The sequence below is a fragment of the Leptosomus discolor genome, chromosome 1 (genome assembly GCF_034619465.1).
Source record: "Leptosomus discolor isolate bLepDis1 chromosome 1, bLepDis1.hap2, whole genome shotgun sequence".
Taxonomy (NCBI): Eukaryota; Metazoa; Chordata; class Aves; order Leptosomiformes; family Leptosomidae; genus Leptosomus; species Leptosomus discolor.
Window position 1 is genome coordinate 126,272,365 of NC_141391.1, and position 69,914 is coordinate 126,342,278.

A 69,914-nucleotide genomic window follows, 5' to 3' on the forward strand; every position below is an offset into this window, starting at 1 on the left:
TTCAGGCCACTAATGGTTTATTAACCACGTTGGTAACTTGGAACTGACTCACAACAGTCAGTTGCTGGAAAAGATCCAGCAGAACAGAGCTTCAGGCACAGAAAGTATTACCTCCCCTTGCTAATTAACTAAAGTAAATTTTGAGAGGGTCTAGTTCCAGCTGAGGTTCCAAAAGGCTCCAAAACAGCAGTCCAGTTCTGGTTCAAAAGAGAAATGATATTTCTAAGTGGCTTTTGCCTGGGTTAATTTCTCTGGTGGCATTGCCAGCGAGCATGCTCTTCTCTTAGGTATCTTAATCACCTGCTGTAAGGGGTGCTACAAATAAAAGAGCCTTACTGACTCATTTATTCAGTGTCCCTGATGAGATGGGTCTATTTGATTCCCTGCATTTGCAATCCCTTAGTCCAGTTTAATTGTATTTGAAACAGTCAATAAAGCTTCTGTTACTTAAGAGCCTACTGTTCCAATTAACAGATTTTCCTGTCAAGAAGGTCTCCTAATTTTTTTACAGTTTCTTCTAGCATCACTGTAGATAATTTTTCCTCCAAGGAGGCCAGACCAATTAAAATTTGTGGTAGCTTTTTCTCCCTCTGTGTGATTTACCCCCCTCCTCATTGATAACTTACTCACATGAGTAGTCCCACAGAAAGGAACACACTTGTATGACTAATCTGCTCAGCAGCATACAAAGTTTACCGTCTGGACTAGAATTAAATGACTTTTCTATTGAGTGCTACAGAGGTTGCAGAAGGGGTGGATTAAACCTCAGGAGTCCTGAGTGGCAAATGCCATCCTTTGAGAACTAGACCATTCTTCCTGTCTAGCTAAACTGAGTTTGGACACAAATTTTTTTTCTCAAATATTTTTTTTCCTCTTAAAAAATAAATAAAACGCAAAGTTTTTTGTGTTTCACTAAACAATGCATAAACTAGGAGTTCCGTAAGGGTTCCCTTACTTGTGCAACTCTGTCTTAGCTGGATAAAATGCCTGAAAATGTTGATGGTCTTGTTTCTCCAGACATTTGCTTACCGGATTTGTGGAACTCACAGACATATTGCTGTACGTTGGCACATACATTACCTCAGCTTAAACTAATTTATGGGATGTGGCACCTCTGACACAGTTCCCCTGTTCCAAACAACAGTCTTAATCAGTCTCACTCAGAAAAACGTATAATGCTGAGGAGCTGTAACTACTAGTAGCTTTTCTCTCGATTAGGACTTTGGCACTGGTCCATTATTCAGCCCTCTGTGAACAAGCGCATAAAGCAGCTCACTGAAGCAGAGATGGCATTGACAGACGGGTCAGTGATTTTTTTCTGTCAGGAAGAACAAAAATGTGGTGAGACAACTAGGGAACAAGGAAAGTCATACAAGAGAACCCAGCCTATTTCCTTCTTAAACAAAGATGTCTGGAGTGAGCCTACACTAGTCCATCATGGCATTTATTTGTTGTTTCTTGGGGTGCTAAGGAGGATAGAGTTTCCTGAGGTAGTGGAATGTCTCTACAGTCTCTCCGGAAGATAGGGATGCTGGGGCTGGCTCTCTGCTGTGTCTCCCAGAAAACAGCCTGATAGAGGGGAGTAAAAATCAGATTTGTGCCACTGTGATTCCTCTATTGTCAACTTAACTGCCTCAAAGTTTATGTGGCTCTCAATATAAGGATACCCAAGGGGCTGCTCCAGATTGTAGCAAGGTTACATATCTGTTCATGGACTATCCTGAAGTTTGGGAGGACTAGCATCTGTACTGTATCTCTCTCCTAGCCATACTCTGCTTCGTCTTGCCCTGTCTCTCTTACTTATGCTAAGAACTCTGTAAAAGAGCTGCTAGATATGCACTATACTTGTTCCTGTTTAGGCTGTTGTCACTTTCTCAGCAGAGTCCTAAATTTATCCTGACATCGCCTTCAGCACCATTTTAACTAAGGAAAAGGAAGGAGAAGCAGGAACAGAGAATTATGAATTTACAGAGAGATGCTAGATAGAGTCCAGTATAATCCTCAGTCCATCTGTTTCTACAGCTTGTCTCATAACTCGGGAAAAGAATTAGCGAAATTAGTGAAAGGAATTCACTTTAAAGAGTGGTCAACATTTGGAAGTGTTTTCCTTAAAATTTGCCAAAAATATTTTTTCCATTTAACTCAAAATTTCTCACTGCCTCTTCCTTTATTTTCCAACTGTGTGAGCTGTTGTTTTGAAAAATTGTTGCCTGTCCTATAAACGAAAAAGGAAGGAAAAGGGAGGAAGCTAAAATGTGGTCAACAAATCCAAAAAAACCTTGCAAGTTTTTGCTTTTTCACTAAATAACTTGGAACCATGAAAAACTGGTATAGAGAATAAAGTTTGATTTCGCCTTTTTTTCAGCCTAAAATGTGTTGATATGCAGTAAGATGGATGCCTCCCGAGGCAGGGAGTTGTATGCACTGGAGAAGGAGGCACTGAGCAAGAGCGTGAGGACAGCCCTGCGGCCCACCCTGAGAAATCGGCTCATGATGAAGGTGGGTGTGAAGCAAGCCTTTTGCTAAGCCAGCATAACTCACTCTCATGGTTAGCAATTTTACCTTACTTTGCCCTACAAAGGACGCCATGAAATACGAAATTTTTCACGCTGATTTTATTTGAAACAAACAAACAAACAAAAACAGTTAAAAAAAGAAAAAAACCCTGACTCTGTCTTCAGTTATTTTTGTCAGTCTGTGTAGGGCGGTGTTGCTAGCAGTATACCAGACACCAGAGCTGGCAATGCGCTGCTCTGAGCTGGGCAGTGAAAAAAATAAAGTTGTTTTCAAGTACTCTCGACTTTCAAAACCACCACTTCACATTCCACTAAACCCTGCCTTGAGCCTCCTGCCTGGCAGAAGAGGCTGTTCTGCCCTACCCCAGGGTGCTGCACGAGGTTACAGCCCACGGCTTAGGACGTGTGGGTTACTCCCCGGAGGGCTGCAGAAGGTGCCTGAGCGTTGCGCGTTTGCTGCTGGGAGGCTGCCGCTTGCCTGGCATGGGCTGGGGCCTGCCCTGGGAGGAGGTAGGGGAAGGCTGGGGAAAAAAAAAAGCCCCAATGGAGAGGTTCTGTGGTGGGGCAGTGAGGGCCTGGTGGTTGGCGGTTGGCAGGTAGCCGTTGGCTGTTGGCCGTTGGCCGTTGGCTGTTGGCGGTTGGACACTGAATGTCCCAGCAGCACAGCTGGGAGCAAGGGCGAGGCATGGGGAGCGTCTGGGTGAGGGGAGGCATGGGCAGGGGCTATGGGGGCTGCCCCTGAGGAGCAGGGAGGGGGGCTGGCCCCTGTGCAGCCCCTGCTGAGGTCAGAACTGGTGGCCGCAGCTCCCTTCAGCTCTCCTGGAAGTGGGAGAGAGCTTGTGCTCTCTGTTTGTCTGACCTTTTGTTTCAGCTGCTGCCATGCATCTCCCTTGCACTCATTTCGGTGTGGGCTCCTTCCCCCTCTCTGCTTCCACCCCACCACTCCCCCTTGCTTGTGCTCACAAATTCCTCTACTGAGTCCCCTCCTCTGCCCCCAAACAAACCAGGAGAGTGGGACCCAAGGACAGCTACACAGCCAGGATCCCGTTTACTTTTCCCATCTTACACAGTCATGGTCCATCTAAACTGGTGGCCAAGCTGCCATGCAGCCAGGCTATATGGGCACTTCATGTGGGTTTTAGGTGAGGCTTAGGATATTTGGGTGAGGAGGGAAGCCCTGGTTCATCCTGCTGCTTCTTTCAAGCCCCATGTGCCTTGGTAGTGATTTTAGGTATCTGACAAATATCCTACCCTCATGTCACCTCCACCAAAGACTAATGGGATGTGTAAGTATCCAGAGCACCTGCTGCCCCTGTATATGTCTATCTGCCTGAAATAAGGGGTTATTTTCACCTCTAGAATGAGGTAAGAGGAACAGCGTGGACAGCAAGTGATTTTCGAAAATAGATAATGAGTCCATTCTTCTCAGCAAATAGTGGCTTGTCACCTGAGAACTAAGAAAGAATAAGAAAAAAGTGCAAGAAAAATGATGCCTGGAGGAGAGTTTGGAAGTACCTCTGGTGTTTTAGCTGTATCCTTTTAGAATTACATCCCCTCAAAAATCTTCAGCCACCCTTCCCATCCCTCTGATTTGATGGGTTTAAGGCGAATGCATTTGTGGCGTACTAAGGCCTGAAGAAAACAAAAGACAAAAAGATTGACAAAACCCAAAAAGTTTGACAAAAGCCAAACCCCAGAAGTTTGTAAGTCAAACTTTCCCTCAGGTTTTCCTTCATATTCTTAACTTCTGTGTGTTAAACTACCTGGAAGTCTCTTCTCACTAGTAACTCTAAGGAGGACTAAGAGACTCAGGACTTTCACCTTTAGATTTGTTTCTTTCAGTACAACATGCTCTCTGACTGCCAGCATCCCATGAGAAGCAAATTGGCATGACTAATAAGTTCCATCTCACACTTCACATGAAGAGGTTTGGTGGCTTTTTCCAGCGCCTTAAATTGAATCAGGGATAAGCCAACAAAGAGATTACAGACATATCAAGAGTTTACTTTGTGTGATTGCCATATATTTGCTGCCAGATACAGTATCCTGTTTTCCCTCTACACTTCACTTGGAGATCACATCAAATAAATCTCAACTTCTCAGTTATGTAGAAATAAAGTAAGCTGCTCTCCAGTTTTGAAATTCTTTTTGTTTGGGAAGATATGAAAAAAACAGGCATTAAGCTGAGGGAATTCGCTGTGATTTGAGAAGAGGTCATGGTTAAACATTTTTTCAAGTCTTTTTTGGAAGATGACCTATGAGCCCAAATCAGGACAAACCAGATTGCAGAAGGCAGGGCAGTGAAAAACAACTCACTGTGCGCTTTTTCACTTGAAAATACTTTGTTTATTTACGGAGAGCTTTTCCTCTGAGCCCTGACTTATTTCCACCTGCTGCGTGGCATTTGGTGAAGCAAATTACTATAATGAATCCATTGTTACAGTTGAAAATAAATTTCCTCACTGGCAGAGGTCAGATTTTAGGATGCTTTTTACAGCCTTAGACCTTGCAGTCGGCACATATTTGGGTGGATGCTCAGGTTTCTGGAGTAGCTCCTGGTGCTGCCTTTAGGCCTCTCGATGTGACTGAGCACAAGTGACCTTTCCTCTTTGATCTACAGAGATCAGTGCTAGTCTCGATAGCAAAGTCACTGCTTGTTACCCAGCAACGGTGAGTCCATAAAAAGCGCTTCATCTTTATCTGTCACAGTGAAGCCCATTGTGTTAAATCGCCGGTATAAAACCAGATTCAGGCTAATTATGCTGCAAGTGTTGGTATATTTGGAGAGTTTATCTGTCTTTAGTTGCAATCAGTAAATAGGAGGACTAAAATGATCCTACTGCTGAACACTTTTGCAATAGACAGGTGCTGGTGAATGCAATCAGCTCTGGCAAATAAGCATGTCTGAGTCTATGGGAAAGAAAACAGAATATCTCCAGTTCACTCCTATTGAAATGTAGCACACAAGTGCCATTTCTAGAAGAACCAGCAGTGGGTTAAAGCTCACTCAGGCAGAGGGAATGAGACTGGGACAGCTGTCCTCGCTGCCTTTGGTAGCTGCACTGTAGAAATCTCTTCTCTGTCAGGGTAATGGGTGCTTTCCTGACGATTCCCAAGGCCTGGTTTTGTTATTACTGATTAGAAACATATGTGGCCCATGTCTTCACATCCTGGAGTTTATAGGAAAAGGTTGAAATTCAGTGGGAATCTGAGTTGTTTGGCTCTGACCCACCTGTAATAGGAATAAAAGCCTTAATGGATAGAAGTGAATATTGGACCTGTAGGAGAGGGCCTTGACAGGGTGAGGTGAAGATCACTGTGGCATACTGAGGAAGATTTCACTTGCTCTGACCTGTCATTTTTGAGACATTCTGCTTTTTCACTGATTGTACAATCAGAGATTTTGAACGTTCTCTTCAGTGATTTATTTTCATGTTACCAAAGTTAATTCTGTTCTACATGTCCTGATATCACTGGGAGAAGGAGTCTTGTTGCGTGACCCTAAACCCCATTCAGCTTTGTTTATCCGTACCAACATGGTCCATGGACTGTTACCAGGGATCTGTTGATGTCAGGTAGTGATCTCAATGATCTACCTAAAGACCAGTTGTTGTCATACTAAAGAAATCACTACAGCAATAAACTCCAGTTACTGTTTGCCAGCAGAGGTTTACGGACTTGGACAATTTCTGTCTCTTAATGTCTTACCCCTTACTAAGATTTCTCTACATCAGGCAGAGGCTGATGAAGAGGACATAATGAGAGAGAGAGACTGTATTTTTACTGATAGGAACTTCATTTTTAGAAGTCTCAAGCAACTAATAAGTTCATAAGAAAAGAATATTGCCATTATCTTACAAATGCTTTTATCTGTCTCCAGGCCAGAAAGCCGCTTTTCTGGAGCTTGAAGTGTAGCCCTTGAAGCATGTAGACTTTGTGAGCCTGTACTGTGCAGAGTAGAGAACAGGCTTGCCAGTGAAAGTTATAGGAATTTGCAGTTTATAAATATGTAGTGCTTGTAATAACATCATAAATACTTCATTTCACATCACACTTGCAGTTCCCAGCACTGTTAATATGGATATATTGTCAATCCCCAGTCACCGAGGAAGGCAAGCTGGTCTGGAAAGTGATTCATTCCTTTACTGGAAAGCCCATTCCCTCCAAAGTCTGTAGTGAGCTGGTTGTACAGTGTGGGCCCCTGGTTTTCCTTCTAAGCACAAGGAGATTATTTTTGTTATTTCTTCCCTAGTAAAGACTCTGGAGTCTCTCATCTGACTTCTGGACATGTTTGTTCACCCTGGGCATGAATAAGCCCTCCACCTTTTCAAGCCACAGACAGAAGAACCATGTCTCAGTGTAACATCTCCATTTCCTTAAATCTCTTGCTGGGTAGGTGGTGGAATCATTTTTGCTGCTAGTTTGCTCAGTAAAGAAATGTAAGCAGACTGTTTCAGCAGTAAAACATCACTGAAAATTAGGAATATTTTTCCCTTGCAAGGCAATGTCTATATATACACATTAGAATCCCAGCAAGCTTCCTTAATCCTTTTGTGCTTGTGTATCTTAACATTTTTAGAAGTGGTTAGCTATAAAATAATCTGAAAATAAACTGAAATGTTTATCTGAGAAATGAGCACAATTTTACATCTCAAGTGTGTTTTATCTAACTATGATAGTAAAATATAAAAAAAAATCCACGCTTTGCGTTGAATTTGAGCAAAGAGTGAACATGAAAAAGAAGCAGATTTTGCCTTTAAAGGTTTTGATGTGCCAGTGTGATGGTATGTCTGGAGGCGGATGGCAAGATCTGTGAGAATCCAGGTGCAGACATCAAGGCCCTTTCTGCAAATTTAGAGATGTGTGTCCCTGGAACTGCTCTGTCATCATCTCCAACACCTGACTTGACACTCAAAGCTGAAAGTCCAGCAATGAAGTTTTTTACTATGTTAGGTTGTACCCTATGTCAGATAGTGGCCCAGAAATTTTAACTGTCATAGTCCAGCCCAGCACAGCCATGACACCATGTCTGGTGGGGCTCAGATTGAGCTGCATTTGCTTTGGCAAAGCTCCATGGAAATGAAGAACAGAGATGGTGATGATGACATGGGTTTTGCCTAAGAGCTGAGGATATGGCCTTAGGTTAATATTATATAGGCCGAATAATTCCCAAATCTTTGAATAATCTTGAATGCAGACTTTGGAGCCTGATGGACCTTCTTTTTCAAGTGTGTCATTGAAGGAGCCCATTGGCTTTGCAGCTGTAGCCTTGCAGAATTTCCGTGTTTCATAGGGTGGAGCCCTGCAGAGCCAGAGCTCTCATTGACTACCCAAACTCTACCAAGGACTAAGAGCTTTAATGCACCAGCTTTTGAAACCTGCAAGAGCAAAATCTTCAGTGGAACCCTACAAGGGGGATATCACAACATCTGGCTTTCTGTGTGGAACTTAAATATGTATGATTTGACTGTCATAAAACATCACTCTCTGAAGAGAGCATCATCCTGCCTGATGACACAAAATGCATTAGATATCTTTGATGTCATCTTGTGTATTTACAAAGTATGCAAATACAGGGACATATTCCCCTAAACACAGTAGGAATCAAGGTGTCTCTTTGTTTTCAGTTCTTAACATTTCAATGACAGCATGCTGAAAGCTGCCTTTCTAGGCTTTTTCTCGGAGTTACCTGTGCTTCTACTGATAGCTTGACTTTTGTTTCTTCTTTTTCTTTGCTGTCACTTGCATATCTCCTTCCTCCCACTCTAATCCATATAAAAGCATGCATGTCCTTGTGATATAAACAGGTACCTAATGAAGCTGTGTTGCTGATGTGTTTGAGGTTTCCGATTGCTTTTCATTTGCCCATGCTTTGAGTGGTTAAGGTACCTGTGGTTTGAAGTTACTATCAGCTGCTATTTTTACAGTTATCAGACTTTGATAATTTGTTCTTTAATGACTTTGTGTTTAGTGACTTTGTCCAAAGGACTCAGTTGAGCTTTAAGCCAGATTTTAAGAGCTCTATTAATGTCACTCTTTTCCAAATCCAGATATGCAAATTAATGAGGTAAACGCTGATCTCTCTGAAAACCCAGCTGGACTTTTTCTATCCCTTCCTATACATTACCACTAAGAAATATTCTACTGAAAGTGAGATAATAGTTATTTTAGCAGTGGCTGTTGCAGACTATACGCCACCTCATAATGGCAGGGTGGTTAGATGTATAAACTTGCTTACTAGCAAACAGAGCAGTCAACAATCCAGTCACATGTGGAGTGAAAACTGTACCTGCAAGAACAGCAGGAGAGAGCTGATGTGGCACCTCGGACTCTTCACAGGGGTGAAACCATGTCAGTTTACTTTGTTGCTTTTCTACAAATAAACAGGTTTTGAGGGAGATTTTATTTCCTCTCCCGAAGTTTGTATATTCAGCATAGTGTTTCCTAACAGACTCTGTGCTCATCCTGTGTTCTTTGTCCTTTCATCTCCAGCATTCCAACATTAATATTCTGGTTTTGCGGTTTCCTGACTACACTGTAGTATCACACATGGATGCCTCCAGTTTAGCTAACAGCGTGTGCTTTAAACTATTATTATTATTATTGCTATTATTGTTTCTCTCAGAAATACAGAGCCCCTAGACAGAGTCAGAGCCCTACAGCAGCAGGTGTTTTATACACAAATGCACTGTCTCTAGAACACATCTAGTTTTCTAACTTTTTCAATAGATTTCTACTTTACTAGCAAACCAGAAACCTTCAGTATTTCTTTAAGAAGACATTTTGTTCTGTTTTATTATGAACCAGAAATTTTCACTGTTTTGTAGGGGCTTGTTATCACTGAGTTTTGCTTTTGTACATTATCATCCTCATCTGCTTCAATCTCATTGCATTTCTGTAGATATATATTGTCAGTATTGTCTTTAAACTTGTTTAGGGAGAAGAACAAATGGGAGGGAAAACTATTCTCTGCATAATACGAAGTACAACATTTGTCTCTGAGACTTTGCACTGTCTTTTGTGCACATGGCTGCTGGTCCTTGCAGCCAACAAAGTCCTTATATTTCATTGTGGAACACAAACAAGCCCCAGCTACATAAAATGTTGTAATGAAATACACTGTGGTTTTGCCTCGTGTGAATCATGTTAAGCTTAAATCTCTAGTTCCTGTGAAACTAAACACTGGTGAAGTTTTGGGTCTGGGTGAATTCTGTAGCTCGAGCTGTCCTGTAGCATTTTAATTACCAGGTATTGCTAGGACCCGATTGGTACCTGATGGTTCAAATGCTAACAGTGACTCATTTCCTGCTTACTGCCAAATGAAATGTGCTTCAACTAAGGAAACAGGGAGGAAGAAAGGATAGGAAAAAGTCAGCCCACTGCCATTTCATAAATGGCATTAGACTAAAATCTTTTGTCCCGGGAATTGTTTACAAGAATGCATGGTCTGTGAAAACTAAGCTGGAGAATCTCCATGTTGAAGCTCTCCAGACTAGAGCAGACTGTGAAAGCTGACAACAAATAAAGCACAAAGCCAATTTTAGCCAAAAAAAAAAAAAAATCCACTCTAAGGCTTGCAATTTAGCACAGAAAGTGCAAAATGTATTAGATTGACTTTAAAAACATAAACCAGGCATATTATAACTGGCTGTAGTGAACCATTAATTTTACCACTCCCCTTTTCTTCCACTGAAGAAGGATAGATTTCTGTGTAGTTTTAGAAGGGAGGAAAGGGCAGATTCTTTCTCAAATCAGTTGGTTCAGAGCACAGTCCGATGTAGCTATACTTCCTGTCATCACTAGGTGAAACAGCATTTCTGATGTAGCTATACTTGCTGTCAACAGTGGATGAAAGAGAATTTTTTCTTCACACACAAAAATGAGAACTGCTAAAGGGTGTTGCTTTCTCTTTTGCTGTTTTCCAGTTGCTTTTTATATTCTTCTGGAATTCACTGTTCTTCCTGGAAGAGCGTCCTGAAAGTGCTGGTGCAGATCATAGGCAGCTCTTTATATCTTATACCTGTAATAATAACAAAATAGCCTCAGTACATGATAGCTCACCTGCCTATTGAAGTCAGACAAAAAGACTTCAATTTACTTTAGTGACCTTTGGCTCAGACTCTGAACATTGTTTTACTAATTTCACACTAACAAATATTGCTTGAGTTTTGTGAAAAACAGCTGAAGGCTATTTATGCTCCTTAACTTACTTTTCTCTTAAAAGAAGGCACACACATCCTTAAGTCGTCCTTAAGCCTAGCTCGAATTTACTGCTGTCAAAGAAAAGCTGACAACAATAATGTTGTGTTAAAGCAGCTGCACTAAAGGGAGGGATTTTTTGGCTGTCACTGTGTTCTCAAACTCAGACCTGTTATTTTAATAGGATCTTCTACATACCATTTTGATTAAAGCATACTAAAAATCTCCATCAATTAGTACTATCCCCTTTGGACTGGCACTGCTCACTGCTTCCATGCTCTTCTTCATTAGAAGAATAAGTCTGACCTATAGTTGTACTTCTAAGTAAGTTTTCAGGTACTTCCTCTGCACATTACCGGCACTGTAAGATACAGCCACACGTAATTTTTTAGAGGACTTTTAATGAGGGCAACTAAGAGCAGACAGCAACTTTAAAGAATATTTAGTCTAAGGCATAATGGGTGAGTGACAATGTGCATATTGCTGTCCTGGGCATTGAACTGTCTCTTTGGCAGAAAGTAACTGGGGTATGTCAGAGTTTGTATTCAGGAGCTGCCTCTTGCAATTTTGATGATGCTGCCTCTCATGAAAATGGTTCTGTTTCACTGCCTCTACAGGAGCGAATTTAGTGACAGGTTTCAGCAGTGATGTAGGAATCAGTTCTTTTCCATCCTAACTTAAAAATGGGACTTTGTATGCTCTTCTACTTGTCCATGCACAGATCTAAGGAAAATGAAAATCAATTGAAAAATATTCAAAAGCCATTCCTTTTCACTTTTATAACATAACTCCTACAGTGGTCTCTTCTAAAACATGAGGAAATCTTTCCTAAGAGAGACCTAATTCCACTTCAGAAATGTCCTTGATGTTTGTGATCAAATGTAAGCACATTAAACTACTCCTAAATTAGGTTGTAAACATAAAGTTCTTTGGGTAAATCAGGCTCACAGTTTTGTGATAAGATTTCCTATTATGACTTCATTACTTTTATGAAGTAAATAATGTTTACTGTAAATTTAGGCTATTATAATAACTTGGCAATGCTTGCCAAAGTTCTTTTTGTAAGGAGCTAACGTGGTTTATATTCTTCTGTATATTTTATGTAGTGAATATTTTTTTTAAAATCACTCTTTTGACCTTTATCTTCCTGACAATGTGGATTAATGAAACACTGCTATATTATGGGGATTGTTATGTAGATTGTCATGGAGCTTCTGTTACAGGTATCAAATGAACAATTTACCTCTGTCTTTAAGTGACACCCAGCAAAGGGTTTTACTCATGTGACTTATATTATTTCCTCAAGGAGAACTTTTCTTGGTAGTTGGTGGCTTTAACAGAACATGTCAGGTACACATGAAATATAGGACTGTCACCCCCCATGAAACCGAGTTCTACAGCACTATCAGGCATTTGGGTTTTATTCACCTTGTTAAGTGGTTTCTATAGGGAGTCTACATCCTGAATCTTACAAAACAAAATACTAAAGGGAGAAGCGTAAAGGTTTGTGAAGTGTCGGAGTGATGTTTCAGCTGCCTTGAGCTGAACAAAGTTCCTAACAGACGAAAAACATTTTTGTTCACTTGAGATAACTGCAAGGCAGCCAAATGATTACATTCAAACTTTCCAAAGCTTGCAAAGATTTGCTTCTGAGTCAAAGCCAAACATCAGTACTGCTGCCCAGAAGGGATATTGTTGTTTGGAAAGAGAAAGAGCTATAACTGATCGCAATGCTGAGCCTGGAAATTCCATCGCAACCTTATCTTCAGCATCATGCTTTTGCAGCATACTCACGAGCTCCACCGCTGCTGAAGGAGCAATCCAGGAGCACCAGACCTGCCTTTATGATGCAACAAACTGCTCCAACAAAAAATGCATTGTATCCCTACATCAAGAAAGATGTAGTCTAGTAAGCGGGTAGCCTGGAGAACAGAAAGCAGTCATCAGTGTTCCTTCCAAAAAACATAGCTACACTGCATAAAACTGAGCAACTAATCTTTTTTTGATTTGAAACATCATGTGGCCAAACAAGATGTTCTGCCAGAATTAAATACAGGTTAGCCTTTATCAAATGACTGTGAATAGTTGGCTATTAACAGAGAATTTGGGCCTCCAAATCTTGGCCTACAGCAATTTACTTTTGTGTGTTATGTCGTTAATGAGATTTCATCTGCTCTTTTAAAAACAGTTGCTCTTGGAGTAAGAACTAAACGTTCCAATGAGCTGGCATAAATCAAAAAGCAACAGGTAGAATCTCTGCAGAAACAAGTGAGCACAGGAAATGCCTTCAAAACAGTTTATTATTTGACTAAGAGGAGATACTGATTCAAAGATACTTGTGGAGAATCAAGAATGGCAGACATGCAATCTTCAATTCTTAACCTTACTTAAAGGCACCAACATGTTTCTATGCAATCTTCCCCAGGAAGGCTTCCCTGAAGACCATAGTATAATCTTCCCTCTCAAGCATCCTGCCATTTTTAATGGGAGAAGGAATTAACATTAGAAAACAGACCAAAAAAACCCAATCCCACTCTGATTGCTGTGATGCTTCTGGTATGTATGTAGATTTCACTTACCACCAACCAAAATATTCCTTTTCTAAGAGGAGGAGGACTGACTTTTGTAAAGGACTAAGAAAATTCTGGGCATCTGGAGTCTCTCCTTGCCGCCAGTTCTTCAGTTAAATACAGTTGCAGGCTCTCCACTGTGAGTAGGGGGACAAAAAGCAGATGTCTTTCAAATCCCATGTGAAGTTTCTGTAAATGTCATTTAAAAGAAAACACCTTTGACTTGTGCACCAGACAAGTCTGAACTGAAACCACAGGGAGAGAGTAAATATGATCCTCCTGGTGTCCTTTTTAGAGCCTCTTTTCTGTCCATAACTGCTCTTTAAATGTAAATAAACACTGTTCTCTTCATATGTGAATTTCTGCCCTAAGAACACTATTAGGGATTGCACAAATATTACCTCAGTGTATATTCAGACATTATTAAAACAAATTACTCTATTGCAGTACAGCTAAGGCCCATTCATTCATTCATAATGGTGGAGGACTGTGCAATGTCCCTGAGGTATGCCAGAAACAACCACTCTGTTGTAAGCTTATACACTGAGTTATTTAAAATTGATTTATTTTGTTAATATCATATAATGGCTCCCAGGAGGAGATGAAAACAAACAGATCAGAGCTGATTATGCCTCCAGGTTATTCCCTGAGACAAGGCAGTAACTCTTGGGTCTAGAACTCGCGGCTACAGAAAGATACTGCTTTGTGCTTTGTGTGCTTTTTTCTCCCTGCATCCCTTTGAACCTCACAGTATTCATGTGCTTCAGGTCTTAAACCACCACAGGCCTGCATTGTACAGCTTGCCCACGGTCTCCGGATTGCCTGAACTGTACCTGGCAGAAGTCCAAAGGGGTCTTGTACACACAGCTATAGTTGGTTTTAAACTACTTGTACAACTACCCTGTTCTTGGGTTCCTCTACTCTTGGGCCACCCATTGGCATGGGATAAAACTGTCCAAAGAAAAAAATCTCCAATAGCTGGGGATTCCTGGTGGAGAGAGACAACCAGTTTGTTCCCCCTTGAATACATAAGTGTGACCTAGAACACAAGTGTCTCTGTTGGCATTGGCTCACCCTAGAGATTCATGCCAGCTAGGAAATTTGGAGCCATGTTCTGACTTGGCTTTCAAAGGGGGTTTTAAGCTCTAGATAGGTCTCTCTCCCTCTCGAAACCATTGTTCATGTGTCACATGTTCCTGACCTTCCATTTGTTTCCATTTTCCTGTCAGATGAAGGTTTCTGTAGACTTTAATCTGCAGGTCAAGGGTATGACTATACAGCACCTTTCTCTTGCCACAGGAAAGGTCATTCCTAACCTTGCTGCTGTGAGGCAGGGAGTAAATAGCCTATGAATTATTTTGGCAGGAACACAGCAAAATGTTGGAAACAGGATGGGAGTGATGTGGTGTGTCCTATGCCCACACACTCTCTCTAGTCCTGTGAATGCTCTCAAACCAGATACTATTAAGCCAGTTGAATATGACTCACTAGAGATAGCGGCTAAGAATGTCCTTTACGGAGTAAGGCTGTTACACTAGCTGCTATCACTATTGCCGTAGTGCCTTCTGGCTGCAGTCACAGAAGAAGAACCTACTATAGTGGGAGCTGATTTGCTCGTACATAAGTGCACCACAAAGTGGTATGTATCACACATACCATTCCTCATCCCGGCAAAGCTGTAGACGGACTGTTAGATCTTTGCTCTAAACCAAAAATTCACACCTTAGAGATACTTGACTGCTGATCATAATGCAGCCCTGAAAGAGTAAATCATTGGGATTTTGTTGCCTGGCTGTGCTTTCCTCTGCAAGCTGTTTTTTAAATAGTCCCTGAGGAACAGAAGCTGCTTGGCCTGAGGGATGATAGAATGTTGAAAGCCAAGTAGCCCCCTATCTAAAAGAGAATCACAAGATTTTGCTTGTATTCCTGGACCCCTGAGGCTTCAGTGGATAAGAAGACCTTATTTAAATCCCTTGGCAACGATCTAGGGATTTGTTCAATAAAACGATTATATTACTTCCAAATAAGATGATGCCAGGACAAGGATACATTTCTGATTTCTTAACTCCTAGTCTAACTCTTACTATTTTAATGATGCATTTGGACTTCATATTTAGGCCTGATTCAAATTTTTGAGGGCTGAGTTCTCAAGACATAGCTGTCTGTACCTCTCTTGGGTAGCTGTATCAAGCTCATGCACATTAGACTGGGTAAAGCTGACACAACTTTGACCCTAGAATGTACTTACACTGGTGGCTAGCATTGGGTATTTCTCTTGGGAAGCTGGTAAAAAGTGTTTTTTCAGCAGTTTTAGTGGCACTGGGGTTCATCATTTTATTGCAGAGAGTAAGAATGAAACATTCTGCAGTCTGTTTAGAAAAGGGGCAAGCTCTAGGAGCGACTACACTCTCTACTGTGAGTGTACTGCATACTGCATATCTATTTAACCTATTGCCTCCAGTGTAACATTAATACATGACATTATCACTGCAGTTGTTGTTACCAACAGTGATGGTAGTTCAGGGACCTGATCCTGTGCCATTAGTTTCCAGCTTCCAGTGAACCAAGGATGAATGTCACATTGTATCCCTCATTAAATTACAGAATGCCCCAAGCTTCCCATTTTTGTGAGTTTTCATCTGCTTTCTGTGATAGTCGCACTTCTCTGCTATGGCCAGACACTAATATCTCCGCTTGATTCAGGAGAATCCTCCAGTGAAAGAATCAGGTTCTTAGTGTGTGAACTCGTGACTTGTAATACTGCCTTGCAAAGGGTGGCAAAATATTTTTGATGAAACCAGAACTTATTTTATCCTGCATCCTAATGTATACCCCTGCATCCAAACTTAAGGTTAACTCCCTTTGAGCTGACAGAAATGTGTTTCAAAAAATTTATTTTAAGTCGGCTTCTGCTTTGGAAATGGCAAGCAGTAAACTGCAATAGGACCCTGACTGTATGAGAGCTGAAGACACTGAGTAGACACTTCTGAATGATGCTTGTTCAGAGAAGGCCCACACAGCATCTGCACACTTAAAAGCTGTTGGGAATCTGCATAGTCTGAGGTCTGCCCAGCCCTAGTTAAGCCTTACAGCTTGTTTTAATTATGATCTTCCTTGCATGGGTGCAGGGGTCCTGATGCACTAATGCAATTGCAAGCTCCTAGTGCAGATGTGACATGCTGTGCTGACAATAGCTTCATTCTTTGGGCTCTGCCTGTTACAAGATTGCTTTTTTTTTTTTTTTTTTTTTTTTTTAACTGATGGGTATAAACCACACTGTGTTATTTAATTTGCAGGTTCCTTTTGAGATGCATGAAAGGAATGAGGTAAAAAGGATTGAAACTGTACATCTGTCATGATTCTTCCATACTGTGCCTATTTTGACTATTCAGATTGTAAACTCTACAAGGAAGAGGCTTTTATCCCTGGTTTTCACTAGGATCTCTGAATCTGCCAGTAATGTAGTTAAATAGTAGTAAAGTTACATAGATACATTTATAAGTACACGCAGTGTATTTACAACACAAATCTGTTTTGTAAACATCAACTTAGGATTCTGCCTTTTTTTTCAGAGCTTTTTATCAAGGCAATCCTTTGGTAAAATTTAAAAGCACATGAAGTTTCCAAAAAAAGACAAACCCCAGAAAAATAACAGAGTAGGGATAGGGACAGAAAGCATGAACAAATAATGATGATTCTGTGTGGAGTATGGGTCAGATTTCAAAAGCAAATGGAATAAACTTAAGCAAAACAGCATGTATTCCAAATTGGAATCAGCTATAATATTATGACAGATCTGTGTACCTCCTATTGTAAATATTTATACTTTTGAATTTCCTTAGTAAACTGCCAGATATGATTCCCCAAAGAACATTATTTACTTATTTATGGTTTAGCTAATCTGCCCTTCAATTCTCCTGTAAGATCAAATTCTCACATTCCTGAGACATGGGGGTTTTGGTGTTGCAGATCGAGGGGGAATACAATTCATACATGCACTACAGCAGCATCTGTTAACACATAGCAGAGTACAGTGTCTAAAATTTGACTTCACATTATTAAATATGAATTTATATAATAATAAGTAAGAAAAAAATGATATTCATAGTATTAAAATCTGAGTATGATGCCAGAAAAAGTGCCATAAACCTCTCTGGAACTGAAATCCAGTACTTATCCTCATGTAAGTAACTTCTGTGCAGTCTTCCCTATCCTAAATCGCTGCTTGTATCTCAACACAACTTCAAAGAGAGAACATGCACCCAAAGATCGGGGGATTATTATTGCAGCAATTATTCTACTCAGATTTACTGTTCTGTCTCAATGTACCTGTAATTATTAGATTTCTGACAATATACAATCCATTGATCAGTCTTGCTCAAGCTCAATCTGATGGAACAGACCCTGAATTCTGTCCTACCAATCTAATCCTGACTTTCTATGTATCTGTAGTTAATTCTTCCTCTTTCATGCCTTAAATTCCATCTGCTGCCTACCTTCCCCACTCCACCGTAGGAATACAGTGAGGCTTACATACCTTTGACTTTACTGCCCTGATGGCTGCCCAAGAAAAGTCCTCATAACAAATGAGGTTGTTATTTTTGCTTTGAGCTTTTAAGTGGAAAACGCACTATTAACTTCAACGGCATAAGATTTAGCATTTGTTTCTACAGGATGTTGCAACGGAAATGGAAACCATCAGTGAAGAGTGTGTCAGCTTGCAGAGTTAGTAATTTAAGGTGAGCTTTCTCAATTTCTCCCACCCTTTTTGAAAATCTTAACTTTGATCCAGGAAGGTGTAACTGGGCATTAAAGTAGTGAACATACTGCCACAGTTGCACGTGTTTTCCAACAGCAGCAATAACATCCTGTTCTGTCATGTTTGGTGTGTCTGTTTAAATTGTAAGTTCTTTAGGTCAAGGACTGTCTACAGCTCCCTGTTTGTATAGCGATTACTAAATCTTTGTCCATCTTGGTTAGTCTCTAGACATTGCAATAAAAGACAAGGGTAATAACAAAGCAGTTAAGAATCTTCAGTCACCTCAGATTTGAGCCAACAGCATAAAGGCAAGGCCTCATTATTCCTTGTGCCACTCATTCAGTCTTTTGAAGGCAAGTCCTTGAACAGCACAAGTAATTTCCCCCCTCCTTCCTCCCAGCAGTCATCCACTCCCTTCTTCTTTATGTAGTTAAACAGCAGGTAAGAAAACAACCTCAAAAGCTCTTGGGAAAAATTTGACATCTGAGCCCCTCTAGGTCTGACAACAACACAAAACCGGGACAGTAGAAAAGAGAAAAAGGAGATTCTAGTTTGGCAAAACACTTTTGATCAAAACAGCTGCAGTTTGCAAGGATTAGATTTGGTCTACTGTCCTGCAGAGGTAAGAATTGGACAGTGGCTGTTTATGATTTCACAGTCCTCTGCGCAGTCTGCCAAAGTAAGCATGTTTTGGATGAAGGTCTGAAAAAAGGGGAAAAAAAGAGCTGGCATCTAAAAAAGTTTTAGTGTCCACCTCCAGCCTTAATAGTTTTCTTTTAATCTTTAGCCAGGACGTGGGAAATACAATCCTACCTTAAAAGCAATCAAGTGATCATATGTTGCGCTGTATGTGACTCGAGATTTGCCCACTTTATGGGATGAATAAGGTTCATGGAATCTGGTTATAAGCTGAAAAGTTACCATGGAGATTTTTATGAACTTTCTCTCCTCTTTACCCCCCAAAAGTAACTTCTTCCTTTCTGGAATTTTTTTTCTTCTTTTGATGACATGTGAGGAATATATATGTATATATGACAAGGAGGGCATATATGTACCTGGAATAATATCTAAGAATTCTTCCAAGTTATCCTGCTGTATTTTAGTTTGTTAGAGCTCTCTTTCACCGTCATGTGGCCATCTAAGTGATTTTGTGTGTCCTGTTCTATGGTTACAGATATAAAAAGGAACAAAAAAGCTTACTTTCAGCTGGAGCAATAGAAGTTGAAATGGTAAATAAAAGCAGATGACAGACAATCAAAGTCTCAATACTATACACTGGTTTTGCAATTTTTTTCCTGGTTTTTTTTTTTTTTTTAAATCCACCCTCCCACCCCTGCATACACGTGGCAGTGTTTGTAGATTTTCAGCCTTGGGAGTGTTAGCAGCTGAGTCTTGTGTAACCTTTCCACTTTAGGTGTGAGCTCATCAGCTTGTATAGCTAAACCTCTGATGGGCACTCCTCAGGGTGGAGTGAGGAGACCATGGGAAAAAAACCAACCGAATGAAAACCAGTGTCCTGTGGAAAGCATTGCCTGTTAAATAGACAAAAGACAGTGATTCATTTGCTGCTAGGTGACATCTTAAATCAAATACCAAATGACATTAAAACTTTGTACCTTAAAAATTCAGTATTATTCTCTGTAAGGATGTTACACACACTTTTATGACATGGTGCAAATATGAGGGGTGAAGGACAGCTTGCCCATCTAAACTCAATTTGGCTGGTTTATTTTCATGTTACAATTTTCACTTTCTATTCTGTAACTCTTAAATTTGCAGTTTTCACAGCTTTCTGTGTTCAGGCTCAGAGGTGGATGCACTTTGATGATAACAGTAATACTTAGTTTTTACACAGTATCAATCATAAGTGGAAGATCATGAATTTCACAAAGTAGGTCAGTGTCAATACTCTATTTTACCTAAGGGAAAAGTGAGGTTCCTAGAGGTGAAGAAGTTTACCTATGTTAATTAAAGTTTTGCTAGCTTTTTTTTAAGGAGGATTAGAGGGTGCTAATTTTTATAATGATTTTTCCTTACTCTTGCAGTTGATCTGTCCTGATTTTTGCATAGGGAAAATGTGGTTCTTGGTGATTGTGTGCAAAATCATTGAATCCTTCTTTCCCTTAATTTTCTTGTCTGTTTAAAATACTGATGATGTTTTTATTTCGATTTTAAAAGATTGATGATAATTCAGAGGGGATTATTAAAGTTAAATTTATAAGTAATGGTGAAGTGCTGTAAGATCTTTTGCTAGGAAGTGTTCACCGAAAGGCAAACCTCTCCTAAGGTTTCTACTGCAAATCTGTGTTTTCAGTCTACCAGCAGCAGGACTAACTACCCCAGATGTCCCTGTCCTTTGCTAGCTCTCTGCTGGGACCTCACACACACCTACTTTCTGTCATGAAACAGCAGCCCAGGAAGCACGGGAACAGTGGGGGCTGCAGAAGGGAACTAGCTGCTCTGTGGACCTCAGGTAATAGGCAGATTTTGATTCCTGTAATAAAAAGAAGAAGGAGCCTTCCCACTGAGAAGGTGGAATGCTGAAAAAGGAGAGGAGCTCCTGTCCCTAACTGTAATCCTTCGAATTCTTATTTATCAGTCCCTCACCTTCTTCCCAATTTGCCTTTTACTACCCAAGCCCTAGAGATCCCACCAGCTTTTCCCTGTTCACTTCACCATACCCTCAGAACCAAGTTAGCATTGCACATTTGAGCATTACATATACCATGGAGATACCTCCAACAATGAGCTTCTTGGTGCATAGTATGTTATTTTTCTTGATTTTGCTTAGAATTGCCTTATTGTGAGATGGTGTCATGCATGGGAAAAAAGCCTTTTTTTTTTTTTTTTTTTTTTTTGCTGAGAACATCCTGTCATGAATGAAGATCTACATGTAGCAAAATGAGTCACTACAATCCCGAACCTAATAATGGATGTTATATCTAATAGTATGTGGAGAACTAATGCTTCCCCTATGGCAGTGTTTTTCATAGGGTGAGGTGAAACTGTCATCTAGTGGTCGTAATAGGTGTTCCTGAATTCATATTTTCATTTGGATATAGCCAGAATGTTTCTTATTCCCAGGCTGTATCACCTGAAAATACTATGGAAAAAAAAAAAAAAAAAAGATCTGAAAGGCTTTGATGTGAAGGGAAAAGCCCTAGAATCTCTGATAAAGAATAAACAAATTTATAACATGGTGCAGCAGGGCTGTGAATTCCCTTTTTCCTCTCCCACAATTTACCACAGTGACGTGTTGCCTTCTGCCTTGCTGAACAGCTGTGGGAGGCTGAAGATCAAGATAACTGAAGCTAAAATAGGGCATCAAAAGAACTAATCTTGTTAGGTATCCTACTACAATCATTTTACAGATCCACCTTAATTTCAAATTTTCCCCTAAAAACGTTAGCAACACTTCATCCTAACTCATCATAGAAGGTCAAGTTCTGTTACAACATCAGTGCAATGCCACTGTTTTCAGTTGGACAAGCATAGGTTGTAAGGCAGGACAGCCTTCAGCTTAAAGGTGTAGGTCTTCTGTTGTGCACTGACTTCGGCAAGTCGTAGTAAACCTGCTGGGATATATCAACAGGCACCATAAGTGGGCACAGCCTCAGGCTTCTAGATCCTTGAGTACAGACCTCTTTATATAAAAGCTACTCTGCAGCAAGTACATGGATACTGTCAGAAGAGAACTGACTATGCATCTCCTCATGATCTTGTTAATGTATTAGTGTTTTGCATCTGACTGATTGGTAAAGCTAATACTAACACCTAGACAATAATGACTGGAGTTCAGTGAACAAATGTGAAAAAGAGCAGAACTGGTGGTACATGGTGTAATAAGAATATGCTCTTACAAAGAGGAAAACTGACAGACTAAAGTGCAGTGTTGAGTTTGACAACTCGGGCTAGAATATTGCTGCATAACATTAGCACCTGCATCTAGTATCCGTGATACTGTGGACAGAAGCAGGTGTGATTCTCAGGTTTTTTGTATGGAAAGGTTAATGTGTACTGATCAGTGAGGAAGCTTTTATGCAAGCCCTATCTCCTTGAGAAAACTGGCTAATATAAATCATAATACTTAGCAAACACACTTCCCATCTAGCTCAGTTTGCAAATTCTGTGTATTATTCATATTTTCACAAGGTGTTGGAGCCCTGGTTTAGGATTAGGATCCCTTTATTCAAGGTACTTGCGAACTCAGAACCGCAAGATAGAATCTTGTGGTGGTTTCACCCTGGCTGGATGGCAGGTGCCCACCAAAGCTGTTCTATCACTCTCCCCCTCCTCAGCTGGACAGGGGAGAGAAAAATATAACAGCAGGCTCATGAGTCGAGATAAGGACAGGGAGATCACCCAGCATTTACCATCATGGGCAAAACAGACTCAACTTGGGAAAAAAATGTAATTTATTACTAATCAACTCAGAGAGGAGTAATGAGAAATAAAACCAAATCTTAAAACACCTTCCCCCACCCCTCTCTTCTTTCCCCAGCTTAACTTTGTTCCTGATTTCTCTCCCTTTTCCCGCAAATGGTGCAGCAGGACAGCGAATGGGGGTTGCAGTTGGTTCATCACACTGTTGTTTTCTGCCACTCCTTCCTCCTCAGGCAGAGGACTCCTCACACTCTCCACCTGCTCCAGTGTGGGGTCCCTCTAGCAGCACACAGTCCTCCATGACTTCTCCAGCAAGAGACCTTTCCACGGGCTACAGGTCTTCACAAACTGCTCCAGCGTGGATCTCCTTCATGGGGTGCAGTCCTTCAGGAACCAACTGCTCCAGCATGGCCCCCCCCCTTGGGGTCACTGGCAGCAAACCTGCTCCAGCATGGGCTTCTCTCTCTTCATGGGGCCACAGGTCCTGCCAGGAGCCTGCTCCGGTGCAGGCTTCCCACAGCATCCTTCAGGCATCCACCTACTCTGGTGTGGGGCCCTCCACGGGTTGTAGGCAGTCATCTGCTCCACCGCCCATGGGCTGCAGGGGGCCAGCCTGCCTCACCATGGTCTTCACCACAGGCCGCAGGGGAATCGCTGCTCTGGCGCCTGGAGCATCTCCTTCCCCCCCTTCTTCACTGACCTTGGTGCCTGCAGAATGTTTCTCTCATGTATTCTCACTCCTCTCTCACTGCAATTACTACTGCACAATAACTCTTTCTATTTTTCAAATGCATGATCACAGAGGGACTACCACTGTCACTGATGGGCTCAGCCTTGGCCAGCAGCGGGCCCATCTTGGAGCCGGCTGGCATTGACTGTGTCAGACATAGTGGAAACTCCTAGCAGCTTCTCACAGAAACCACCCCTGTAACCCCCCGCTACCAAAACCTTGCCACGCAAACCCATTACAAATCTGTCTTGTAATGCCTACAGTTTTAAGTATATATTGAGGGGCAATGCTGACAGAGACAGATGATGAGGACCATAAGGGAATTACAAGACAATCTGATCTGTGTAATTAGCAATAATTCCAGTATGCACACACCCTAAAAATTGTCATTTTTATTGAACAGGTGTCAATGCAGAAGTCAAGCAAAGACACTGAAGAAAAATAATGAGGTACATTTCTGGATGTTTATGCAGTTTCCTAACCAAGGAGTGTCCCATCTGAGGTAAATGACAAAAAGCACAAGGTGAATTATTTTTACACTTAACGTGTGGTCAAAGATAGCTGGCATCTTTAGTCCCTCAGAGAGAAATGATATCTCAATAGTAAATGCAAGGGAGAACAGGTTAGGCTATGGAAACCTTTCTTACGTATTCACTAGTGAAATATATTCAGTAGTGAAAATTCTTTGCTTAGTATTTTCTGTGAATAAGTTTTGATCTGACTGTGAAGCTTCTTTCTATGCAAATGTAATTTTTGAGATTTCTTTCTAGTTATGACTAAATGCATTGCACACTTTTCTTTCCCTACCAGTTAAATATGAATCAGTTTTTACTCTCCTTACAAAGATTTTAGATTTTTAAAATTTATTTTAATAAATGTTTTTGGAAACATTTCTTTAGCATTCCCTTCCCAATATGCTCATTCTCTAGACTGGTATGAGGAAGTCCCTGCTACAGCTGGAGGTAGGTGGCTCGTGTCAATGCTCATGTGAAAGTCATCCAGGTCTAATGTGAAAGCTTAAATTTCTGTTGCCAGTAGGATGAAAACAGAAGATACTGAAGTCATTTTAATTCATACCTGGAAATAAGCTGGGCAGAACTACAGAGCAGTCACACACTGAACCAGAAGGTCTATGATGGACAGCAGGATTGCAACCTAGGCTGTAAGTAGTAAACCACAAATATGAGTAGGTGATACTGGTGGGAGAACGTAGTTGTAAGCCCTGAAACCTGTTGGGATGCAGAAAGGATAATATCTGAAATGCAACTTTTAATAGATTCTGTTGTTAGGAAAGCTATTTGAAGCAGGTAAGCAATGATATAGTGACCTTTCTGTTAAAATTTGCAATTTAATGAAATCTTACATGTTACTGTAAAGGGTGATGAAGGGCTCGGCTTTGTTCCCATGAAATAATTTCTGGTTATAGAAGCCCAAGAATTGATGTATGTACAGAAGCCATTTTCAGTCTCAGGATCTGTAGGGCATCCGTTTTTTAGCACTGCCAGTGCCATCTTAAAGAACAGGCCCTTAGCCTGAAGGAGGCCTGCGGTACTTCAATGAGCACCTGCTTTGTGGATGCACAACAGCACAGAATCCGCTGACTTGCTGTGCATGTGAGCTCGGTGCTCAGGACTCTTTATAGTCGTAAGATAACCACGATTATCAACTGCCTGCTTGGAGCAGGAATGGCAGTTGTAAACTGTTGAGGGACTGGAATGTGTGCGTGAAGATATAATATAGCAGTAAAGGTGGGAGATACAAATTTAGCAAAATTAAATGTTGCAGCAAGAGACAGCATTAGTAAATGTGGTTAAAGCCAAAACCTTTTTGTGGGAGGAGCTGAAAAGCTGCTGACTTTCTTCCTGTGACTTTGCAACATGCTAGGAAGTTTAGAGGGCAGGCTTGCGTGACCGCTAAGAGACAGTCAACACAGCACTTTTGCACGGAGGATGACTGCAGCACAATAGCAGCACATTGCAAAGAGAAGCAGCAAGTACCCTGATGGGGGAAGAGGAGTGCAGGAAGGGACCTTCTGCTCTAGACCTTCTGTGCTGCTGGAGACAAAAAAGCATTTTTTTATATGTGTGTATACATAAGACTCTTATATTATTTATCACAGTCACAAACTAAAATCCTGGTTTCTGCCCATAGCAGACCTGAATGTAAGAAACATAGTAGAGGACAAAGGAAATAATCAACCAGTTGGCAACATCCAGGTCAGGAACGTACATGATTTAGGTCAGTGTAACAGGCCTGTAAAGGATCATAACCCCCCACAGCTAGACAGCAGGCTAGCAGGTATTACACTTTTGTAAATATGTTATATTCCATGTAAACTGGCAAGAATCTACCTTCAAGAGCTGCTGTCTCATAGGATGAGCCCCACTTTATGGACACTGAAGAATGTAAATGACTTTCCAGTCCACGGAAACAAACCTAAGAACTGATGGCACTCGGGTTTTGGGTGGGAAGAAAGATCATTGGACAGTATTACAGCTATTTTAAGTGGGGAATTTCAGAGGATTATGGCTGAGTTGACTGGCTTTCTTCCTTGGTAAGTCACTGGAAACTGAGGTTCCTTTAAAACTTTTTTGTAGTTGATTTGACACTCAGCTTTGTTCCCTTCCATTCTGAAATAACATAATGGCATGCAGAGAGCACCTGGACAAAAGTGGGTGTTTCGTAGCTGCTAGAGTGAGAATAAATAACCAATTGTATCAGTTTACATGAGTAATACATTTAGGAACTGCCATCAATCTAGAAGTCTGTTCACCAAGCACTGCGCCATAGCCCTCGGGAGGCTATCTCAAAAGAAAGCTCTAGCAATGTGTGGCAGAGACATTTCTATAGTCTAAAGGAAAAATCTAGTTCTTGTCATCCTACCATCAGACTAAGTACCCAGGCAGTCTTTTAAAATACTGAAATATGAGATAGTAAACAGAGGTTTAAAAATGGGTTTCTTTACTCTCACTGTAAAGCCAGTTCATACTTTAGCTAGTAAGGCATCAGTCCAAAAAGTTTGAGAACCGCTAGTATATAAAGGACAATTTATTTGACTTATTCCCAAAGGATATTTTGAGAAGGTGAGAAGAAGTCACCTCAACATGAGACACGTTAAATTTGTAAACTAATTTACATACAAAAAAGTGAACTTACAAGTATATTCAAAAGAGTGTCAATAAAGCATCTAGACATATGAATGAAAAAATCTTCGGTTGTGGTAGTTAAATATGATGAATTAGCAAGTATTTTATCCTTTTTGTACATTATTGCACAATTATAGAAGATATATTTGAACTTGTTTTGTTTTGTGAAATATTTGATGTTTGTTTCTGTTAAAAGTAGCTTACGGCATTTGAGTAATGTAATTCTTTTGCAGTATCTTAATGCCATTACTCTTAAGAAAGAGAGGAATACCATATTTTCACAGAATCTTATGGAAAAGTAATCATAACAATAATCTGAAATACAGAATGAATACATTTAGTAGAAATACTGAATATGAACCTAGCAAGTAAATTAATCATGCTAGTGAAGTCTGTTTCTTAATGGATGACCTTCTAAATTCATCATTCATTTCCATTTTCAGAACTGGGGGAGTCAAGGTCTTTCCTACCAATATCTTCCACCGTTTGAGCTATTCTGTGATCATCAGTACTTAGGCCACTATGTTAGTAACTTGTAAATTAGAAAAAAGTGGCTGTTGATTGTGGAGTGTTTCATTTTAGTTCAGACATAACACTCCTCCCATCTCCCAACTGTATGCAACATAGTGTCAAGTGCATCAAAGTGATGCCTAGCAGTGACTGAGAAAACTAGGATCCCCCAGGCAAGAACAACAAAGGGAAGAGAGATCACAACAGCTTTTCCAGGAAAAACCATGGCATGGGATCAACCACATTTTCCCAAGGAATAACAGGAAAACCTGTTTCCTTTCCCAAGGAAGAAGGCAAAACAGGGAAATAAAAAACTGTACAAACTCATCAGCAAGCATAGGCGTTTGAACAGACTTAGTGAGCTATGTTGCCCCAAAATCTGAAGAAATCCTCTGAGAAGTTTCTTTCTATAACCAGTCTTTTATAAAGTGTCTCCCTCCCTTTCCAGTGTTATTGAGTCATTCATGTTGCTGGTGACAGTCCTTGTGGAAGAGTCTGCCCCACTGTCAGATCACACACTGAATTGTAAATTTCGTTTTCCTTCTGCACATAAGTAGTATAAGGTTCCACTTCCATTGTGTCATCCTAGCAAAACAAAACCAAAAACCGTAAATACAAGGAGTGGTTTAGTTTGGCAAGATCTGCAAGCTTTTCATCTGGACTGATGAATGCAACTGGGAAATAGTGCTCCCATATTTACTCCTCTTGGACTCAAGAAAAAAAAAAAAACCTATTGCTTTTTCTACCTAAGGATGTGTATTGCTGTTTCTGTCAAAGATTTGGAGAGTAAATCTGAGGTACTAGTTCACCTGCATCCTTTTTCTTCCCTTCTACCCCTTATTTTGGCCTGAAAAAATTTGTATTAAGGTCTAATTCTCTAGAAAAAAGCAAATAACATGCTAGAGTCTTGACCATGATTGATTCCTCCATCAGTCTGCAATTTCAGTCTACAGATACGCTAATGAAAGTTGTGTGATGTGACAGCAAGAACGCTGGTATTTAACTCATTATTTTACATTAATGCAACCGTATCTGTCAGCAACAACTAGGAGGTAGGGCACCAGAACAGGAGAAATAATAATAGCTAGAATTGACTAAGTCTTTTCAGAAACTCAAACTGAAGCATCTTTTTAAGTTGATGCGCAAATATTCACAGTATAGATGTAACAGACCTTGCCTGCAGGTATATTTGGTAGCAGAGAACAGAGAAACGGACCTGATAAGCGAGTTGCTCAACTACGCAGGAAGCTTCTAACAGCACATGGAATTCAAGAATGCCTCACAGCTTGCAGCTCAGCACTCCTTCCACTGTTTTATATAATGTTTTGTCTTAAGTATGGTTGGTTCTTTGATTGTGGATTGACCATAGAAAATAAAGAGTGGCCTTCAAAACTTGCACATTATCATTCTGGACACCAGGAGGAATATTCTTTTTCTCCCTGTGTCTGTTAATTTTGTTGTTTAATCCTCCTGTTTCCTAATAGCTTTTTTAGTACTTCCAAACCCATGATATTGCCTGCCTTCCTGAGTACTGTTTGTACCGCAGTTGTGGTCAGCGTATCTGATATGACCAGGGAGATATGGTGGGAATCACTCCTTGCTAAGATAAGGATGGTAGTTGCTGAGCCTTTGCTGTTGGAACATGCTTTTAATGTTTACTCCAAGTCAAAATTATGGTGATGGTAGGCTTTGTTTTGTCCTGAGATACAGCTAAAAGCAAACATATAAGACACAGTAGCACCTGCTGAAAGCAGAGAGGAAAAATCTAATGGTTTGCCTTTACTGACCATGTTTTCAGGGCTACCAGACAATTTCTGATTTGGCGATGGTCTTATTTGCATCATTATCCTTACCTGTGGGGAATATGTAGGAGCAGTTTCAGGAGGTTTGATTTTGTGGCACAGTCTGTAAAAAAGAAAACCAGTATTAAAACAAATTCCTTCCTCAATTCTAGGTCTCGCTGGATCACAGCCTGGTTTCTTTGATCACAAACTGATGAAACATTTCTTTTTCATGTCATCAAGAGTAAAGCCAAAAAGTCTTCTCATGACTCTTTCCCCTTGACTTTTGATCCTGAAATTATGGCACTCTGACTTTCTTTAGAGGTCTTTTCTCATGTTTGTGTGAGCTTAAGCACAAAGAGGAAGCAGAAGATTAAAATCAAAGTCCTCTGGAAGGATGTACAATTTGTGGTTAGTGAGATTGTATTGAACTAATTCTTCAGCTCTGAGGGAGAAGGTTCAGGAGAAAAACAGTTTTGAAATAGGAGAAAGAGGGAATATAGCCGAAGTTTTCAGTACAGGTGCTAACACAGCCTTTCTCTGCACAAATTATTTCTGCAGTTTTTCCTTGGAACTGCTTTTTTCTTCACAGCAAATCCTAAAGGGGCTAGAGTTCAGCTTCCTTCAGGGAGCTTTTTCATAAATACAGATACAATTTGCTGTCCCCTCTGTTGATATGGCAGGATAGCACCGGTAAGTCCTCTGGCACTTGATAGAACTTATTAGGCAGCACAACCAACCCCCTGATCTAAACAAGAGAGACACTGGCGGACTATCACAGAATCTGAAGAACAGCTTTACTCTCACAGTTTCCTATTAGAATGAAGAGCTTTAGTGTTGCAGGCAATGCAATGAGGGTCCTCTGCCAACTTCTGCCCATTTCTATTTTACTCAGGTGCATTATTCAGTGAAGATGTGTGCAATGCACAGTGTCTGCAGTATAGAAATATTTGATGTAGTTAACTCTGTTATTCATAGCAGCACAGATTGACAGAATCATATGATTTCAAGACACAAATCGTACTTAAAGATTTCTTATAGGGCTACACAATCTTTCCTTAGCACCCTATCATACATACCTGCCACTGTGGAGCTTAAAATAGTAAATGACAGCCATGAAGGTGATAATGATCAGGAAACAGAGAATGATGGGGACATTCCGGATAAATCCGTTCTCTAAACACAAAGAGTTAGTCTTAGTTGTATCTTCTTATTGCGCAGTTTCTCTATTATTTCAGTATAAGATTAAAGCTTCTTTAGCACATACACACATTTTCAGCATGCTGGTAAAATAAATATCATCCCTTTCAGCAGAAGGGAAAGTCAGTAATGAAACTTGTCTGAGAAACACAAATGGAGTCTGTGTCAGACAGAAAAGCAGATCCCACAAATCCCAAAGCAGACACTCATGGTATTTTTTCCATAGCCATACCTGAGCTCCTCTCAAGGACTCAGCATATCTCAGTACTGCAACTCACATGTAGCTCTCAAAATCAACAAAAAAAAAGAGCAAAAACCAGAAACCAAATGTCATACAGTGTCAGACATTCACAAGTTGAAATGAAGTGAATTATTTGCTTCTGCTGGCCACAGAAGAGTTGGTTCTTTTTCTCTATCGTACCGTGATCTGAGCAAGAGACTTTATATTTGAACCTAAAAAAATTTTGCTGATATTCAGCTTCCAAGTGGTTATTTTAACACTATGAGCGTGACTGTTTTGTCTCTGTTTCCAACAATATTTCTGCTATCAAAGGAATACTACTACAATTATGTATGTCCCTTTTAGGGAAGAAATCATTAGGAAATAGTGTCTAGAACACAAACAAGCTGGTCATGTTTCTGGGCAAAGGCCTTTGGGGATGGTGCTCTTGTCTATACAGTACATTGCTAAAGGTTTCTATAGCTTTTATAAATTTTTTTTTCTTCCTAGAAGGAACAAGAGGGTGCACAGGAGTCTAACCAGGATGTTGAATGCCAAGCGCGCAAAGGGAAACTTACTTGAGGGATGACAGGGTATGGACTTGCTCTGGTTCCCCGCTGGGTGCGACACAATGCAGGTCGTATTAGTCACATTGGAGCTGTATGCTGTGAACTTGCTGAGAATGGTCACTGTCCCATCATCATGGCCTTCTTCCTTGGGGGTGGAGTTGCTCTCTGGGACCCACAAGATCTGAGCAGCCGGCTTCCCTCCTGCTGCCTCGCACACTGGGTTCCCGTGGTCATCACAGTACAGGGTCAGCCGGGGAGGGACTGCAAAGCATCAGGAAGGGGATATGCATGGAGTTAGTTTGCCACAGCTGGGATAGGGTGTTCTTGTCCTCTACCCAACATGAACCCAGTGAAGAGAGGAGAATAAGGTTGGAGGTGCTGTCCCACTACAGAGACATGTCCCACTACAGAGTCACAAGAGACAAAGATCGTGCCTTGTTTTTTTCCTTTTGGACAACTCTGCCCATTCAGCTGAGTTGCCACAGACACGTACCATTAGTCGAGGTTTCCCTTGACACTGAGGTAGGGAATTATCCCAAATACTGGGCTGAATTAGACTTTTGTCCTAAGCAGCCATCGTACCTGTGGTTTAAAATGTATTTGATCACCAGCATAAGAGGAAGTGGGTCTGTTCTTATCGCCTAGATCAGAATAGCCTGTGTTTGATAGAATATCTCAGCACTTGGAAGTGCTACTCCCACAGGCTTTACTTGTCTTATATTAGTGTATTAATGGCTGATCCTACAGGATAACAGGAAGCATATGCGGAATCTTCTGTTAGCATATCCCCCGGTGCATGAGGAGAGGAGCTTTTATGTCCAGGCCCAGACACGGTCCTTTGGAGAGCTGCAAAATGAGGAAGGAGTCCCTTACCCAGCACGGTCAGGTGGTACGTCTTGTGGAAATTCCCTTCTGTTGCTCCTACTTCGCAGGTGTAACTTCCCTCATGGGCTATTCCCACTTGCCGTATCTCAAGGGCAGGATCCCGATTTGGTATGAATTTCCAGTTCATGCTGTCGCTGCAGTTTGTTCTGCCTGTCTTGTTCTGATCAGGCCTGTATCCCAAGGTGCAGGGGCCCCCAACCTTGGGGCTTATTTTCCATGTTAACAGAGTTATATTTGATTTGTGAGGGCAGGTGAGCACAGAGCTGCTACCTACTGTTGCTGACTCTCTGTGGTTCCCTGAAGGAGAGAAAGAAGGAGAAGGATGTGTGAGAAGGTGCCCAGGGATGTCACTGATAGCCTTGGAGTTCTGGCCTGTGCTTCACAGAGAAATGTCTGCACTGTTATACCCCAGGGTAAGGCCCTGTCTGTGGTCATCTGCAAATTCTCTACCATCTTGTATTACATCTGTGGATTATAGAGCCAGTGGCGTATCACAGCCTACCCCCTCAGTACTCACAACAGATTTCCCACCAGGGCTCGTGTTAGTGGGTAAGACAGATACTGCAGGAACACCCGACTCCTGCCCATTGTCTGAAGCAGTTCAGCATCTGAATAGTCTGTTTCAATTGGCAAATCCTCCTGCGGGTTGCTCGCAGGGCTGCTGCCACTTACAGGCTGAAATAATAGAAATTTGGCTGTTGGATTTGGCCACATGATACTGACTTTTCTCTGGAACTGTTGCTACCAATGAAGTAAACAACTTTTACTTCTGCATTCACACAAAACCCAACACTCTGGGCAAAGACCTTGTCTACACCTCTTAGACATGACCACAGTGCAAATAATAATGGTGGAGCTTTGTGTAGGGGGAAGGTTATTGCCTTGTGTCTCAGGGGTGTCTTTTCATTTTCTGAATCTTTGTGAACATACACATTCACACTATGAGTGCACACAATGTGTACATATGCATTGGTCCCCATAGGACATGAATGTAAGTGCTCCCACCTTTGTGCCAGGCATTGCAGCTAGACATACCCCTGCGCCTCTTGCTTGCGAGGCTAAGATTGCAGAGAAAATTTATTCAGTTGATATATCAACTGTGTTGACACAGACATAGGGAGTATGTCTTGCTTTTGAATTCCTGTTTGCATTTGCGTTGAAACATGTCCAACGCAGCGAGGAGGGTGCACAGCAAGCTCAGTAGCCTGGACTTCAAGAGAGCAAACTTTGGCCTCTTCAGGGAACTGTTTGGCAGAGTACCATGGCATACAGTCCTGCAGGGAAGAGGGGCCCAAGATAACTGGTCAATATTCAAGGATCACCTCCTCCAAGCTCCGGAGCGATGCACCCCAGTGAAGAGAAAGTCGGGCAAAAACGCCAGGCGGCCTGCATGGATGAACAAGGAGCTCCTGGACAAACTCAAACGAAAAAAAAGATGTCTACAGAGGGTGGAATCAAGGACAGGTAGCCTGGGAGGAGTACAGAGAAATTGTCTGAGCAGCCAGGGATCAGGTCAGGAAAGCCAAGGCCCTGACAGAATTATATCTAGCCTGGGACATGAAGGGGAACATGAAAAGCTTCTATAGGTACATCAGTGACAAAAGGAAGACTAGCGATAATGTGGGCCCTCTCCAGAAGGAAATGGGAGACCTGGGTACCTGGGATATGGAGAAGGCTGAGGTAGTCCATGACCTCTTTGCCTCGGTCTTCACCGGCAAGTGCTACAGCCACACCACCCAAGTTGAAGAGGGCAAAGGCAGGGACTGGCAGAATAAAGAACTCCCCACTGTAGGAGAGGATCAGGTTCGAGACCACCTAAGGAATCTGAAGGTACACAAGTCCATGGGACCTGATGTGATGTATCCGCGGGTCCTGAGGGAACTAGCAGATGAAATCGCTAAGCCACTATCCATCATATTTGAGAAGTCGTGGCAGCCTGGTGAAGTTCCTGACAACTGGAAAAGAGGAAACATAGCCCCCATATTTAAAAAGGGAAAGGAGGAAGAACTGAGGAATTACAGGCCAGTCAGTCTCACCTCTGTGCCTGGCAATATCATGGAGTGGATCCTGCTGGAAACTATGCTAGGGCACATGGAAAATAAGGAGGTGATTGGTGACAGCCAACATGGCTTCACCAAGGGCAAATCGTGCCTGACAAATTTGGTGGCCTTCTACGATGGGGTTACAGTGATGGAGGATAAGGGAAAAGCAACCGACATCATCTATCTGGACTTGTGTAAGGTGTTCGACCTGCATGACATCCTTGTCTCTAAACTGGAGAGACATGGATTTGATGGATGGACCACTCTGTGGATCGGGAATTGGCTGGATGGTCGCATTCAAAGAGTCACAGTCAACAGCTCTATGTCCAAGTGGAGACCAGTGATAAGTGATGTTCCTCAAGGGCTGGTATTGGGACTGGTGCTGTTCAACATCTTTGTTGGCAGCATGGACAGTAGGATTGAGTGCACGCTCAGCAAGTTTGCCAACGACACCAAGCTGTGTGATGCAGTTAACATGCTGGAGGGAACAGAGGCCATCCAGAGGGACCATGACAGCCTGGAGAGGTGGGCCTGTGCAAACCTCAAGAAGTTCAACAAGGCCAAGTGCAAGGTCCTGTGCCTGGGTCAGAGCAACCCCAAGCACATTTACAGGCTGGGCAATGAGTGGATCGAGAGCAGCCCTGCGGAGAAGGGCTTGGGGGTGCTGGTGGATGAAAGACTGAACATGAGCCAGCAACGTGCCCTTGCAGCCCAGAAAGCCAGCTGTATCCTGGGCTGCATCAAGAGACACGTGGCCAGCAGGTCAAGGGAGGTGATTCTCCCACTCTGCTCTGCTCTGGTTAGACCCCACCTGGAGTGCTGCATCTAGCTCTGGGGACCCCAGCCCAAGAAAGACATGGACCTGCTCAAGCAGGTCCAGAGGAGGGCAACAAAGATGATCAGGAGGCCGGTGTAGCTCCCCTGTGGGGACCGGCTGAGAGAGTTGGGGTTGTGAAGTCTAGAGAAGAGAAGGCCCCGGGGAGACCTTATATATAGCAGCCTTCGAGTACTGAAAGGGGGCCTCCAGGAAAGGTGGGGAGGGACTGTTTACAAGAGCATGCAGTGATAGGACAAGGGGTAATGGTTTTAAACTGAAAGAGGGTAGATTTGGATTAGATGTAAGGAAGAATTTCTTCACCATGAGGGTGGTGAGACACTGGACCAGGCTGGCCAGAGAAGCTGTGGCTGCCCCCTCCCCGGCAGTGTTCAAGGCCAGGTTGGATGGGGCTTTGAGCAACCTGGTCTAGTGGGAGGTGTCCCTGCCCATGGCAGGGGGGTTGGAGCCGGATGATCTTTAAGGTCCCTTCCAACCCAAACCACTCTGGGATTCCATGATTCTATGAATCTGTGAGTCATGCTTCTTCTCTTTATATTGACCAGATTTGGGACCCCTCCCCTGCTTTTGTCTTCAGATGACACATCCAAGGGGTCAAGTTTCTGACTCCCAGGATTCATTTCACTATTTCTTTGACCATTGAAGCCTCTCAATATGATGCCACCTTTGAGACAGTCAGTTCTTTTGCTTTGTTTCAACTAGTCACATTGGAACATTTTCCTTAATAAAGTATGGTGATAAGCTTTGTTTGCAGTAAGGGTACATGTGGGCAAGCACTCAGAGCTGAAAGAAAGGTTATCTATGACTGTTCTTCAAGATGAGCTGCTTATATGTGCGCTAGTGTTGTGTACGCTTACAGACGCAGCCCACCCTCCCTTGTGAGGCACTTCTGAGATGAAGAGAAAACGAGAGTGTGAGGCACAGTTTGTAAACCAGTGTGAAGACTAGGCGAGACTTTTGTGTCCTTTGGGCTCTGCTGAAATTAAAAGCAAACAATCCCCAAAATCCACAATGTCTGTATGTACATGTATAAATAACCACCTGAAGAAGACCTGTTACAGATAAATAACCTTTCTTTTTCACAATCTCCCAGGTGCAGCCACTACTGCATTAATAGGAATAATACCCATAGCTGTAGTCCAAACCAGCCTCCATTTATCACCTCACTCATTTCCACTTTTAAGAGGTGACCATTAGACTTTGGGACTGAAACCACTGATCTGAGTGCTCTCTGTCTCTGGTGGAAGCCTGAGTTGCTCTTTCCTTGGGTGGAGTAATGGTTTTAGTGACATTCTGAGAGCCGTGTGTGAGAAGAAAATCAGAGTACTACTTTCAAACCATGCACTAATCTGGAAGGACAGCAGAAGTTAACCAACCTGATGCGTACTGACAAATCAATTTTTCACAAATTATTCCAGACATGTTAAACCTGTCCCCAAACCTTTCAAGCAGGTATCCTAAGGAGGCAATTGAAAGTTCAGCTGGAATATGCAAAGAATTACACAGCCGAAGTTTTGCGTGATTAATCAAACCTTTCTCAAAGTCTTCCTCAGACCTGACTTTATTGTGTTTCTCTACCCCCTACCCCTACCAGAGCTGGAATCCCGTTACCTCTGCTGGCTGTCACAAAGTGAAGCCCAGATCCTGAACATCCACAACGCTGTAAGAAATGGTCTTAAGGAGCATCAGCTTCAAACTATTAGTCAAATCTTTACTGTTAGCCTCTTTGAGAAAACTACAGTTGGTTTTATTTAATAATATTGTCTGAAATCTCATTATCTTCTGGAATCTAGGTGAATGAACCATTCCAGCTGAACCTCTTTTCCTTCTGTTTAGCTATGTTCTCGGGAAATTATTTCTGACTTGCAAAATGAACACAGTTCACTGCATTTTACCTGCTTACAGATTCCTTTAAAGGTTTTTGCCTTTTCTGTTTTGAGGATTCAGCATCCTTTGGGCGAAGATATTTCCAAACCTAGACCTAGCTCCTTCAGATTGACAGGCTGTGTAGGTGCAATATCACCCCACACTACACTACACCTTACAGCGCTGAAGTGTATCTGTTACTCTAGCTGCATAACATGGAAATCAGAGTGTAATTCTGAGAAGGTTTTTCTGCTGGTAGAAGAGGAAAATTAGGTGGTGATAGTATTTCACTGAAGCCGTCCACTTCCCATTGTTACTAAATAAAGGAAATAATGCTTAGCTTCCTGCTGCGCAATACTGCCAGGATTTATCAATTGACGTTTCCAAGCACAGCTGAAGAAGAAAAGTGCTGTCTTTTCACACCATTTTCTGATACACAAATTACCCACCAGCCCCACACATGCTTGTTTCCTTAATTCAATTGTCCACAGAGTGCTGTGATTCCTTATTGCACTGGAAGTGTTTTTAAATGACGAGGTTTTTCTGCTTAATGGCGTTTCAAGAAAATGTGAGGTGTGTGTTTTAAAACAAACTGAGATGATTTCCCAGGAGAGGAACTGAAAGAAGCCTTTTGTCTCATGATGATTTCTGGATGTAAGTTCTATGAATGTCTCTGAAAATTGGAGAACAAAGTATTTCCTCTCCCAGTTTAACACTGCCTAGAGCCCTGGAGCTCCGAGTCGTGTCGTCAGCATGGCTGACCTCATCTGAAAATGACTAAGCAAACCCAAGCGTTCAAACAGTCTGTGTGCTGGGGCTGGGTTTTCCTTGGATAACGTTTGCAAATGTTGTGAGGGAGTGACAATGTTGTGCGTATTTAACTGTGTATGCTTCCATTTCATATTGAAGCAGTATCATTTTACCCGTCTTCCAGCTCTGCATCTCTTAAGCAGCCTGTTGCAACGTACAAGTTCCCCAGCATAACCGCTTGTGTGCTTCAAACTTTAAAGAAAGAGGGAGTGAAAGTAGTGCCTTCTCCTATGTCTTTCTGTCATATTCTCCCCTGAATTAATCAGGTACCATGCACTTCAAATGACAAGCCACATCAGTCAGCTTAAAATCTGCTGAATCGTGTTTCAATACAATTCTAGGTTTACAATAAATTTGTGGAAGGGTTCTGAATTCCCCTGTGTCTTGTTATTAATTCAGAAGGCTTTTAGCAAGGCAGGAGTTTTTCCCCAGATGGTAGATTAATTAGTAAAACCCCTTCTTGTTTATCCCATCCTTACATATACCTTCGTACTACTGTAGAGGTCCCTTATAATAAAATTAAACTGCTTTCACTTCACTGCCCACTTTCATTGCTAGAGTGCAGGCAAGTGGCACGAGTGTAAATATGAACCGTGTGCTTTCTGCCTTGCTTTGATTCTTTTCTCATGCATGCTGCTAGAAACATGATCTTCAGACTTCTTTTACAGAAGAAGAATGCATGTGCCAAAAATTCTCAAAGGTCTGGTTAATTTGTATTTCTGAAAATGACTATGAAGACCTCCTCTTGAAGTAGAACCTCCTCACAAGGTGTTTTTCTCTCTGTAGAACAGACATATATTATTAGGAGGAGTTTTTATCCTATATAATAGCCCCGTTGCCCGTTAGCATTCTCCCAAGAACTCTGTCTGTCTTTGTGTTGAAGGCAGAGAAAGGAAAAAAATAAGGGAGCAAGGCGCAACTGCAGAGCCTGCAGCTATTCTGACACCCTTCTTCAGTGTGGCATGGAAGCATGGCAGAGGGCTGTGGATACCCACTAGACCAAGCCCCAGAACCAGCACAGCCAGGCTGGTAGTTCTGCTGGGCATTGGCTCAGTAGCCCTGCTTGTCAGCCGTGTGGATGGTTATAGCGCTTCCGTTTCTCTAGATGATCACTCACGTTATCGCGTCATGCAGAAATCTCCAGCAGGCTTGCTCTTCTCCCAAGAAAGTATATGCAAAAAGGCAGCTCTGCTTCATTTTACCACAGAGCATAGTACCAAGTTCAGATAATTCTGAACTGTGTGAGCTAAAATTGTGTCACTCACAAGCAAAACAGGACTGGGCCTGGGCAATTCTTGATGAATTGCTTCCAAATCATAAATAATAGTGTCAGCCATTTTCATAAGAGTTTCTGATGAAAAGAGGATGTGCCTTCCTGTCTATACCAAGCTAAAATACAGCCTAATGAAAAGTCCAGACTTGCTGGTTTTCACCACAGCGTTAGCTTTATTTAAAAGCAGTCCCAAATGTGTATTCTCAGGAATGAATCTGTAAATAGCTCTGGGATCCACCAGTAGAAAGGCAGTTCTTTAAACAGAAATTATCCTCGTCCCTATCCTGTCCTGCCTGGTCAGTCACAGCATTTCCTTCAGTTTGGAGACTTTGAGAGGACCTCCTGTCGGGCTGAAGTCAGACATGCCCTGCTTTCTTTTTCTGGTGACCATGCCAAAAGCCATCTAGCCTCTAAAAGTATGTTTTATTAGAACATAAACCAATATGCTATAAAGTGGTAGCTCTTTAGGGAACACAGAAATGCTAGCTATACTCACAGGAAAAAAAAAAAAAAAGGCTGAAAATAAGTCTCCCCTGCTCTCTGTGCCCCTACAGAGCAGGTTCTTTCCCCGGTCCTCTCTTCTACCACCAGCTTTTGGTGACTTGTCGGGCTGCACGTATTCCACATGATCTCTTCTGAGCTCCTTTTTCCATCACTTCCATGACTTCTTGTGGGTCTGCTCCAAACAAGCCCTTTGCCAGGGTCTACCCATCTGCTTTCTTTGCCCTCCTTCTCCTTGTGCTGCCTGCCCCAGCCTGCACTCTTGGGTGTGTACTTTCTCCCCTTCCCTCCAGGAATTTCACTAGACCTAAAGGGTGTGTGTCTGCTCTGCAGGAGAGCTAAACAAACAGAAGTATTCCACTCTGTTAAAGAGGGAAGGTTCGGTGCCGCGAGCATTTTAATTCAGAGCTGTCACTGCACCACTGTTTTCTGGAATGGTGCTTTCATACTGTAAAATGGCTAAAAGTCAGTTGGTAAAGTTTCCTCTGTGGTAGCTGCTTGGTCTATGACCAATACATTAGGACATATATGCCATACATGTCAGCATTTATCTATCTATTGAAACAAAGGCTCGGAAACAAGCCAGTGCATTGCACTGCTACTTGTCTCAAGGTGAAATCCCGTGTCGTAGCTGAGCTGAACTGACAGCTTGCTGTAGCTGCAAAAGGGGATAACCACTGCAGCAAAGACCTCGCTCTCTGTGGGCCGGTGGAGAACAAGACATTTGAAGAGGTGTGAGCTATCAAGCTCATCTCAGTGCAGTAATAACTGTAGGACGATAATTAAATGTCAGTACTGTTAACTGTTTCATTGCACACAAGAGAGCTGAAATGAAGGATCCTATATCTAGACACTTTTTGTAAATAAGTTCTGATTTTCAGTCTTATTCTTCACAAATGAGTGGACTCCGGAAAACGGCAATCATTGTTTCTGTTACCCAGAAGGAGCAGAGCTCAGGAGCCCAGGAGTGCATGCGGTCTGCCACACGGATGTAGAAAATACGTGAGTCAGGCTGCGGGAGTTCTGTACAGCTCGGGGCTGAACCGTCCTATTTTGGTTGCAGATGCCAATCCCTCGTGAGCAGGTTTCACCTTGGAGACTCATCTGAGATGTGGGTAGGTAGGAGGCCTTTAGACTGAGATCCTCCAATTTGACCCCAGTCTCTGAAGTTCATCTAATTATAATACCAATAATATTATGCCATCCCTCATTGTCTCTCCTTGACTGTTGACGAAGATTTTAAGCCGTGTCTGAGGAGGTTCTCAAGCTCTATTCCAGTGCACTGTCAGATTCCACTTTTATGTTTGAAAAGGGACATATCCTCTGTCAGGAAAAAACAAACTCAGTTGAGGACTTTGCATCTGTGTTTCAAAAATGTGCTGGTTACTGATGTCGTGCTAAGATTGCTGTAGTTGAAAAAGATTGGGGGAAAGACTTTGCTCTATGTTTTTTTTTTAAAGTGGTTTATGTAGTGTGCTTGACAGCTCTCGTGGAGAACTAATTGCACCAGTTCCTTTGCAGTGTCACTGATTTAGTTACCTCTCCTGTTTCTCAGAGTCTTTCTTGCAGTAAAAGGAGAAAGAAAGACGTTAAAAACAGGAAGATTTGGTTGTGAAGCCACTAAAATTTTCAGGGGAATCACTGCAAAATCAGAGACAGCAGTGCAGCTTGAAAGTGCTTTAGATTGCTTTCAAATGGGAAAGAATTCCAGCCTCTGTTACTCTTTACAGCTGGTTTAACCCACAGTAGAACTTCTTGCCCCCAAAATGATTCAAGTTCCATGACAGAATTCTTCAGAAATTTAGCTGCTGAAGAGTTTTTTTCATGGCAAAGAGACGGCTTTACTTTCTCAGACATAATCCTGTTGCGTCGATATTTGCTAACATAAGAAGCTACCACAAGAAGCTACCACAGTGTTTTGGTGCCTCTGCCCCCAACACGGCAGATTGTGATGTATTGAACTTAGAAGTATAATGAACTGAAACAATGATCATACCACAAGCAAATGACTAACTGTATCTTGGAACGAATACATTATATGACTCATAGTAAGTCATAGTCAAAAAGGACACTTGGAAGAGGCCAGATACAACAGGCTGAGCTCTGCATCTGTGTTCCCCTCCAATTGCCACAGAGTGCCTGTGACACATAGCAAGGCTTGTCTGGAATGAGGGGAAAGATAAACAAATAGAAGTGCTTTGCACTACGGTAGGGATTGCTAAAGCACTGACAGCGTTTTATGTGTGGTAACTTTGTGACTCTGAAAATGTAGCCACAACAGCACAGGACAGAGCGTAGGCTGGAAACCAGGCCTGCAAGTTGAGTGAGTAGTAAGTAGCTAGACTAATCTAACTTTCATGATAGAAATACAGGAACTAGCTGTCCTGAGCTCATATGATTCTGTTTCTCGAAGCTGCAATCACAGCTTCATCAGCGTGGACACATCTTTAATAGGACACAATAAGCAACTTAAACCTTTATTGTTAGTTTCCCACTCACTCTGTTACCCATACTCGTCATTATTCCTTGAAAATATCTCCTAGTCCCATTTCATTCTCTTTAGGCTTTCTTCCTGTTTTCAGAGATGCCTTTCTTCCTCGTACTCAAATCCTTCTTTTGTTCTCCTTTGAACACATTTCTTTTCTGGCACCGTTACTGTGTCACTTGCAGTATAAAGCTCTTTCCTGCTATCTCATACAAACTGAAGGAGCAACCTTCAGAAAACACAGCCAGAAGAATACACTTTGTCATTGTAAACTCTGGTTTTCCAGGGTGAAGTATCTGCAGAATGGCTGGATTTTGTTTAGATTGCAAACCTTAGTATGACTTTGTATGTAGCAGGGAGGTGAGCACACTGACAGAACTTACTAATGAACCCAAAGTTTCAGTCTTCCCATTCAAGGTGGAACACACCTTAGCAGTTGCCAGTCCCTTGTTTTTAACTTTTCTATGATCTTTTCATTCCCTTTAGCTTTCTCCAGTATCCTTTCAAGCAGGCATTCAAGACAGCTGATTTTGAAGGCAAAGGAGAGATGTTAAAGCTCACCTAGTCAGACTTGCGGTTCGATACAGTGTCATCTCAAAAAGCATAAATTAAGCTGAAGAAAAGAGGGACAACTGAAGGGAAAGAGAGTGGAGAAAGAACTGGAATAAGGAGAGAAAGCAAAAGGCAGTGTTCAAAGGAGGGGTCAGGCTAAAGGTGGCTTGCTAGTAATGTTTCTCAGCAGAAGATTTTTACAGTAATTCTGTTTAATGGGTTTACTAATGGCATTGGCATTTGTATCAGGAGCGTGTGAGGAAATTTCTTGAAAGCAGGAAGACTATAGCATTATTAATATAAAGAGTGGAAATGTCACACAAAAAGAACCAGGTGACCTGTGGAGGAGAATGGTAGCTGTGTGCTGAAATTCAGCAGCTCAAAATGTAGTAACAATACAAATAGATAGTAGAACAAACTTAGGCTGGAAATTAGAATAGAGAATCTTGCCTCAGTCAGGATTTAAACCAGCCTTTCGGTAAGGCGGGTGCTTTTTGTAGTGCTCAGATCGTTTATGGAAAGGGTCTCATGATACAACGCCTGCAGAAACAGACGATTTGACGCAGTGATGTAGGGGTCCTTTCTGAGGTTTTGTTCCTACCCTCACATAAATGGGCTATGTCTCAATGGAAACAGGACTTTGTAGAAAAAGGCAGAGGTACACTTCTTCAGGAATTAGTTGGTGTTTAAATGATGTGTTAGAGTAACGCTGCTTGCAGAACAAACACCGTTGGCCAAATCCACTACTGATGATAAACTGTCGCTGAACTTAACAAGCTGTCACATATTATATCAGTCTGGCTGTAGTTTTTAAGCTCGGCATAGCAACTTCTGTGCGCAAAGTAAGTATATCTTTGTCCTTGCAGAATGTGCGCTGGAATGGATGAAAAGGGATTTACACTGGATGCCAAAGTATTTGGGAAGCATTTCTTTCAGAGTAGCACTGTGACATCATGTGTAACAAAGTGCAAAGGCCCCCACTTCTCAGTATGGAAGCAGATACAGAAGGTTTTATATTCTGTTCTGCATGCTGAACTTGGCCTTTTAATCTCTTCCTCACGAGAAGAAGAATAAAATAAGTCGTACTGTTTATTTATGCTTAAGGGGCATTTTCCTGCTGTTCTAAACAGAAGTAGATCATTGACTGCAAACGGGAGGTTATATGCCCTCTTCTTCATAATTTGCAGAGAGCAGACAAGGGACGCTGTGAAAACACGCTTATGACCTCACTTTTATATATGGTGAAAATCTCAGTCATACCTTGTTTAGCGCTTAGCTTTAGCATAGTACTGTTCTTCCTAGCATTTTCTTACTCAATACAAAGATACGGCAGCATAAGAAGATTCCCTACACTTTTTTCTTTTGCATGATTGTACCACTAAATACAAAATATATCTACTGTAACTTTTAAGTAGCATGTTTTTCTGTAAGTGCTTTGTAGTCACGGAGTGTGTGGTCAACTTGCAAGGCAGAACTTCCTTGCTTCTATGGTTTTGAAACTAGGCGCATTCAGACATTGTGTTTGGACCACAGCAAAGTAAAACATTAATGTCACAAGGACATGCATTGAAGATTGTACGAGGGCAATTTAGATGACTTCTGAGAAAATTTTTCCGTACTTTAATAGCACAGAATTCTCTTTTAAGCATTTAGATAAGAAAACCAGGCTGTTTGGATTCAGGTGTTTTTAGGGTAAAAGAAGCCAGAACGATTCCCGCACATAGACCCAAAAGAGCAGCAAAGAAATAGCGAAATGGAGGCAAATGTAAGTTTACCAGAATCATTTTTCAGGTTATGATTTTTTTGTATCTGGAGCAAGATTCCACAGTAAACTAGAATAGGAGGCAACAGAGCCAGGAGCACCAAAACACACTAGGACAGAGGGAGTAGGAAGGCAATAACACACTAGTGCACTAGTGCAAGAGAATTCACAAGTTATGTTAAGGAAAGAAACTAAATGAAAGCAGTAACATTCAAGAAAGCTATGTATGCAGGTAAACTTGAACTCTAGCCAGGCTGCTCTGTAAATCTACTTCACTTTTATTCCCCTCATACATTCTAATTGCAGCACTGATGCAACACTACCGAGTTCCGTTTTTTTACTATTGAGAAAACTGAACAACCGTAGAGAATCACATCGCATCATTGATAGTGGATGTCTTGCAGCGTCCTCTGAAGCCCTTGGTCCTATCTGTTGTCACAGGATACAACTGCAGATGCAGGACTTACACAGTCCAACATTGCAAATGTTAATCCAATAAAAAGAGATTTGTTGCGTGAACTGCTCATGGAAGATCTTGCCCTCCCTTACCTCCTTTCCTTTGAAGTATGTACACAACCACCTGAGGTGTCCAGTCTGCTTAGTTAAAGTAGAGAAGTCTTCAAAGCGTTAACAAAAAGATTGTAATTTTGAGTCTTTTCCACTGCTGCTGCTATGAGGACTGTCACAGGAGGATGGTTAGTACAGAACATGTACCAGCACCTTCAGCAGCATATTATCCAGCTCTATGTGGGGACAGCTCTAGACACGACAATCATGAAGTGACCTCAGCCTCGCTTCTGAGCTGCCCTTCTCCTGTTGTAAAAACTAACCAAACCACACAAAACAACGTGCTAAGGAAATGTTAAGGAAAATGCTCATGCAGATAAAGCCTGGTTACCCACAACAGTTTTTGCATGACCTTATCTCATTCCGAGTAACTTGCCCTAGTGTTCAGAAGGGGGGACATAGTTCCTTCTGAGCTTCATACAACACTAAAATTCTCTGGATAGGATACACACATTGGATCAGCTTGACACGTTTAGCCTGTGATCTCTAAAGAAAAAAACCTTGTCACTACATTTTGCTCAGAACAGCCACCCTAATGTTGAAGGGAAAAAGTTTAAGAGCAGTGTTAGCTAAAAGCTTCCCTTCAAATATGAGCTGCTTTTTATGGCGGGGGGGGGGGAGGAGTTCAAGCATGAAGTGAGATTTTAACTGAACATCTTTTTCTGTGTTCTATGAAGGGAAAATCATTGATCCACCAAGACACCACCAAGTTAACATCCCATTACCTTCTGGGTGACAAAAAGAACTTTTTGGCTTTGGATTTTTTTTTAATATTTCCAGCAAAGTCAATTTTTTAAAAGAATTTTTGCCAGTAGGATTCCGCTTTGTCTCCCCTACTTTCTTTGACATTTTGTGATGTATCCGTACTCCCTCACTTTTTGAGCACTTGTATTAAAAACTCTAGACTCTCTCTGATGCTACCATAATCTGTCTGTATGACCCTGACCAGGTTCCTCAGTATTCTTCTGAGATAGCTCTTTACCTGCAGAGTAGGGACAAATCTTTTACCTCCAGTGTGCCTGTTGTGAGCTTACCAATGCAAGCTTCCATAATGTTTGTGAAGTATTTCAATTTTTTCCACCGGGTAGCACAACCATTTTGGATTCCCTATTTGATCAGCCAAATGCGTGATAGATGGGTCATCCCTCGCTGCCAACAACAACTGCATCCATTTTTCTTTAAAGTATCACCAAGGAGCCATTTTTATTTTCTGGCCAAGTGCCACGAAATAACTCATGTCAATGCAGTTTAGTTTACATGTCCATAACAGCAATGGACACCTGCACATTATGTAATATTCAGAGATGCCCCTAGTCTAGTTTGGATTGCACAGACCTATCTGGCTTCTCCCTCTATGCACAGAGAGTTTAGGTTTCTGGAACTGCTGCTCAGACCCCTACTTCCATTGCCAAGCCCCCAGAGAGACTGCCGTGTAGTGTCTGGAAGAGCACAAGCTCTAGAAATGCAGATGAACAGTATGTGGGAGACGTTAAGTGCTGTAGCTAAACTGTATTCAAAGTAAGTCAACTACACCAAAAGACGGGGTTAGAAAGGCTCAGGAGTGCCGCTGTCTTTGGCACAAAAGCCTTTCCCACTCTTGATACTGACCATGCCCTTTAGCCTCAGAACGACATTCCAGAAAGTGCTCCCTACTGTCAGCGCATCAGTGATCTTCCACCCCTCCTTAGGAAGACGCAAGAGATCCCTGCCCTATTTCAGAGTATCTGCAAGCTCTCTTCAGCAGAAACCACGTGGCCAAAAGCTTCAAGTTCACAAACAGTTTCCCGGGCACAGTTTTAATGTGTCAGATGAACCAGTTTCCCAGATGATGTGGATTTAGAGGTCTGAGTAAAAAGGCTATCTGTGACAAATGGTACATTCCCAGCTAAGGGCCACGGAACAACAGCCTCCATGGAAGTCACAGGGATAATGCCTGGCAGCCTTGTGACCACTAAGAAAACAAGAGCAGAGGTGGTTATCGGGGAAGCATGTTTTAGTTGTGCTCCGTAATTTTCAGCAATTAAAGAAAATCACAGCATGACGAATAGCTTTTATGGGAAGCAAATACCTGTGCACATTTTACTTTCTTGTATCCCGACGGCTGATTGGTCCCAGTTAGACTCACCTACTGTTCTCATGACCTTGGTGACAGTGAGCAGCACAAAAACACACACAGTCTTCCCAGCAATCTTCATGTCGGCTCCCGCTTTCATGGCTCAGGCAGCTCTGTCACTCCATCCATCCTGCCGCCAACCTAGCTGTGGTCATGAGGAGTAATTCTCGCCTGCCAGCACATCCTCAGGAGCCAATGTCAGTGTTTTCTCTCCCCCTTTCCCACCCCCCTCCTCTAGCTGTGCGGGCTCCTGACCGACGGGCTCCTCAAAGCTGGAGAGGTTCCTCCGTCTGACTTTTCAGAGCACTAGGCTTCCTGTGCTGAGAGCCTAGGCGAACGCTGAGGAAGCAGAACGAACAACTCTGCCTTCCGTTCATTGGCTCTCCTCAGGAGGCTGATGAGCAAAGATAAACCCTGCAGCAGAGCTCAGAGGGGGTCAAAGCAGAGGAGATTGTTCAAGGCTGAGTTTAATATCAAAAAGGAAATCTTAGTCTTGGGAAGCTAGAGAGAAATTTATTCTTCATATTTCTCACTACTTCTACTACTACTACTTCTACTACTACTACTACTACTAGTAGTAGTAGTGCTGATACTTTGTCACTTCTTTGACACCACCTCCAAGAAAATTCCTCCTCACGTCTCCCTCAAAAAAATGAGCAGTCTCAAGTCTTCTCTGTAAGTGACATTTTTAATGATTTCTGCTTTCAGTAGCTGCTTAGCTACTGGCAGCACAGTTCTCACTTTAAACAACAAGTTTCCAGACCCTGCGGGGAGAAACTGAGTCTTGAGTTTGAAAGAAAAGCCTGTTTTACATACATTTCAACAGAAATAATACAGAAATTGAAGCTGACCTGCATCTTTCACTGAAAAGCTGTTTGGTTTTTTCAGAATACTCTTGTGTGGGATTTTTTTAAATAATACTGTACCTGTTTCCCACTTCCTCACTGAGCTAGTAATTTCAGATTCAGGGTTTCTTTTCCTCTCTTAAGCCACCGTACTTCCCCAGCACCGTTCTGTGGTCCAGCAGTAGCAAAAAGGCCTCAGCTGTTGAAAACTACAAGTCAGAGTAATTACTCCTGAGGACAGACACCTAAGAGGTAAAGACAGAAAACAGATCGAAGTTGTCAGGAAATTGAACTGCTCAGGAACTAGGACTGCACACCACGTTTGAACATGGGCAAGCTGTACTGGTGACTGTAGTCTGATATTCTGGTAATTTGGTTCGGTCAGGCTGGTGTTAAAAAACAGTCGGCACTGATGTTCACTGGAAGAAAGGAGTGTGAATTAAGGTCCTATGTAAATAAGTAAAAATGACTGATAACGATCCGATAAAGATAATCAGGTAAGACAGAAGTTCAGCTGGATCGCCTTGGTCCCAGCATGATCTTCTTGACTACAGTTTTGTATGAGAGGGCATTCTGTATTTTTTCCCCCAGCTGATTCCTTAAATTCAATTTAACATTTTGACACTCCTTCACACTGTTCGGAGGTTTTCAATATGCCGTTCGCAGTAACGCTCCAGTTTATTTTCTGAGTATTTACTGTTGATCTAGGAATTAGTAATGCTTGTGAATAGAGATGATAGCTATATTTTAGAGAGGGGCATGGAGAGGAAGAAGAGGTGTTTATGTAAATAGTGACTAAGATAGGAGGCTGGAGAGAGAATTAGGCAATATGTAAGTAGTATGAGGCTCAAATGTAAAAGAACTAGTGCTCAAGTTTGATGCAAAGACAACAGGAAACTAAGGTGGTGTAAAAGTGCACACGTGGCGTATTGGATAGTTAATCACTGCACGAACAAGAAAAAAGGGAAAGATGCAATGGGATAGAGGAGATTTTGGAAAAAAGCAAACTATATTCTAAGTAAGAAAAGTCCTACTTTAAGCTGCCATAATGAAAGGTCTCTGCCATTCCTACCGGAATTGCTTTGGAACCAGAAGTTAGACCGCTGGATTCTTTTGGTAGGCAAATATTACTGAAGATGTTATTATGATGTTTTGGGAGCAACTTTCTGGTTGAAGCCTGGGTTTCTAGGAACGAGTGAGGGGATTATATGAGAAGGTGTGGTGGGTTGACCTTGGCTGGCCACCAGGTGCCCACCAAGCCGCACTACCACCCTCCCTCCTCAACTGGACAGGGGGAGAGAAATACAACAAAAGGCTCGTGGGTCGGGATAAGGACAGGGACATCACTGAACAATTAGCGTCACGGGCAAAACGCAACAGTCCTTTGGGCAGTGGCATGGTTCGCAGGGTATGTTTCTAGCCAACCAGTAGTTGCTTCCACCACAGTGAGTATATAGTGCTCGCCTTGGCATGTTCATGGCACTGGTCCAATATAGTCAATTTGCCAGGCCTCGCCGTATTGAAAACCCAGCCACCACGCTCTGTTCCAGGGAGACTTACTTGTGTGGCTTGCTTGATGGCGGCACACGTTTCACATTCATGAATGACTTGTGTGATGGCCTCCATGGTCAGGTCCAGCCCTCAGTCACGAGCCCATCTGTGTGTTCCGTCTCTCCCTTGATGTCCCTATGTTTCAGAGGTCCATCGAGATACAAATAGCTCACCCTTACGCTCCCAATCCAGGTCCACCTGAGCTACTTCAATTTTGACACCTTTGTCTACTTGTTCATTGTTTCAGTGTTCTTCAGTGACTCAGCTTTCAGGCATGTGAGCATCTACATGATGTACTTCAGAGTGATGTTTTCACCCAGGCAGCAATGTCTCGCCACAATGCAGCATCCCAGCTGGGTTTACCTCTCTGCTGCCAATTGTTCTTCCACTGCTGTAGCCACCCCCATAGGGTGTTAGCCATCATCCATGAGTCAATATAGGGAGAGGGTACTGGCCATTTTTCTTCTTCCACAATCTCTAGGGCTAGTAGGATAGCTTTCACTTCTGCAAAATGACTTGACTCGCCTTCTTCTTCAGCGGCTTCTACAATTTGCCTTGTGGGACTCCGCATGGCAGCTTTCTACTTCCAGTGGTTTCCTACAGCAACAACAGGATCCATCAGTAAAGACAGCATAACGCCTTCCATCTGAAAACTCATTATACGGTTGTGCCTCTTGGGCACCAGCCACCTTCGCAGGCAATGCTCTAAAATCTCTGCCTTCTAGCCATTCCATGATCTCTTCCAGGATTCCTGGGTGATTGGGTTTCCCCAGTCGAGCCCACTGCATGATTAAGACTATCCATTTACTCCACGTAGCACTGGCTGCATGATGTGTACGCCAGACTTGAACACCCAGTGTCGCATGGGCAATTGTGGTGCCAAGAGGAGATATGCTTCCGTGCAAACACCTTCTGAAGCAGCTTGAACCCTCTCATATGCTGCTAGTGTCTCTTTTTCAGTTGGGCGTAGGGGGCTTCTCATCCTCCATACCTCAGCTCTAAAATGCTAGTGGTCAGCCTCGGGTTTCTCATGATGTTTTCTGGCAGAGGCTCCAGGTGGGGCCATGCTCCCCGGCTGCAGTGTAGAGTACATTTTGCACAGCTGCTCCTGTCTGGACAGGCCCAAAAGCTACCGTCTGAGTCATCTCCTGTTTGATCTGCTCAAAGGCTTGCTGTTGCTCAAGCTCTCATTCAACATAGTTCTTTTGGGTTATGTGATAGAGAGGGCTCACAAGCTGACTCTAACCTGGAGTATGCATTATCCAGCATCTCACGAAGCCTAGGAAAGCTGGTGTTTCTTTCTTGTTAGCTGGTGGAGACGTGGTTGCTGTCTTGTGGATCACATAGGGACATGACAACATCTAGAAATCTGAGAAGGAATGAGTCTGGGAAGTACTGCAACAGTTCCTTCTTCTACCCTGTGAAAATTCTGCTACAGATCTTGGGAAGGCAACAGAACTTGGGAAGCGAGATATGAGAAGTCTGTGGTAGGACATGATAGAAAACATAAATTTACCACAAGAAGTGATGAGTACTTCATTTCTTATTCACTGGAGCCTGTCCTCTCAGTTACACATTGAGAGCCAGGATCTCATGACAGAGGAATCGAACCTGAGAAAGGCCAGGGTGGGACAGAGGATGACCTAGGTGGAGATATAATGCCTGTAGTAGGAAGGAAAGTTGTCGGGGTTTGCTGGCTGCATCAGTCAGAAAGGTAGTGTGCATTTGACGGAAAGGAGAAGGAGAGGGATAAACTGATTGTGACAGCTGAAGCTGAAAGCTCCAGACGTAGCTGGGGATGAAGATGTTGCCAACACGGTGCAATTAGAGGTACACTTTCAGTCAGTGCATGTTCCCACACAGCAGCCGAGCAAACTCAAGCATTGTTTGTTTAAGGTGCTACACAGAGCCATCACAGCCTTTCTGGAGGCTGAACTTTCCCTGTCTTCTGTGTTCTGAGAGCACAGATCTGGGCTCTGCCTGTGGTTTTCACTGCGGGTTATTGCAGAACCATTGTATGTTAATTATCATAATGTCATCAGATATTATTTGACAAAGGCAGAGTCTGTGATCTGCTCTGTTTGAAGTGGTTTTACTCAGCCTTAAAGTCCTTGCTGACAGCAGATTCCATGCCAATAACTTGTTCAACAAGAAGCGCAGGAGCTGTAAAGCTGGATTTTAATTGCCAAGGTGCAGACAGAAATTAAATTCTTTCCAGGAACTTCGTTTCCAGTGATGACTTGAATATCAGCATGCTGGAACCTCAGCTGGTATTAACTTTTAAGCTGGTCCGGTTCTGGTGTTTCTCATGGAGCTACCACGAGAATGCTCCATGTGAGAATTCTCCCTGCTGCCTCTTGCTATGTCAGCTGAGGATCCTAAATCTTGGGACCGTACAGATAGCTCAACAGGCTGCACAGAAATGAGTGAATCAAATCATCTCTGAAGCTGGGAATGGTTCTGGAAAAGCATCCTGATTCTGGGTGTACAGACAGGTCTGGTTTTCCTCACTGAGTAAGTGCTTATCCCAGAAATGAAATACTATGGTTTTGTCTGGCAATTTGGCAAGGAAGTGAAATTGAGGCTGGCTTACGTTATGCAATGGCCTTGTCTGATGTATAGGGCACTAAAACCACTTCAGTTCTTTCAGACACAGCAGTGTGTGTCACACTTGTCAGTGAATTTCCTGCCTTTTGATGACCAGTCTTAGAGCCTAGAACTTGTTACGTTTATAATGAAGGGAAAAATACTTCATAAGTTTTAGTTGCCTACCCTGTAACAAAATACATTGATTTTGCATATGAGGGTACATGAAAGAGAAAGCAAAAGTATTGGATAGCATGACTTCTTGTGTGGGCAGATGCAAAACTTCTGCTCTATCTGCCTTGCTGATGTACTTTACTCTGACTGGCTGTTCCTTCTACTATTCCAGTTCTTAGCTCTAACAGAGTTCATACAGTCTGTCTGGAACATGATTGACAGGTCTGCCCAAAATTTGATTGTCTGAACGCTTGCAGTGGCAGGCTCTGTAATTTCGGCTCTTGCTTTCAGCATGCCATGAAGGGCAGTGTGCAGTGGTCGTCCCTAGCCCATTGGTCCCATCGCACAGCAAGCCCCCAACAGTAGAATGGCAAATGTGGTAAACTGGCTATGGAGATAAAGTTTATAAACTTCGGGGCAGTAAAGCGACATAGTGTGCTTATACAGCCGCTTCCTGGTTGTTCTGTGGTTGGGTGTTGTTTATTCCTGGAAACACGCCCACACCTGAAAGTCCTGATGAGAATATGGTTTCTTGTACACAACTCCTACTGGAGGGTAAGTAAGGCTGAGGTGAAGCCCACATTCTGAGAGTCTCTCTCCCTTCAGGGAAGCTTGCGTTCAGTAGCAAGACTAAAATTGGAGGACCTACCTTTGAATTCAGCGCCATCATGCACCCTTTCTAGGCATGTGTAGGTAAATAAAATATTACTCATGTTTCAGGGAACTTCTGTGGGTGCTGGGTGTAGGGGCTAAAGGTACTAAACTTCTCCCTGCAGCCTGCTCTGAAATTCTGCTTCCCATCACTCCTTGGGTTCCTGTCTCAACAGCTTCTGCAGGCCATGTCCGTGCTGTGCAGTTGCTGAGAGCGCATGGCTCCCTGAGACGGCTTTGAGCTAGCTTCAGAAATAGAAGTGGTCCACTCAGGTCAGCACAGCACTGCCCCTAGCCAGGGCACAGCAGCTTGTTCATGCAATTAACTGCTCCCCGGTGGGGATGAATGGTTCCACGCAGTGCAACATGATGACGTATCAGCTTACTTGGAGCTAGTTCTGGGGTCACTGACATACACAGAAGGCACACAGTTCCTGCTGGTACGAGATGTTGTGGCTCTCTCCAAATCAGCATCAAGATCACCAAAATGCATGATGTTCACCTGCCCCAAACTCTTGCACAGGCCGCAACGCCTAGGAGCTTCGCCTTGTGATTTTGTTGTGGTTACGTTCTAGCCTACCTCCCAGCAAGGCTTCCCTTGAACCCTGCTCCAGATTGGGCAAAGAAGACTGGGTTTACTGGGAGAAGTGCGCTGAGAGCGGATGACTGAGAAGTGCAGAGGAAGTGACTCAGAGGACCGGATGAACTGAGACACATGTTTGGTGAGAGGAAAGGAGCAGGAACCTCCAGATGAATCCTGGCTCCCCTTCTGTGCTGTAAATCCAAAGCATTGGAGTCTCTTTTCTATGGGCAGGAGGTTGCACAGAAAGAAGTAATTGTTAAGGCTCTGCTTGAACAATAAGAAGATGTTTCGCTTCTCTGATTCCTTAAAATGCTGAAATCCTTGGCCTGAGGAATGAACAGGATATCTTCACTTGACAGCAAAGCCTGAGGCTAGTATTTTCCCAGCGGAGATGCTTCCTAGAAAACTCTCTGTTCAGCCTGCATTTAACGTCACCTGAAGAAAAAACAGCAGGAAGTAAAGAGAAGCATATGATTCCAGTCCGGAATACCTGATGGTTGTGGGATTTGCTAATATATGGCCAGGTTTTTAAGGTCACTCTGAAATGAGAGACTGCAGTTTAGGAGGGGTTTCTGTGCAAAACATATTCCACACTACACTTGGAGAAAGATACGGAACTGAAAGTGTCTGAATATTTCCTGTAACTTTAAAAAGCTACGGACTTTCCAAAGAGTGGTCAAGTAATGAACCTTGCAGTAATGAACCTTGTGTGTCTGGGTGTGTGTATTGCTCTTGCTACCGTCTGTAGAGAATTTCAGTCAATCATGGACCATTTATGTGCAGGAAGGTCACAATATTGATTTAAAATATATGCTAGGTTCATTGACGTTTCCTACATGGCATCAAAAGGGCTACCCAAAGACAGCCATACTTCCACAGAGAATTAGTGAAACCTCAAGTTGGCCATCTAAAATTATTATTTTCAGCATCTTACTTTTGGACACTAGAGAGGGAAACTTCTCTCTGTTCCTCTGGTTTATTAGCATAGCCTGTCTTTTCAGAGAAGATCAGCTTACCACAGACACACACAGGGATCTCACAGCTCAAGATCATTCTTAAATGATCAATAAAAATTCTATAAATTACCCCAGTGACCCACTGACATGACAGTTCCTTTCTCCTACACCGCTTGGAAAGTGCCACTGGCTGGGATATAGGAGTCTTCTTCACCTTCCTTTGCACTGATGAGGCAGAGAAGATGTGTGTGAGAGAGAGAGGGCATCCCACATTACAAGATGGAGCGCTGAGATGAAAGCAGAGACAAGAGAGGCTGAGTGGAGCGCACAGTAAGGCATGGTGTGCAGAGCAGGGCACCAAGACAGTATTTTATGTCCTGTGTGATACTGTCTTAATGTTAGTAGCCAACAGCTGCAACCGGGACATGGTTGTACTGTGTGCCTGTTTCCCAACAGTAACAACAACTAGTATCAAGTGCAGCTTTGCCTGAGCTGGTTAAGTGGTGGGACTAGCAATGGGAAAGAAAGCTTTTGTTCTTAGGTTCACCACCATCAAATTGAGCAAGAGCATTCAGTGATATATCTTGTCCTGAAAAGACCACTTTCCAAGCTAAATGGGGAGAAATACATTAGTTCTGGTGAAATTTTGCCTCAAGGTTTGAAGCACCTTCTGTGATATAAACTGACAGGTTATCTTGATTGTCGTACATCCATTTCCTCAAACATATCAAGAAATGGCTTTTGGGAAGCTCTCATCCTGTGTTTAGATAGCTATAATAGCCTATAAACAAATGAGTAAATGGAAATACGGGAGATTAAAAATGTGATCTGATCACCACATGCAAATACATGCACAGGGGAAAAGCACAGGTGGTGAAGGACTTTTTCGCTCAGTGAAAAAGGTGCAACACCCACCAAGCTACAGCCAGTCAAATTCAAACTATCAATCAGGCATGTATTTTTAACAGCAAGCATGACTAAGTGTTCGAACAAACTCCTGTAGGAAGTGATGATTCCCATGCCTTGTTTCCTCTAGGTAAAGACTAGCTGCCTTCTTAGAAAAAGTCTTTCAGGAGTTCCTCACAATGGGATTTTTCATTTTCATTTAGGTACTGGGTGTACATGGCAAGGTATGGTAGTGGGGTAGTAGACGCACTGTAAGTCACAGCTGAGCCCATCAGCAAAGCTGGTGGTGTGCCTGTGAAACACATTTAAGAGGAGGCAGAAAAGTCCACATAGGAAACAAAACCAGTGAGAAACAGCACAGGAAACACCAAGGTCAGAAGAGGAGGGGGAGGGGTGTCGCGTGGTGCCAGAGCAGATGTATCTCTGCAGCCCATGGAGGACCCTTATGGAGCAGAGCAAAGGTGTGAGGAGAAAGAAGTGTCAGAGAGGAACTACTCTGTACTGACTGTAACTCCACATCCCCCCTGTGCCTCTGGGGAGGGTAGAGGAGCTGGGAATGAAGTTGAGCATAGAAAAGGGAATAGGAAGTTGTCTTCTCGAGTGCCACTACCCAAATCACTAATTAAATGCTTGTTTTAATTGGCAATAAATTAATTTTCCCCAAGTCAAGTCTGTTTTGCCCATGAGGATAATCAGTAAGCAAGCTCCTTGCTTTCATCTTGGCCCATGAGTTTTCTCATTCCTCCTCTTCCTATTCTCTACTGCTCAAGTACCACCCACACAGTAGTATGCAAGCAGCTGGGTGGACAACTGGCTGTTAGCCAAGCTGAGTCCATACCAGTTGTGTTAGGCATAAAATAGTTCCGTTATCATTGGTTTAATTAAGATATGCAGAATCCAAAAGAATCTCTTGTATAACTCCAGAAAGGGCAGCTTGTTCATCAAGCCTTGATTTTTCCTGATAGTCTCAATGATTTTAATGTGTAGGATGGAATTTCTTGATTTCATGGTGCTCTTCTTGCTACTTTCTGAGGAAGGCAGGAGACTTGATCTGGGGGGTTCAGGGTAGGCTGGAGGTAAAGGTTTTGCTACTGGCTCATTCTGGCACCTTCACTTCTTATAAGTGCATTGTAAAAACCGCTTCTGTCACAGAGAAGCTCAACTCCCAAGGTTACCTATATTACCTACGTACAATACACATGTTATGATGGGGAGGCGGGCATTGGAAACCGAGAACAAATGGGCTTCTCCCATGTAAGCAGACTTGTGCACCTAAACCGTTTGTTCTTTCTGGTACTAATACACGACTAGGAATCAGCCCTGCTTGCTACACCAGAACAAACAAGGCCTGTCTGGCACAGGGAAATACCAGCCTCCAGTTGTTAGTGACGTACAATTAAGAACAGCGTGGGGTGGGGGAGGGGGTACAGCATCTATATCATCTGGAGAACAGAGGTTTGCCAGCCAGCCCTGAAGACTGAAAAATCATTTCTCAACTTGCTGGCCACAAATCATATGACTGCAAAAGAAATGCATTTGCTTGGGTGGTTTTGCTATGGAACAACAATTGCTAAAATATGAGATCTCAGAACCATATGACTCCATCTGGGCAAGAAGTACTCTAAATATCACTTAATTTGGGAACTCGGCAGCACGGGGAACACTTCACATGAGGAAAAGAACACGATGGTAAAATTCTCGTACTTACGGTAGATTTGGCTTTTTATGTTGTAATCAGGTCAGAATTTCTAAACTAGATCATGGTGAATACAAGTGATGGCATTTGAAATTTGCATCTCTCTAGTGCTAGGCAAGCTTGTCTGAACAGTAGCAAGAAAGAGGCAGAGAGTCAGAAGCTCAAAAACCGTCATTTGGGGACTAGCAATGACCTGTTGCCTCACACTGCTCTGTTCTTTCTTTAGAAACTGCTGTAGCTGCTCTTTGGGATGAAAATGCTGAAAGTAGAATGAAACAGCACTAAAATCCAGGAAACGTTGCAACTGGAATTTTGATGAGAGAAAAGGGTGTTATTGAGCAGAGCATTCTAAGCTTCCCACTTCGAGATGGCTTTCTGAACCCTGTGCTTTTGGTTTACGATGGCAACTTACAACTTGAGCTGTCTAAGGGGCAACCGTTCACCCTGATAAGCTACAAATACAAACAGCAGCCTACTGATGAGGTTGTCAGTAAATTTGCAGCAGGAGTACCACAGCTTTTCTTCTCCCCGAATCACTTTCTCAACAGATTGTTGCGACCCAAATAACTGCCTAAACTGAGTACAACTTCAGATTAAATCTTCCATGATTCAATTTTCTGCTTGCTTTCAAGGTAGGTTGGGATACGTATCGTGTTTATGTCATTATCTAGACCAGCTGAAGTTTCCCAACTTTTCTCTGCCAAGACTTACTTCAGTAATACCATCTAGAAGACAGCATGACTGTATATGAAACGGCATATAGAGTTATTGCCTTGAAATCACAGAGGCTTTCTGGCACATGTTAATATTTGATTTCTGTGAGAATCAAAGATCTAAATCTAAGTCCAGAAGGATCAGAACAAACAGAAAAGGCAATGGAGAACACTTTGCAATGTGGAGTTCAGCCCAGGCACTGCACCCTACAGACACCCCAAATCTTTTCACAGGTACTGTCTTGATGAGTAAAAATAATGATCTGAGAACTCATGTGACGGCCTTAAAAATAGCTGTCCTTCAGAGAGCTGAAGTAATTAAATTTCTTGCATTGCCATGCACCTTCAGCATGGACTTTCTATCTGATAGAGCTGGCCATCCGTACCACCTGTGAGAAGCATTCTGCAAAGTTACCAACTGCCTTTTCCCCCTGGTTGGGTTTCTCTGCTGATAAATGTGAATTCTCAGTAAACCAAAATGGGTTTTAATCTCTTTCCCAGCTGTTAGTCATTATTTTTCTCGTTGTCCAGTGCACAAAAACTGGGCAGTTGGAATAATGTGCATGTGAGTTGAAGGTGACTTCATCAGATTAAAAAAACCCACTCTGGTTGCCCTTTCGTCTCCACCTTGTGGTCAAACCAGATGCTGCTGCTCTCTTTCAGAAATGCATTTTAGGATGCAATGAAACAATTGATTCAACCCAAACCAAACGATTTTGGTTGTTTGAAGGAGTGGGATTTGCGCCAGGGGGGCGGGGGGGAGGTTAAAGCATTTTTGAAGGTCTACTTTCCGTGAAACTTTAGGAGAAAGCATGTACTCCTGTATGATTTTTACCTAACGTAATTCCTTGAATAGGTACGGCTAATGGTTGGTCATCGTTATATGTAGGTTTATTTATATATATTTAAATCGAAAAGCTTTATTAGAATTCTTTTGTCCATTCTGATATTCACCTGCATTTAGGATCTTGTGAAGATTCACCTTTGTCGAAGAAAGGCAAGTTCATTCTTCTGTACATTGGAGAACAAGAAAAACGAGAAAAAACAACTTAATGAGATTTTCTCATTAAATCTGAAGATTTAAGAATATAAGCATCATAAGAATCGCTGCTTGAACCCCATGGTGTAAAACCTGAACTAAGCAGAACTGGATTTGCTACGAGGAACATTGCCTCTATTGGACTTGGTACCTGTGATTTAACTCAGTGGTTTCAAATACAAGATTGAGTGGAGTTGCCTCTCAATGCAGTGTATATGAATGGGCCAGTTCTACAGAACTGTTTTTACTGTGACAGGGTACATACGGGAAGGAGTTCCACAATTAAATGTTTTTCCTGGTGGAATGGGCTACCCGCCTGCAAAAGCTGAGACTCCTCAGTCTAGAGGGTTGTTTGTGCTTGCCCTGTCTCATAGCATGTTGCATTTTGATGACACTATCAGGCAACACATGAAATGAATAAACTCTATTTGATGCAATGTAAGATAACCCCCTAATGTATAGATGTGAAGCAAATTACTTAATAGGAAAAGGTTCATATGCGTGAATGGAAATACCACACGCAGTAAAAATAAACAAGGGCCAACCAGCTACTGATGGAAAGACAGATAGCAACAAGTGAAGATTAGGCAGGCACTACTTATTTTTGCATAGTTACACTAGCTGCATTGTGAACCTTTGCAATCTTATCCTGAAGATTTGGCGCTGGACAGCCCCCATCACTGAGATCGTCCCAGCTAGGAGATCCTTTACACTGTTGGTCAGACTAGAACTTGTAGATTTTGGATTCCTTTTGCACATGGAGAGGCGTAGGGCTCTCTCCAGGCTGATTATTACCCATGGAATGAACAAACCCAAGCAAGAAACAACTTTGGTTATGCATAAAAGTCTGGATGCTGACAAAGCCTATATGAAGCCCTAGCACTGTGTTCAGTTTGAGCACAGCCCTTTGCACCAAGGCTCTCCTGCTCAGTGGTAGCTATGAGTGACACACAGCCTCTTTTACAATCCTGCAAGAAGTAACCCATTTTGTGGCTACTATGCTATTGCAGGGCTCACAGTAGCTTGCCTTGCTTCTGTTTCAGTGGCTGTATCTACATGACAGCAGCCCTCAAGAGTGACTGTGCTCTATGGAAGTCAAGACACAGCAACAAAGGCCCTGGTAGGCAGCAACTGAAACCCATTCCTGGGTAGACTCACCCATTTCACCACTGAGCAGCTAGTTTGCCCTTTTATAGGGGCTAGGTTGCAACTGTCAGGGTCCCCTGACAAGCCTCAATAGCCTGACTGGCCTCATCTGGGCCTCCACCCAAGCTCTCTGCTCATAGGCCCAGGAGTGCCATTTAAGCCCAGGTGTGGGTCCTTGCTTCCCACTTGAGCTGCCTTGTAGGAGTGCTGATCTCTGAGTTGGCCATGCCTGGGCATTGCTCTGGACTGATTTCACAGCTTGACCCCAGGCATGCCTTGGGGCTGTGAAGGTGCCTGATGATGGCTGGCCTGTGTCTGACCCTGCTTACCTTCATCACACCTGACCTTGACTTGTAGATGGATTTCCCACATGGCCTTGGATCAGCCTTACCACCACGAACTTGCCTAAAGAGCTGGACTGGGCTACTGTCCCCGGGGCTGCCTGCAGGAAGAGGAAGCTTTCTAACCCTGCTTTTCTCTGGTGGAAGGGTGGTGAGAGAGTGACTTGAGTCACACCCCAGGTAGTGATTGCTCCTGACACATGAGTATTCCTCAGCCCCAGGCTGCTGCTGTTCCATCTATGGCCAGTGTGGGGGTTTCTACCTTGTACTACATGAAAGATCAATAAGGCTGAGCCCTTGCTTTAGTTCAGCTTAAATCTTGGACTGGCATAGCTGGGAGGGAGGATTTTTTTTTTTTTTTTTTTTTGGTTACTAGAATGTTATTAGCGGTGTAATGTCATCCTGAATTATACTGGCAAGAATACTCAAATTGAAATTAACTCCTTGTTATTGCATGTATTCCTGTAGTAGAAATTCTGCCGATTTTACTCTGTTGTGAATAGGAACTAACTGTGACTCCAGTTGTGTTATTAGGCTTGCGATCTCATTGCTGAGAGAAATCTGGATGAAGGCATGTCTGCAAACCCTGATAAGATACCTCGTAGCCTTATGTCTGTATTGCTAAGATGAGCACGGTAAAAATCTCTTTTAATGGTGCTAAAATCTTCAGTGATGATGAGATGAGAGACAGCGATTCTTATGTCATGACTTCTCTAGCATATTGTTGTAATTCTAAAGAAAAAATGATCTAAATCACTGATAATAGTAGGAGAAAACCTTACATCACCTCTTAGAATTACATGTCTGAAAGAAATCCCATACAATGGTGCTGTGAGCAGAAACCATCAATAAGTGGTGACGTGTATTTGCCTTTCAATACCATGTTCAGATAACCTTGGAATATTTTCAGCATTGAGCAGAAGAGACATTACAAAGGGATGCAGTCCCTAGAACTACTTTTTAAGCACTTACAGAAAAACGGTGTGTATACTCTTGGTCCTCAGTCATATTTATTTGGTATTTGGTTCATAAGTTGGAAGTTTTGTAAGTTCAATACTTAGTTCTCATAAGTTTTCTTTTTTCTCCTCCCTAAAGTCTGTTGTCCTATTGCCAGCAGGAGGATGGTTAAATTCCAGAGGACCTGGGTCTCTGGCCAGCTCTTTCTGTCGTATCATCCAGTTATCCTGGAGTGTGTTTATTTTTGAAAGAGCGGTTCTGCATTGTGATTGCTACTGATACACTGGGTGTCAGCGCTGATTCCCGGGTCGATTGGGACAGACAGTTGGCCTACATGCCATTTCAGGAAGGAATGTGACCCTCCCTCAACTGGCCTCCACAATTTCTCTTTCCCATACTTCACTGGAACACCTCGGGTTCTGACCTGCTCTCTGATGTGAGATGTGCCTGGTTACGACTGTGACAAAGTCAGAAAAAAAAGCCAGCCTGGGCACAAAGCACTGTCCCTGGTCTGCAACACTGCCATGTTCCAAAGAACAGTCTGATCCACCCATTGCATTTGTGATCTCTTCACACAAGGCACAAGCAGTTTTTGCACTCGGTATTCGAGCCTGCTCTTGTCTCTGTCTCAGATGGATCTTCCACACAGTCTGGCTTGTGCCAGATTCCTGTTGTGCCAGTACATCTTCAGCAACCAAAATCATTGCTCTGTCTTCACTGCTGTGCTGTGACTCCCCATTATTTTGACGGATTGGGCCCTTGAAGCTGAGGAGCTTCCACCTTCTGCCTTTTTGCAGAGCTGGGCTTCCTGTAGCTTCTTTGCCTTGCGTCTCCTCACAGGGCTGATTTGTGGCTGATAAACCCCGCAGCAGAGCTCAGACGGGGTAGGAGTCTCTTCTTGTCTGTGTTTCATATCGGAGAGAGTTTTCTTATTCTGAGCTAGTGGAAGAAACACATCCTTCCTTTAGCACTGAAAATGCTATAATTGTACAGTCCCTGCTCCACCCTTCTGCAAAGTGATAACAATATGTGTCTTGTTCCATTTGTGGTGTTGATGCTTTTTCCAGTCAAGAGGTTCTCAGGCATTAGCAGGAGTGGAGTTCCGAGCCCATGTCCAAGAAGGCCTCCCAGGTACTTGGAGAAAACACAAGGAATGGGACAGAGGTGATGGACACCTGGCACTTTCTTCTCAGGTTTGGGAAGTGCTACCAAGCCTGTTCCAGTGCATACTGCCTATCTCTGGAAAATGTAGCATAATCAGAAGCAAACCCGCACAGCCTGGGGCAGCTTTGAGCATGGATCAGGCCCCTTTGTCCACTGGATCCTTGCCTAAGTGAGAAGCTGTGTTGGAAAGAACCATGTATGTTTTTCAAGCTGCTGCTGCCCCTTCTGTGACCTGGCAATTATTCCCAGGCCTCCCAGGATCTCTTATGCTTCTGAGCTAGGAAGGCCTTGATCAGCAGAAAGTTTGTCTCTCTGAGGGCATCTTGCACATCAAGATGATGTGGGTGGGCTTCTGTGTAATCCTCCAGGACAAACTGGCAAGTAGTAATGAATTAGAGTATTAATAATGCATTAGTATTATTGCATGTAGTCGGATCTTTGTTATTTCCTAGGTAAAACACTTTGTGTTCATTTTGGTCTTGAAGCTTGTTGGCTGAATATTGTTTGTAGGGGAAAGACTATGGCTCCTCTTGTGCCTGGGCAATGCCAGGTGTGCATCCTCTGTGTGACTGCATGTGGACTCACAGGTTGTGTTGCTGCTGCTGCTGCTGTAAAAAAGGCATTTATAATAACCAAGCACATTTCAGCTGCAGCAGGACCACTTTCCCTGTGTGACCTTGATCTTCATGTTATTTCAAAATATATATTCAGGCCCGTGCAGCCTTCTGCTACTGAATTCTTTGTGGCTTTCAGTCATGCAGTTCCATTACCACAAAGAACTAATAGCAACCCCAATTTAGTCCGGTGAAGTGCTTCTTGTGCTGCTTCTTTGTGCAAAAGGAAAGCATTCTCATTGCTCTGATGGCTGATTTACACACCACAGTTCGTGTGGTTTAGACTGCTTAGAAACTGTACTGCCTACACAGGCACACACATAAACCTGTATGCCTAAGTGGCACCTCTTAGTAGGCTTAATTTTTTCTTCAAACTTCTTCATAAAACATGGTTGTGGCTGTGCAGAAGCCTCTTTTAACTAACAGTCAAAATAGTGACTGTATCAGGAGGAAATCTGGCTCACGCCTGTGTTCTCCAGCTATACTGCTGACAAGAGAGTGGCTGTGACGGAAAAAGCATGAGAAATGTTGGGGGGTGTCTTGGTTTGAAAGACAGGTGTCTGTGGAGGAAGGCAGGAGCCTCCCTTGAAATGGAAAGTGCGACCCCCTTCCCTCCAAATTATTATAATTTTGAAATTAACGGGCGTTCAGGCAAAGATATGGGGAATAGGAATAACAGTTCTTTACAAATATATATATATATATATAACACAAGGCAGGGAAAAAACAAACAACCCACTGGTTTACACTGACAGAGTCAGGAATACAACCTGACACCCTGTTAGGGTGGCAGTAGCAGTCCGATAAGATGCTGGCTGCAGTCCTCCTGAAGCGATGGATGTAGTTCTGTGGAAGCAGCAATCAGGTAAAAGAGTCTGGTCTTCCTCCGAAGGTCCAGTGGTAGGTAGGTAGCTCTTGTCCTCTGGAACTCCAGTGGGGGGAAAAGCTCCTCTGGGAATCCAGTGGAAGAAAGGCTGCTAGGGTGTTCAAAATCTCCGGTTTTATTTGGCATGGACTGCTTGGCTCCTTCCCCGCCCCCCCCCCCCCCCCCCCCGGGCGGAGCATCTCACAATGGGATGGGGAGTCGTGAGGCAGTTCCTTGATGGGCCATTAACAGGAGATAGCCCAGGAGCGAGTTATCGATGGGTCAGGCGATAAGGCATTGTTGTGCCCAGTAACAGGAGATAGTCCAGAGGGGGGAGGCAGGGAGCACCGCCCCACCTGGTCTCAACAGCTCCTGAAGATGGTAATAGAATATTTTTTTTTCTTTTGACACATTTTACACTGTAACCCAGGACAGGGTACAGGGAACACCAAGATCTTCAAAATCAGCCTGTAACAGGTTTGTCTCAGCCTCTGCCTCTTGCTGGATCTAGTCATCTATGTGGTCATTCTCCTGCTCATAAGAGAAGAGCTCAGTACGTCAGGCCATGAGACAATTTGCTGGGCAAAAAGAACAAAACCAGGAGGGTTTTGTCCAACACAGCCACATTATGGCTTCTGTGGAAATTCCCAACACTGGTTGCAACTTCCTATGTCTCAGTGATACGGGACAGCAGAAAAATGGAAAGCGACCTATCCACAGCATCTGATTGTTCCCAAAGAATAGTTTGATTTATGTCCTGGAAGAAGGAACAACTGTGGAATTTCTCTGTAGAAAGCATCCTTACAATTTCTCCCTTCTGGAGGGGCTCACTCACTGACAGATTTGAGGCCTCCCAGATACTGAAGGAGACACTGAATAGTTAACAAACTGGAGCCTTTTCTACTTTGGACGTGGGTAATTCCAGTGCCGAACCTGTGCAACGTTCGTCCTCATCAACGGCTAGCTCTGTGCTGACAGGCTAGAATATGGGCCTAGCTAGAAGTAGTTGCCACTGGTAATGGTGTTGACATAGCTAGAGCCAAAAGGCAGAGAGGCTGTGCATGACTTTCTGCTTCAGCCACTGGCTCTGCTGGTTTTGGCCCATTTTCTGAGAAAAGTGTCTCTACGTTGATTACTGCCGTAAGCGGAACCCAAGGATCCCGGTGACGCAGACCCCCAGGACAGCTACTGACCCGCACAGGGAAGCCAAAAGTTAGACTATGTTTTCCCAGTGCTTCACCCTTGTGATCTTTCTGGTACACAGTCTTCTCTTTCAGGGTAATGTGACACACAAAGGAACAGACTTTCTGGGCAAGTTTCTAAAGCAAGTTCTTTCTACTACGCAGCATGGGGCATAGAGACTAAAGTGGGAATACTTGTTTGTCACTCTTCCTCAGTTTCCTCGCGGCTCCTCAGCAGTATTTGGGAATTGGATTGAAGGTCATGGTCATAGGTTTCTTCTTCAGATCACTTGTCTTCTGCTGGACTTTTGCTCTGAACACTAGAGGCTCATTGTGTTTTTCTGTCAGGGCAAATCTAGCAATCCTAAACCCCCATGACTTAGGAAATGCAACGGGAGTTCTTCCCTGTCCAGCTGTACAAGGCCTGTGTCACTCTCGCTCCACTTCCCTCTCCTGAAACGGCAGGCCTAGCCCTTAGTTTCTATTTTGCTCCTACTTACAGGCTTAGAATTGGTTTGAACTTGAATTTATACAGATACCTTCCTGTCTTTAGAAACCCTTCTGTTCCAAAATGGTGTAACTCCTCTTGCAAAGATTCAGGGTCTGGATCTCCACTCACATTTCTGCATATAAAGTCTTAAAGCAACACTGGACTATATGTGTGCTTTCGTTCTTTGGAACTCGTGCATGCTGCTTTGGGAAGAAAGGTTCAGTGAGTAGTGCAGTGCACATATGAATTGTATGTTTACAAAGGCTTGTCCCTCAATTAATTTTGGCCAGGCCTTTATGGGACTCAGCACAGCATTTCACTAACAGCAAGGCAAACTGCTACAGGTTTCCAAATGAAAGATTGTCCACACTTTCTGGTATGAGTAAAATATTGTTTAATTCTTGATCTAAACTAAAATGTGAAGGAAAAAAATCAAATATCTAGCTGAGGCAGGTGTCTACCACAGATAATTCCAGACCAAACTCATAACAGCTGGCAATACCCTAAATTGTAGAAAACAGGCTTTTATAATGGGAATTGTCGCACACTCTTAAGAGCTGACTGTATCAGTCCCACCTACAAGCACCCGCCCATGCTTCTGCACAGTACTTGCTTAAAGACTACTTGTGAAAGAACACAGTACAGTTTGGTAAGAGCAAAAGGCTTTTCCTCCCACTCATGTTTCGGGGGGTTCCTTTCTCGATTAAAGCTTTTCTGCCTCTCCTTTTTGTCTAATCCCTTTCCAAAGTGACAAGTTCCACTTAGCAAGAGGTCCTGAAGTCACTCCTATGACTTCCATTAGTCATACTGCAAAGGGTATACCCTTTCACATATATTCACATGTAAGTATATTCTTTCATGCCCAAAGAAAAGGGTCTACGGATTAAGGTACCACACTGTCTGTAGCATAACCTAAGATCCACCTTGTTCCAGATTTCAGACTTCCTGTTTACTGTTGAGCAGGTAATTGCATGTAGTTTTCTAACTATAATCACATGCATATTGAAAGTGCTACGGTGAGAGTAATCATACTGGAGATTAAGAGGTTCGTACCTAGCAAGGTATTGCTAGCTTGAGATAGGTGGAACAGAGGTCACTGGGGAGCTCACATGCTGAGAAGATGTGGGAGGATTTTTCATAATCCTCTGACGGACAGATACACTGAGTAAAAAATAAAGAACCTGTGGGCACAGATTTGCTGTCTTGCAAGCAAGCATGTGTTGCAGAGGAAGACTTGAAACTCAATGATCTCGGTTTGTTTTGGTAATGGAAATTTAGAACTAATGGCTGGCTTTCTCACAAGAAGCTCCACCTACTTCTTGCTCACTTTGTACTATTATAGTGTAAACATATTGCATCAAGAAGGTGATAGAGCAAAAAAAAAGGCAAAGAATATCATATGGAAAAGGCTTGAAAATGAAGCAGTTGGAAGAAGTAAGGAAAGGCCCAAACACTGCATAGCTTGTGTGCATTATTTTACAGTCTGTAATTAGTCACAATGTGACAGCATCCACAGAGCACAGGGAAAGACTATCCAGAAAGAATTAATGAGGGGCTTCATTATTTTGCTCAGCTGAGGATGGGCATCTGCTGGAGTGGCCTGCAGCTGAGGCAAACTAGGTCTGTTAGAGAGAAGAAACTGCAGGAGAAACAGCTTTGTTAGAAGTACTGGTGATAGCTTAATAGGGCTGGTTTTCACTTGCTTGACACAGACACTGAGCTGGAACTCAGAGTAGTGTCTTCTGCTGGTATGGGCTCTGCTCTCTTTCCTCCTCCAAGGGAGCTCAAGAACGGATTATCTGCAAATTGTGGAGAAGCTCCAGGTTGCCTGTGATCCTGTGGTGTTCAGAGTGCAATGCTGAGCCTCGTTGTCCCTGAGAGAAGTGAAACCTGTGGCTGGGTATGTAGAAAGGAGTTGTTAAAAAAGATGCTTGCTCTTTCTTTTCCCTCGTGCTCTGTCTGGATACCCGAAACTGCACAAAAACTTGCTGCTTCAATCTAAGCCTGACAGGCACTAGTGAGGAACAACCAGTGCACCTTTTCTGTGGCACTTGTGAAATTTTGGCCCAGCCTAGTGGAGGCACCTGGCTGTAGATGTTGCTTGGGCTCAAAGTTGAGAGAAATGTAAGTGAGGTGTGTCCTGATAAGTGTGTGCAAAGCTCAACTGATTCAAATCAGTTGAGTGCCTTCCATTTTGACAGGTTTGTTTTACTGTGGATACTCACTGCTAGAGTAGAGAAGCTGCTAGAAGCTTCCCCTATGTCCAATGCAGGCAATGCCAGCCAGCTCCAAGAAGGACCCACTGCTGGCCAAAGCTGAGGTCATCAGCAATGGTGGCAGAGCCTCCGTGATAACATGTAAGAAGGGGAGGAAACAAAACAAAACAAAAACCCTGCAAATTGCAGGCAGAGGGAGGAGTGAGAATGAGAGAAACAAGTCTGCAGGCACCAAGGTCAGTGAAGAAGGAGGGGTAGGAGGTGCTGCAGATGCTGGAGCAGAGATTCCCCTGCAAGCTGTGGTGAAGATCCTGGTGAGGCAGGCTGTCCCCATGCAGCCGAGGGTGTTTAACAGTGGAGCAGATATCCACCTGCAGTCTGTTGAGGACCCCATGCCAGAGCAGGTAGATGCCCAAAGGAGGCTGTGACCCCATGGGAAGCCTGCGCTGGAGCAGGTTTGCTGGCAGGACTTGTGACCCCATGGGGGAGCCATGCTGGAGCAGTCTGCTCCTGAACACCTGCACCCTGTGGAAGGGACCCACACAGTTTGTGAAGAGCTGTAGCCTGTGGGAAGGACTCACATTGGAGAAGTTAATGCAGGGAGGGACTGCATGCTGGAGCAGGCGAAGAGAGTGAGGAGTCCCCCCAATGAGGAGTCCTCCCGGTGAGGAGGAAGGAGTAGCAGAAACAACGTGTGATGAACTGATCACAACGCCCATTGCCCATTCCCCATCCCCATGTGCTGCTTGGTGAGGAGGAGGTAGAGAAATAAGGAGTAAAATTTAGCCCAGGAAAAAGGGAGGGGTGGGGGGAAGGTGTTTTTTAAGATGTAGTTTTTCTTTCTCATTATCCTACTCTGATTTGATTGGTAATAAATCAAATTCATTTTCCCCAAGTTGAGTCTGTTTTGCCCGTGATGGTAATTCCTGAGTGATCTCTCCCTGTCCTTATCTCGACCCACGAGCCTTTCGCTATATTTTCTCTCCCCTGCCCAGCTTAGTAGGGGGAGAGAGAGGGTGGCTTTGGCAGATAGCCGCTGTTCAGCCAGGGTCAACCCACCACGCTTACCATAAAGCAATATCAGCAACCATAAAAGAGCTATTTGAAATGAAGTCCTTTCTCATGCTTATGATTTCTTTGCTTATCATCTCTGCTCTGTGGCATTGAAATGAGATGGTGACTCAACTAACTGTGCACAAATGTCCTCGGAGAGAAATCCATGCTTGCAGTCAGTCTGAAGTTGCATGACTTTTAGAAGATATTCTCTGGTGGTATATGCAGCAAGCTTTTGTGGAGACCAATAGACTGATGGGATTTAGAACCCTTCTTCCCCTGAGGGTTGCTTTCAGGGGAACTCGTCTCAGAAACTGAGCCACTTGTAGACAAACTTTCTGCTGATGCGAATGAGAGAATGTGTTCACCCCCACGGAAGGGTGGCTGCTTAGAAAAACTTTTGTCCAGAAATCTTGACAGTCCATTTATGAATAAAAAGGTGCCTGTCTTCTCCAGCCTTCCAGCAAAGAAAAGTTGGCCTCCTGCTGACTTTCATCATGGCTGGGCACCTGTTTATTTCCTTAGATCTGTTGGAAAATCTCTTGTTTGAAAACTAGTCCTTTTGACAAATAAATAACCTACCAAAGCCACCCAGGAAGAAACACTAGATGTTAAAGGATTCTGTCTCCTGTGTGAAAGCTATACTGCCCTGTAATGGCTGGAAGGCAGAGCCAAAGAAATTCAAACAGGAGAGCAGGCACACAGTTATTTTTCTCTTTAATCCTACAGTCAGGCTAAAGCTAGTTCTAGTATCAGGCTTTTCAAATGGTCCTGCTTTGACGGTGAGGACTGTTCCCACAGAATCTCTGAAGGGGACATGTTTGGTCTCTTCTGTCATGATGGAATGTACCTCCTATCCCTACTCCAGGAGGATCTGTGGCAAAATCCATACTTTTCTTTCAGGAAAATCTTTCTCAAAGATATGTTAACAGAGAATTGTAGTTAAAATGCATTGAACTAGGGGAAACTTACTTGCTTTCTAGAACACAGGCCATTGTTTCTTTTATTTCTGCAAAGAAGATAAGGTAAAACTTGGGTTCATGTTTGAAGAAGAAACAAAAGCAAAGATTGGATTCAAATAACCCCCCCGATTCTGGAGTTACATGGCACTTTCAGTTGCCTCAACTCTCAGGCTGTACTGTTCTTCAGAGCAGTATTGCGAAGGACTGTAAACATAGAGCAGTAATTCACCCAGGACTGCGCTCACCAGCATAATGCCAAATGCTACATTACTACAACATTTTGCTCCTATGTCGTGAGCAGACGTGCAGAATAATTAAGCATCCAGAATTAAGAATGTGGGGGTAGAACTGCTCTTCTCTTCTGTTCCAGCCTTTGCTCTGATTCAAATGTGGACTGAAAATGATATTTCCTCATACATTCCCATGAGAATTCATTTATTGATATGCCTTCAGATACTTTTTTTTTCCCTTTAATCTAATTATTCATATCTTGGTGACTACATAGACTTGCTAATATTCTTTCGGACATGTTTGTTGTGTGTAAAACCAAGGTAAGAGTTCTAAAACATACAATCCCCTCTTTAGTTGCTATCTTATGTGTCAAGCAAGTAGTAACACTTACCATTTAGGGTAGAATGAGAGTTCTAACCCAGCCAAAACAGCAGTTGATTCATTGTGGGGATTTTCTGTGCATTTTTTATTGTTGTTAGACTTCAGGGAAGACTTCAAAGTTTCTAGACATTGAATCTGAATGTTTAATTCTAAGGCTGTTTTAGCTAAAGCAACTTGAGGCATTCAGAATGTCAACATCCATCATAAATACATTCCCAGCTCTGCCTTTGGTACAGGATTCTTGTCTGGTCTCCTCTGCATGGTGTTTTCAGTTGTAACCCTGAAAGGGTTGAAGCGGGTGAATATTTGCTTTATCTGATGCCCTGTGTTTTTGTGCAA

The 69,914-nt window shown here is 42.9% G+C and overlaps 1 protein-coding gene across 4 annotated transcripts; it reads right to left on the reverse strand.

Annotated features, from left to right (window-relative positions):
* Positions 1-26,260: 26,260 nt before the first annotated feature.
* Positions 26,261-46,568, reverse strand: LOC104353729 (cell surface glycoprotein CD200 receptor 1-A). 4 transcript variants are annotated; one of them, XM_086464062.1, is made up of 7 exons: positions 46,287-46,568; positions 31,457-31,765; positions 30,589-30,844; position 30,294; positions 29,674-29,768; positions 28,667-28,718; positions 26,261-27,398 (listed from the first exon to the last, which is right to left on the reverse strand). In XM_086464062.1, exons 1-7 carry the CDS (start codon positions 46,372-46,374, stop codon positions 27,276-27,278), a joined length of 924 nt encoding a protein of 307 aa, XP_086320188.1. In that variant the 5' UTR covers positions 46,375-46,568; the 3' UTR covers positions 26,261-27,275. The 4 variants fall into 4 exon arrangements, with proteins under 4 accessions (XP_086320188.1, XP_086320171.1, XP_086320164.1 ...); XM_086464045.1 differs by lacking the exon at position 30,294 and having other exon boundaries at positions 29,674-29,770; positions 30,593-30,844; XM_086464038.1 differs by lacking the exon at position 30,294 and having other exon boundaries at positions 28,601-28,718; positions 29,674-29,770; positions 30,593-30,844.
* Positions 46,569-69,914: the final 23,346 nt, after the last annotated feature.

Coding starts and splice junctions, on each gene's coding strand:
- LOC104353729 (XM_086464038.1), bottom strand. CDS start 46,374: ATGAAAGCGGGAGCCGACATGAAGATTGCTGGGAAGACTGTGTGTGTT. Junction 30,845..31,456: donor GTACCACCTGACCGTGCTGG/GTAAGGGACTCC, acceptor GATGCTTTGCAG/TCCCTCCCCGGCTGACCCTG. Junction 27,399..28,600: donor CTGGTAGCCCTGAAAACATG/GTCAGTAAAGGC, acceptor TTGTTTTGCTAG/GATGACACAATGGAAGTGGA.